The sequence below is a fragment of the Spea bombifrons genome, chromosome 10 (assembly GCF_027358695.1).
Source record: "Spea bombifrons isolate aSpeBom1 chromosome 10, aSpeBom1.2.pri, whole genome shotgun sequence".
Taxonomy (NCBI): Eukaryota; Metazoa; Chordata; class Amphibia; order Anura; family Pelobatidae; genus Spea; species Spea bombifrons.
In genome coordinates, this window is record NC_071096.1 from 5,212,247 (window position 1) to 5,271,874 (window position 59,628).

A 59,628-nucleotide genomic window follows, 5' to 3' on the forward strand; every position below is an offset into this window, starting at 1 on the left:
TTATCTCATTTTATTTTAAATAAAAAAAAAAATAATAATTTATATCTAAAGACGTTGTCACGTGCATCCATTCGCAAAAAGACACAAACAGCGGCTTTTAATGTTATATTTGGTTTAATATTTTTATTTTTTCTGGTTGCACCCCACTGAGATTTTTTTTTTTTTAGGTTTTTTTTATTTTTTATTTTATTATTTTAGCTGCCCACCCCCATGGAAGATTTAGCGTCGGCACCTGAGCACTTAACACGCAAGTTTGTTGCAATGTTGCTGTGATATTCCAAACAATGACATTCGCTAAGTGAAGGCAACAATCCAAATCGCTAATTTATTTCAAACAGGATGTCATCCGGATGATAAAAATAGCAGATGAGAGAACGACAGCATCTGTATTAAGTCAAACATTAAAAATGTATTCCACATGGATAGATCCATTCACCAGCGGCTCAGGGTGTGTTTCAGAAGCGTTGTCAACAGAGAGCCCACAAGGTCCGAATTAAACCCAGGAAGCTTAAATCAACCGAGGACAGCTCACCATACTGAATACATGAGGAAGGGCTGACAAGTAGAGTAGCTTTTAATAATATATGGATAAAGGCCAAGGGAGAGAAGGGTTTAGAGCTTTTGGATGGTGTAAATAAATTGTATCAGCCCAGAGAGTCCTTTATCCATAGTCTGCCATTGACCGCTATGTATTGCTGAAGAGCTGCGTTCTTCTCAGGCGGCTGGTGGGCTACAATTCAAGACCATTCTCCGCAAGCATCGTGCACGGACCCCAACATAAAAGGTTGTTGGTTCTTCTTACTCTTCGGAATGTCACCATTTTACAACTAAATTCAGCATTAGAAACTTTACTAAAGGAGGCGGCGTGCAGTTCCGCAAGCAGGAAGGAGCCGGCGTGCAGTTCCGCAAGCAGGAAGGAGGCGGCATGCAGTTCCGCAAGCAGGAAGGAGGCGGCGTGTAGTTCCGCAAAGAGGCGGCATGCAGTTCCGCAAGCAGTAAGGAGGCAGCCAAATACGTTGTAGGCCCGAACCAGACTGCCCAAAGCGTTAACCTGTGGCCAGCACTGAAAGCAGTATTTACAGCTTAGTACGAATCTGTGGGGTACGGGCGTCAAGTTGAAAGACAGAAGTGGAGTTAGACATAAAACCAGTTCAGCTATGGATTTAGCAATGTCACTTTTGGTGACCAAGACTTTTTTTTTCCATAGCAAGCAACAAGCAATTCAACGATTTAATTAACCAGACGTATATTTCATGTATAAAATATATTTTATTTATTTATTTTACACAATGCATTCACTGAGCTAACAAAGAATCCATCCATGTCTGGCTTGTGGAAGTGAGAGTGTCCGTGGAAGGCAGTAAATACGTGGTAAACTGGCGAAGTACATACAAAAGATGCTTCTAAATAAACAAAGATACCACACAGACAAAACAGGGAAGCTTTGGCCGGGAGCCGTGGATGGTGCGTGGCTGACCGGCATACAAGAGACCCATTGATCCCGGCAGAGACCGGGTCTGGATGCAGATTCAGGGTGCATTGAATACCGAGTAGCTGAAGGAAGCGGCGCTACTGTACAGACCGGCCTCTCTCATGGAATAACCGGCCCGTTCGCGCGGCTGCACATTACATCGCATCAAGAGACTTATTTATGGCTTCTATCTTTGCCAGAGACCACAGCTGGCTACATCTTGGACAAAAAGTAAGTTAAATTAGGTCATAGAAAGTTGAGCCCAAAAAAACCCCATCATATGTGTACCAAGTTAACCGTGCCAGAGGGACTGGTTTCTGATTTCTTTCCAGCAAACAGAATAAAAGATGCCGATATGCATTGTAACAACAAATGTATCCGGCTCTCACGGAAGGTTCTACCGAAGGCATTGATCAGTCTGTGGGCTCCGTAGTTAATTCTATGCTACATGATCACTGATCGCCACAATTGGAATATTAACCCTTTCGGTATCAGAAGTTGAGACTAACCCTGCATTACTCACCACTATTTTGGGGGGTTTATATTTGAAAGCTTCCTATAAAGAATAAGCACCTAGGTCTGAGTCTAGAACCCCAAATCAGTCCCTTAAAAGTTTATTCCAAAACTAGGCCTGATGAAGGACATCTGTGGTCCCCAGAGATCCAACGCTATGCATTCTACACCCCTGAGTTACAATGAAAAAGAACTCCATGCAGACTGCTGGGTTGTAATAAGTTAATCTGCTTTTATTAATCCACCGTGAGCAATCTCTGTACGCTTGCACTAAATATTTATACATTATTAATATTAAACCTCTTTCCTCCAGCTCAAACCAGAGCCAAATTCATCGGGTTTTCCAAGTTGCTTCGGAATTTCTCCAGGAACTTGGACGCCAGTTCATCGTTCACCAGCCGGCCGTCGCTGGACAAAGTGACGTTCAAGAGCTGCTTCTGGACAATCAGCGGATTCCCTTCTTCGTCTTCGCCCAGGGTGAGCTCGGCCCGGGATGTTCCCACCGCCAGGATACAGGACTGCGGCGGGTTTATTACCGCGCTGAACCCGGTGATGCCAAACATGCCAAGGTTGGAGATACTGGAAGCGAAGAGAAGAGGAAGAACACAAAGGGTAGGGTTCAGAGAGAGAGAGAGAGAGAGAGAGAGAGGGGCAAAAATTAACTATTTTTCACACTTATTTCACAATTTACACACACCCTTTGTAGACAGAACCACGCACAGCGATGGGACTGCCAAGACACCTTGTTATAACCTACATTAATGCTGCAGACTGTTCGTATGGAGCCTTCAATTTACCCGTCTCCATGGCGGACTGGCCGTCTTACAGGGAAAAACAACTGGAAATGTCCTCTTATACAAGCACTAATCCTGCATCTTCAGACTTTCAGAGATAAGTGAGCTTTCAGCGGTAAATCCTGCGCCAAAGCTGCTTACGACCAATATATATATACCTGCTGTCACCTTTAAGTGGGTATAACCGGAGAGCAAGAAAAGGAAACGATGGCGGTCATAAAGAACCTCGTCACTGGACTGCCACTTTAAGCGTAGGGCTGAGCAGATAATAAATACTTAAAAAGGTCAGCTGGGCATTACTAGCTTAGGGGGAAACCAACGTATTCTGGCCCTTAAGGGTCATATTTACCATCTCAAGGTCAAATTTACTTATAGTCATTGGGGCTTGGTAGGTAGATAGACCATTCAGTGCTGACTAAGTGTCTTTACGGCTGATATTTTTAAAAGCAGATACCTAGAATTACTCGCTTAGCATGCCAGAGCAAGCGTGGGAGCTGGAGCTTCCTCTAAATACCATTTCAACCACCAGTATGTATCACGCGCCCCATTCTGGTCCCATGACGGCTCTCCATAACCCAACGTGAAGGTTTTCCTGAATTTACCTGAACGATCCTCCTTGATACTCCTCAGGTAAAAGTTTTCCAGCTCGAGCCTTCTGTGCCAGGACCTGCGAAGCCGAACAGAGGGCACTGTGTGTTAAACCGGGACGTCTGATTGACAGCAGCTAAATGTCAGCTCGCTAACCAAACAAGTTAATAGATGTGATGGCAAGCTGCTGAATAATGTATCCATAAACTCACGCATGTCATGCACAATAAAATCCGATTTACAAAGATGTTCTTGAAGTGCCTGCTCACCAAAGTTTAAGTGATGTAGCCGGTTATACAAGTAACTGAAAACCCACTTTTACTTTTCTTTTTGGGTAAAACATGGAAAAAAAAAATAAAAAAAAATGAAGCCACAGCTCTACTGCTATAGCAACAGAGTATTTTAATGTCATTTCCCTTCTGCTTGCATCACACAACGTATCTCATCATGATGAAATAACTGTTAGTTATGTAATGCAACGATTTCCAGCGCTGTATGTAAAAAAGGTAGAAGGTTCTGTACGGCAGGTAGAATGGTAACGAGGACGCAAGAATAGTACTAGGCTCTTATGTACTGCACAGTTACAATCGCTCTCAGTGTCGTGTTGTTGGTGCTTTTGTTACAATGTCTCACAAGCACCTTCTTCGCGGCACGACAATGTATTAAACAAACTGGATGTGGCCGTCCCTGGCTAGCATGGAAAGTAATACAGTCTTTAGAGGTCGCTGTAAAAGTAGCAAGGAGGGAAGACAAGGGTTAGTCCCAGACAGCTCCCGGGTATTTTGCTCAACACTTCCAATTTACATAGTTAATTACCGTATTTGCTTGAATATAAGATGAGGTTTTTTCAGCGCAAAGGTTGTCTTATAATCAGGCCTCAAACAGAGGTCTGACTATAAGATTAAGATCCAGATCCTCCGCAGCGCTGCAGGGGACCCGGATCCTCCAGTCAGTCACTTCTATGATGTCCATCGCGCAGATGTCCACCGGCTGTCCCCACTAGACACCAAAGAGTCTGAAGCACGGGGGACAAGTCTGGGGATGCGTTGGTAAGTCGGGGGGGGGGGGGGCAGAGTGGCATATAGGGGGTATAAGGCATAACTGTGGCAGATGTGCATAATAAAAAGGAAAGAAAAAGAAAAAATGTATTTCTCGCAATCGGCCAAAACAACCTCAGAAGGCGTCTATTCCTTAATTTAACCTCCTAACAGTAAAATAACCCACCTTCTCTAGGTTTAGGAGGAAAGATCCTTTCTTCCAATCTTAAGGGACCACCCATGTTGTCTGGAACGTACGCTTTATAAAAGAGATCCCCAAAAAGATCTCTGCATTGACCTTGAACGTACTTATCAAATCCCCACGAACACGTCTTCGCTCCAGAGAAGACAATCCCAATTTGCGCAGCCTTTCTTCACATTCCTTTAATAATTTTTGTGGCCCTCCTCTGGACCCTCTCTATTTCCAATATATCCCAGTAGTTATAAGAGCTGCCTTTTACTGCATGCGCAGGTAGGGGAACCAGTGGCCTCCAGAGCTCCCTCTGCAGCTGGTAGCCCGGCACAGAAGCAACTACTTTCTCTTGCTTCAAACTTGTACGTGAATAACCCGACGGATAATTTATAGGAACATTCTTGCAGTCATCTCCACCCAACCCTATGGTATAGGGCTGGACAGGCAAACCCTTCAGGGTCATTAAAAAGAAATTATGTCCCAAGAAAAAGTTAGACATTATTATTTATTTTTTTTACGAAATCCACAGAGTCTCTGCCAGCACCTATTTATTGAGGAGTGCATTTACAGTCTTTGCCGTGAGTCATCACAAAATATTACTCATCCATAAAAATAACATGAAATGGATCAGAAATCCAGCACAGATGGGGTTAATGCTGTAAATGACTATTGTAGCTGGAACAGGCTGATCTCTAATGGAATCTCTTCATAGGCGTACAGAGGCCCTTTATCACTCCCATCACTCCTGTGTTCCAATGGCCCTTTATCACTCCCATCACTCCTGTGTTCCAATGGCCCTTTATCACTCCCATCACTCCTGTGTTCCAGTGGCCCTTTATCACTCCCATCACTCCTGTGTTCCAACGGGCCTTTATCACTCCCATCACTCCTGTGTTCCAATGGCCCTTTATCACTCCCATCACTCCTGGGTTCCAATGGCCTTTATCACTCCCATCACTCCTGTGCTCCAATGGCCCTTTATCACTCCCATCACTCCTGTGTTCCAATGGCCCTTTATCACTCCCATCACTCCTGTGTTCCAATGGCCCTTTATCACTCCCATCACTCCTGTGTTCCAATGGCCCTTTGTCACTCCCATCACTCCTGTGTTCCAATGTTCACTGATCCAAGTTTAAGGTTAAAAGGCTAATTGATGGTTAGAGCCAGAAATTTCCTGGTTTTCCATGAAACCAGCTCGGTGACCCAAAACTTTTAAACAATAGTGCATACCAATAAATAAGCTAATTATTCCGTGACTGCTGTAGATGGTCTTAATAAAAAGAACCCTGCATCTTCTTTAAGGTCCAAGATGGAGAAGACCATATCAGAGGGTCAACGATGCCCCCCACAGTCAGTAATGCAAACCCTAGCAGTATTTTAACCAGGGTGTACAGTGAATTTGCACCGGCAGAGAACATTCATGAACTCCTAATGCATTTACTAAGAGCAACGGGGTTCAAGAATGGAGACGGCCACTCACCACTCAGAAAACTAAATAAAAAGCCAAGTCCGAGTGTCGTTACATAACCTGCATTTATTAATCCATCACGAGCAGTCTTTGTTCAGCCGCAGATAATAATCTATGCCGAGACTCCATATCTGGTTCCGGAGCACTAATAAGGAGCAGAACGATGAGATCTCTCACTTCTTACATTATTTCAGAAACAATCTTATCACAAAAGAACGGTGGCCGCATTCTGTGGGCAAAAATATAACCGTGTACTCCTACATCAACGCAACGATAACGCTTTTAAAAAAAGGTATAATTTTTTCCCTTTCTGTCTAAAATAAAAATAAAAAAAAAAAGCAAAATTTTTTTTCTCCCAAAATTAAATGATTTGTCTTATAGGTTGAATATATCAGTCTGCGGATGGTAACAGCCTTCATACTTTGAGCCAGTGTGAACATTGTGGTGTAACACTGCTTAGAAGACATGTGCCATCTGTTCCGCAAATCCCGATGCAATTAAGATTTAATTGACGCCTTTCCTGCCACCGTTTCACAGCCGTGGCTAAATATTACCGATACCGCGATAGGTGAAGATGTATTTTCTAAATCAAGGGGGGGGGAGAAAAAAGTAAAATAAAAACATGAAAGGTAAAAGGGCGAGGGTTTTTGGGGCGTCAACCGCATAAATGAGCGTATTCCGCCTGTACATGTCCCTGCGTGGTGGCTTCTCGGAGAAAACGCCCATTTCAATCGGAAGAACCTTAAAAAGAGCCCAAAAACACGTTCACGGATCAGACACACACGGTTTGGGTGGAGCGGCCGTGGTATGGTTAACCTGTTAGATGCCAAAAAGCTATGCAACAGATTTCCAGAGGTATTATTAGCTTTTATTTATATAGCGCCAACAGTTTACTCAGCGCTTCTTACAACACATATATTCAAGGGGTCTGACAAGATGAGAACTGACAGACTAAGACAAACCAATACATTAGGTGGAGAGACTCGGCTCGCAAGCTTACAATCTAGATTCTTTCTCCATTCTTCTGGTGCACCAATACTTATTTATATTGTCAGATTAAGAGACGCTTCCGTTGGTTTAGCCACCCCACAAGAAAAGCGTAAGCCTTCGGGTCAGTATTACGGCTCATTGTATATCACCGGTTAATAACCAGGATTATCTTCCATAAGAACAGACATTAGAATTATAAATCCCCAGGTTTCAGATCACGTTTAATCTAAAGAGATCTAAATGACATATAATGAGGGCTTTGTTCGCTAAATAAGAGCTTCAGTTCCCATAGAGATGCAGACTGTGTTTATCATGGAAACATCCCATGCATGTTTAAATTCCCTCACTGTATTAGCTTCTACCACCTTTGCTGTGAGGCTGTGCCCCCTATCTACTACCCTCTCAGTAAAGTAAAAATTCCTTCTATTCTATCTCAGCCTCTGAATAAAAAGACACTGACCCAAGGCTGAAAATGATCATTTTTGTTTGTTTATGATAAGCTTGGTGTATGTTTTTGCCATTATAATAAGTAAACTGGTTAATTCCCTTTAAAGGCCTTTTGGCCCAGGTCTTCCACGCAAAGGTAATATAATAGAAATAATGCGCGCCGCGGGACAATGAAGCTCTTTGATCGCATTAAACAAACATCCTTAATCACCAATGGAAGAGGAAAGAGTCCCACGGAGACCTGCGCAGATCCATGACGCATCACCCGTCACAGATAAACATTCAAAATAACATCCTGAATACAAACTGCCAAGCAGGCGGCCATCGAGGCATATTCACTAAATAGCGAGTTGCGGGTCGGTTGAGATCAATTTACTGACATTCTGCATTCATTATAGGGCAACCTCCGTTCAGAGAACATCCGGGTATGATGGCCTGGAGCTCTGCAGCTCCCCTTTTATATAGAGGGGGTGGAGCTCGCTTTGGGTGGGGCTATTCATGGTATGTTGTGGGTGGAGTCAAATGCCACAACCCTGACCTGACCTGATGATCCTCATGGCATAGCTGGTGAAGAAGGAAGAAAGAAAGAAAAGCCTTCTTCTAACTCCATCCAGTATTCCAATTATGAGTTAGTCTTTCACCTCTACTGGAAGCATGTGGAACGCACCCACCACTCTTAATGAATAAAACAAGATGCCACATGGGGTATATCGCTTTGGCTGTGCGATTCCTTGCCATAGGCTAATGTGTGTTTAACCCCAGATGAATGCAGCAATACTCTGCTCTGCTGAATGGTAACCGATTGATGCCCAACCGCGTCATCTATAAACGGAATGACTGATTTGATACGGTGAAAGCCGGGATTCTTCACACAGATCCCAGGAATGCATCCTTCACGTATGAACCGTAACATCCTGCTTACCCCGAGACCAACACGCAGTGTGTTATGGGAGAAGGTTTGCGTGTTTTGCTCCCATAACTGGGGAGTCACACAGGACGCCATAAAAAATCTGTCTTGCCCCTTGGCACCACCTATTGGACCTGCTGCCTCGATGCTATTAGTTCTGCCACCTTCCTACCATCAGTAGTGACCGAGAGGCGTCCGTCTACTCCTGCATTGGTGATCAGCACTGCAGTCCGTGTGAACCGACATATCTCTTACAAAATTAACCCTGAGGATCCCCCCCCCAAAGTACTAAGATCAATACATTTTCCTAAAACAATCAATTGTGCTCCAGCCTCTCTGTGTTTAAGGAGCCACCAATTCCACCCCAGAACAGAAAGCAAGCGATGTATGGACGAGTCCTTAAAATGTAGTAAAAGATTCCGCTTTCCGGTATTTAGAGTATCATTAACACCGATGACATAATAACAGGGTGTGATAATAACAGGGACGGGTCCGGAGTGATACATGGAATTTTCTGGCACCGGGGCTGAGATCCGTTAACCCCCCCCTTATACTTGGCGACCGTAACAAGCAAATTCTACTTTATTACCGGAGCCGTCTGTATCTACACAGCTAATGCGTACAGTATTTTCAGAGGGTTAATTCCATTTATGTTGGAAATACTGATTAAATACTCAATAGCATTTAATATTTTCCGTTACGTCATTTCTTCCAGCCCAGATGAACCGTTGACGGTGAAACAAAGTTGCACGTTAAAGGTTCATTGTAGTGATTTTGCAAGGAACTGTCACCTAAACAACCGGTCCCCGAGCGGACAACCTGACACCGTGACTAATGACGGCTCAGGACGCCGACCCTGTAAGAAAGCCCCTCGCCTCTCGGGCCAAGTTGCGCTCACCTTTGCAGACTCGGCGATTTGCGCAATCCCTTTGCCGGCCGCCTGTTTTATGATGGGAGTTATAAGGCCGCGCTCGGTGGCCACAGCGATGGAGATATCGATGGAGTCCAGCAGCCTCGGACCTTCGCCGTTCCAAGTGACGTTCACTTCGGGCATTTGCTAAGAGGAAAAAAAAATATGAATTAAGAAATATATCACTATTTCTGGGGGGAAAAATAATGAATTAAGAAATAGATTACTATTTCGGGGGGGAAAAATAATGAATTAAGAAACACCTACAGCTTGCAGGGGGTGTTTAGCCGGTCGTCGATTTGTTTTAGGGATTCGGGTTTGAATGTTGGGGTTCAGTGATGTAAGAAGGAGGGAATTTAAATTCCATATCTTTGTTATTTTAATCGGTAATTAAGCATCTGAGTTTGATTACCCCGGACAGCACGATGCAGGCTGGCAGGTCCGTGTCACAGTAACCTTTCACCATGATGTAATATACGGTAACGGGCACCGCCATATAAAATAAATCATGCACATGCGTGCAGCTGGGGTGAAGCTCCGGTATACAGACACATGAAATCGTTTTTTAAACTTTAACCATGAACATTAATTAAATAATATTTTAGCTTGGTCGCCATCGGAAACCGGAGCCACATTTTAAAAACTTTTGGTAATACAAGCGAGCACTGATCAGAACGTTCCGGGTTATGTAAAGAAAAAATAAAGTCGATATAAAACTAGAAGGTCAGAGGCTTCGATGTAAGGACATTTTACTTCACTGAGGGGGTAGTAGATAAGTGGAATAGCCTCCCAGTAGAAGTAGTAGATGGTAATACAGTGAGGGAATTTAAACATGCATGGGATAGACAAACGGCTCCTGAATCTAAAACGAGACCAACGACTGATTATGGTTTGAGTCTTTACAGCAGGAGAAACGGGCGACTAGACGGGGGCCGAATGGGGCCGATCTGATGGCAGATTCTATGTTTCTATGTAGCAAAGGGTGGAATCTTCGTGCTGATCGCTAAGGTGATAAGATTGCTTTTTAAGCTTTGCTCCAGAGTAATTTTTGGTAACCCCTACCGATCCGAGTCTTATTTCAACAGAAAACAAACCAAAACGTGACCAAAGAAGAAAAAAAAAATCAATGAAATATTTAGCAGAGGCCGGCAGCGTGTGGGAGAATACGTAATGTCCTCCGGCAGCGATGATGGCATATGGGTTGATCCCAGATCAGACCGTCTGTTATGGAGTTACAGGCGAGGGACAGAATCCTGCTTACACAGAGCCAGCGATCTGAACAAAGGACCAAGCGAACTGGAACTCCCCGAAGATTAACTTTTAGAAATTAAAACAAAGGCAGAAGGAATACATTTGTTTCCTCTAGACTGTGAAAAGCACCGTGTCAGTAAAATTAACTTTCCTATCGACTACACAGGAGAAGCTACAGAGCGCCGGCGCGCAAACGCAGAGCAGGCGGCCGCTTAATGCCTTCTCTATAAAGTATTCTTCTTACACCTGGGGGTTAAAGGGCGCGGAAAGAAGAGATTTTAACCCATTTGTCATTCGTACGGTCGGTGGGTCTGAATTTCTCTTTAAATCTGAGATTTGCCAAAAACATATAATTTGACGGCAGATCGGCCCGCATTCGGCCCCCGCCTAGTCGCCCGTTTCGCCTGCTGTCAAATCTTAATCAGTCGTTGGTCTCGTCTTAGATTCAGGAACCATTCGCCTATCCCTTGCATGTTTAATACCCTCACCGATGGTCTATTGAGATAAAATGATTGGTTAGCTTTACTTTGTGACATCACCACCCGGCCTAATATGCAATCAATGAAACGCTCCGGGGGGGGGGGGTCTACCTGCATATAAAGGCTTGTGGTAATACTGCAAAAAGGTGAAACAAAGGCAAACATAAAATACAAATCTTTGAACATATATATTGGTTTTTAATGTCCCTTTGATGAAATGAAACGACTCCCCGGGTCGCGGTTCAATCAGAGACAGACAATACTTACTTTGAGAGTGACGGCTGTGGCTTTGATGATAAAGTCATTCACGGATACTTTAATATTATCTGGAGTTGGAAATAGAAAATTAAATGAATACGGTGAGCACGACATCATCAACATCAAAAAGGGTTTATCGAGAGAAAGGCGGATAAAGAAGTAATAAAACATGAACTGTTAGAGGGGGGGGCGATTTCTGGGGAAAATGTCAGAGTACAAAAAAATATATATATATTGTTTACATGGCGGAGTTTCGCTGCCCGTCCAGACGTACACCTCACAGACCACTCATGATGTCATAACGTACGTGACACCCAGAAAAAGCTCGGTGGGAGAGGGTATTTTCTGCCCACATTCAAGCCCACCAAAGGTCAAAAATTCAGCTTTCCTATGAAACTATTCATTGACTTTTCGTTGAGCACCCGTGAGACGCTACATAGGGGGTACATTCCCAACATTGCTTTACAGAACATTTTACAAATTAATGAAAAGAATGTACACTACTGTTCAAAAGTTTGGGGTCACTCAGCTGTTTTAATGGAAAACAAGGACATTTCTGGCTGTAACATAATTACAAAAGGGGTTTCTAACCATCAATTAGCCTTTTAAACTTAAACTTGGATCAGCGAACACAACGTGCCATTGGAACACAGGAGTGATGGGAGTGATAAAGGGCCATTGGAACACAGGAGTGATGAGAGTGATAAAGGGCCATTGGAACACAGGAGTGATAAAGGGCCGTTGGAACACAGGAGTGATGAGAGTGATAAAGGGCCATTGGAACACAGGAGTGATGGGAGTGATAAAGGGCCGTTGGAACACAGGAGTGATGGGAGTGATAAACTTGGGGCTGCCCCGTTGAAGCATTTCTGAGGTCAGTTGCACGCGTGGCAGACGAGCGTTTTAAGTGTCGGCCCGTTGACGGTTCCGTTGGATGTGGATAAGGTAGATTTTTTTTTTTAGAAGCACAACATTCATTAAATTCTAGGCAAAGGCACACAAAGCACATAGTAAATCTAGTAGGGCTGCAACTAACGATTATTTTAATAATCGATTAGTTGGCCGATTATTTTTTCGATTAATCGGATAAAAAAAAACAATATGCAAATTTTTCGTTTATTTAAAAGAATTTAATGAACTGGATGTTAAAAAACAACTTAAAATTTACATTAACATTCTTATTTTGTTATGATGTAATAAAAAACAATATTTTCAAAGTACAAGAACCCAAACACAATATTTATGAAACAAAATAACCCCAAACATTCTGAAAAGAGGTGGACTATTACTGTTCAAGAAACTTTGCCCCAGCACTTTGCACTTTGCACCCAGCACTTTGCACCCAGCACTTTGCACCCAGCACTTTGCACCCAGCCCTGGCACTTTGCACCCAGCACTTTGCACCCAGCACTTTGCCCCAGCCCTGGCACTTTGCATCCAGCACTTTGCACCCAGCATTCAGCACTTTGCACCAGCACTTTGCACTTTGCACCCAGCCCTGGCACTTTGCACCCAGCACTTTGCACCCAGCCCTGGCACTTTGCACCCAGCACTGGCACTTTGCACCCAGCACTTTGCACTGTGCCCCTGCACCCAGTCTCTAACTCTGCCCTGCACCCAGCCCTGCCCCCACATTCTGCCCTGCCCCCACACTCACACTCTGCCCTGCACCCACTCTGCCCTGCACCCACACTCACACCCTGCCCTGCATCCCCACCCCCACTCTGCCCTGCACCCAGTCTCCCACTCTGCTCTGCACCCACACTCACACCCTGCATCCCCACCCCCACTCTGCCCTGCACCCAGTCTCCTGCCCTGCACCCCCACCCCCACTCTGCCCTGCACCCACACTCACGAACCGCTCTGTGCGAATGGAGCCACTCGCACAGAGCGAACCGCTCTGTGCGAATGGAGCCACTCGCACAGAGCGAACCGCTCTGTGCGAATGGAGCCACTCGCACAGAGCGAACCGCTCTGTGCGAATGGAGCCACTCGCACAGAGCGAACCGCTCTGTGCGAATGGAGCCACTCGCACAGAGCGAACCGCTCTGTGCGAATGGAGCCACTCGCACAGAGCGAACCGCTCTGTGCGAATGGAGCCACTCGCACAGAGCGAACCGCTCTGTGCGAGTGGAGCCACTCGCACAGAGCGAACCGCTCTGTGCGAGTGGCTCCATTCGCACAGAGCGATTCGCTCTGTGCGAGTGGCTCTGTGCGATCCGTGCACATAGACATGAAGAATACTTACCTCCGGAACGCGTCACATCCGTCACGTAGCTAAAAGAAGGCGGAGACTGCAGAGCGTGTAGCAGAAGCGGGGAACGCTCGCGGAGGTAAGTAAAAGGAGCCGAGTGCTCCAACAACGAATTGATCACTCGATTAATCGATAACGGAAATCGTTATCGATGATTTCCGTTATCGATTATTATCGATTTTATCGATTCGTTGTTTCAGCTCTAAAATCTAGCAAGTTAAAACCCACTGCTCGGGGGGCGGCGGGACTCCTTTGGATTATTGGGGGGGGGGGTGGAGCCTTCACATTGTCTGAAGTTTCCTTTTGGTGAATTCCGTAAACCCATTTCCACTGATTTTACCTCCTCTCTATCTCCTCGTGAGAAAGGAACAGACAGACAGACAGACACTTTGTACTGTAGAATGTTACTTTTTTTTTTTCTCTGAAATTCTCCGATTGTTTAACCTCTGCTCCCTTATCACGATAAAAGGGGGGGGGGCAATTGCCGCTAATGGTTTTCAAAATGCCTCCAGATGCCCGGTTCTTGGAGGCGAAGGGTTTCTATGCCCAGATCTACATGAAGAATTAATGAATAAGGACGCTTTACGCAATTTTATGTCTGATATTTTAAAAAAAAAGAAAAAAAAAAAGAAACGAACAAAACTAGCAAAGACAGCATGCTTTTTAGATTGTGATGCTGTCGGTGCCATTATTATTATTCGGGATTTGGGGAGTATATCTGTGACCAGACACGGGTAGCAGGGTCTCGTACATCTCCGGGCGTCAGAGCCATGTAATAGAGGTTCCCTCACGATCATAAAAATACCATAAAAATATCACTTTTCACAGCCTAGCTACTTATTTAAGGATCAACCGCCACTCAAAGTATCCCACATGGCAGGCGGCTCGGCCCTTTTTAACCAATAAGCCGTCTTTAAAAGCATACGCTGCGGCCAAGTATCCTCCGAAGGCAAGAAGACGGACAAATGGACCGCGCATCAGCAGATAAACCCTCCATTAGCAGACAGACCGGGGCAGGCAGGATTACACAAAAACACAAATAAACCTAACCTATTTTCCTTAATCTGGTGTTTTTTTCCACTGAATAATCTGAGAATGGTGATAAATATGCTGCTTTACATTAAAAGGGTTCTATAGAACCTTCGTAGTATAATGCGACTCGGTGATGTTGGGAAATTACAAAAATAGGGGGAAAAAACCCAAATCAGACTAAAAGACTTGAGAAGCCAAGACATTAGAATACGTGGCGATATATTGTACAGCGCTACAGAATAAGATGCCGCTATATACATCAATAGATGCTTGAAACAGCCGTCCTACTGATGTTCTGCTGCTTGAACGAGCACAATGTTAAGCAAATGAACCTTAGCAGATCTGTCATTTTATTTCCCCCACCGAAGGCTTAATTACACAAAAAGAACACGGAAACGTTTTTAGAAGCTTTCATCGTTTCCACGGCGACCACCTATCCGGTTCACCGCTTAGAAAAAAATATTAATGAGGCAAAAACGTATAATATTAAACGATTATTTCTCAGAAGGGTCGGGGCGTTCAGCAGTAATCGGAACGGTGACGGGGTGGTTGTAAAATTCAGCAGAGTAAGTGGAACGGCTGGTTTAAGAAAGCCTGGGGTAGTCGCACGGAAGGGATTCAAAGCCGTGGATTGGGATATGTGCTAATTGGGTTCTCTCTGCCATCAGATGAATGTTTCTGTGATGTTCTCCCAGGGCATGATGGGACTTAACCAATTTCAGAGTAATTATGATTAAAAAATGTGAAAATGAAAGAGCCCGTGGTCTCCAGGCAGGGCGGTGGGATTTAGGAAGAGTCACATCACACTAGTGTTCCTTGCCCAGATTTTTAACCCTCTGGGTCACCCCCATCCAGAATCTGCTCACCCACCTTTGGCCAGCTCCTTCCTCAGCTTGAGAACTGCCCTAAGGTCACAGTCCGCGCTGGCGTAGGCGTGAGGGATGGTGGACTTCGATTCCGTTAACCTCTTGGCGATGACCTTTCGAATGTTGCTGGTTGGTATTTCGGAAAAGGTTCCCTGGAAAGACAACGCGCCGCAGGCGACAGATGAATATTAAAACCCGGACAAGACGCCAAAAGGTTTTTATTCTTGACACGTCTCGGCCCGAAACGGGCATATTTTCACCCGAGGGTAACAGTTCTGATTCTTGCAAAGTTAAAGATCTGAGCCGGATGGCAACACAACGGCAACCGCTTGGAAAATGTGTCAAGTTTATCCACAACATGTTAACGGCTCGCTATGGGGGGGTGAATTATACGTCTAAATGGATGAAGTTTCAGAGATTTCACACATCTGGGTAATATCCAGGCCAGAATGTATCAATGCGGCTTCCTAGAGAAGGAGACAATACTAAGAAGCCCACCTCATTAGCCAAAGTCCTTACCGCGACAGGGGGCTTCCCAGGGATAGACATGGGAGGGATGGCTGGACGTTGAAATGCAGATGGTGTTGGCGCCACTTGTGGCTCTGGCGTCTTCTCCGGCTGGGAACGTGGAACCGTTTGCGCCGGGGCGCCGACGGGCTCCTTCTTGTTGGCCAGGACTCGCAGGGCATCCCTAGAGAAACAAACAAAAGCTACTGGGTGCTTAGGACAAAACAAAAAGAGAGCAGAAAACGTAACTGGGTCAAATCCAATACCGGGTCAACCCAGAATCTAATTTAAATTAAGGGAAGCTGCAGACCAATGTCTCCTCTATATTTTGACATTTCACGCCATTGATTGGCTGCTTACAGCCCATCAGTATCAAGAATCACTGGACCAAGGATGAGATGCGGAGCTGCAACTTCTCCCCAAGGTAATTACATTATTTTGAAATAAATTCTTTTTTTTTGATGCCTGGGACAAATTAAACCATCGCTTTAAGGCCAACAGGCCCCCAGCATTAGCCGTGTTTGGTTCAGAGGTGGAAACACCGAATTTCTGTATTTAAAGGATTCTTTCTTTGAAAGATCAGTCTGCCTATCCAAGCTCAGCCCGCACTCCCCAGGCGGTCGATTGATGCGGATATTCATAAAGAATTGTCTTACTCCAGCCCTCGGAGCGGAAGAACGACAATTTGTCAATGACGGCTGATTCAGTAACACGCTCAGACTGCCCCCTGCAGCTTTACGATGGAAGTGCGGCGCGTAGTACAGAGGAGCAAGCTTCTGCGCAGCGAGGATCACATAAATCTCATTATTATTACAGTCTATTAAAAGCTCGTAAACGAACAGAGGCTTAGATGTGATGTAAAGAAGCTTGGCTTTACTGAGAGGGTAGGTAGATAAGTGGAACAGCCTCCCAGCAGAAATAGTAGGGGCAGATCCGCATAGGGCTCCTGAATCTAAGACAAGACCAACGACTGAAGGTTTGAGTCTTTACAGCAGGAACAAACGGGAAGACTAGATGCTTTATGGTGTTAAAAGGAAGAAAATCCTTCCTGAATAGAATCTATAGGGTTTATATATATATATATATTCCTCCCCTGTAATCTGATACGCTCTGTTAACTATTATATACACTAGCAGATGTTCCCATTCTGACGGATTCCGATTGAACATTTAAATAAAACCCCCGAGCGTGACGGCGCTGGGCGCGCTTTGTATGCGCGGCGTCTGTATCTTTTCTGGCTGAAAGAACAACAGAATAAACAAGACGGGAAAAATCGGCATTCAATGGGCTCTAAAAATACATTTTCTTGCTCGTTAGCAATTCGCCCGGAAGTAACGCCGGCCTCCCCCGAGACTCTCAAATTAGAAAGCTTTTTGCACCGGCAGAAGCCGTCACCCATCCGAGGAACGCGAGCGAATCTGCTGGGGGTCGTAAAATTCCAGGGCCCCGTTTATTTTTTTTCTCCTAATTAACCATTTGGATGCTGGAAGGCAGCGCAGTCTACGGCTTTTGCAGTAAGCAGCTGGAAGAGAAGAGGTTAAAGAGACATACAAAGTGACAGCTACTATATATAAGCCATGAATAAAACTCAATAGAGTGATTTATCCCCCCCCACCCCCCGCTTCAAATGAAAAGGAGGATCGAAGAAGCCAATTTTCGACGGAGGAAGCGAGCGTTAACGTTAAATATGTAAAAGGCTCGCTCTTGTCACAAGACTGATTTCCAATTAAATTGTTAGCGCGTTTCCGTGGCAACAAAAAACATCAATTACTTTGCGTTAAGTTCCACGGGGAGGCAGAGGGCGCTGACAACCTCCAAGGTATGGAGACAAGAGAATTAGGGGTAATTGCCAAACCGGAGAGGCAAAAAGATTTGTAAGTGTGACGTGAATTCGATGCGTCCGGGTCGGTCACGCCATATTAACGGCTCGCGGTTGAGGTGGAAGGGTGGTGGACCCTAAGGGAGCCTGAAACACGATACTGTAGACGGTGATAAGAGCTTCTACACACACGTAATCTGTTATTTATTTACTGGGGGTCGCAGCTTCATAACAATTAAAGTATAGGGGTACAATAAGCCCCGGCTCGGACAATGGCACCCACATTTTTGGAAAGGACTTCTGCGAGGGTTACAAAGCATTTCTTCAGTCAGTGTTTCCACGTCAGCATTAGAGCCATTTAGCGAGTCGTTTCATAGAATCATTATGATGGGCTATTAAAGGGTTAATGCTCAGGGTCAGCTCACTTAGAGAGTTCCCAGGTCCGATGATAAGGCAGCAGCCTCTTCTCTTTATACCAATAACCGCGCATTGATTCATTACATCTGAAAGGGTTAACGGGCCGTTCATCTCCAGCTCGGCAGCCATACTAGGGCAGCATGAAGCCGCCAAGCCCCTGACAGGTATAACACGGAAGGAACACGGAAGGAACACTGAAGGGTAAAGGGCTTCCGCTTGTGAAATCCGCAGTTGGAAGCAGTAAGAGTTCTTCGTGATCTGTAACAATGATGGCTTTTAATGCCGCTGACACGCGATCCGATGGTCTGGATGACAGCCCCGGGCAATCGCAGGACACAATAAGTCAACTTGTTCGAGGCTGTTTGCTTTTACACATAGGAGGTCTACTAACAGCCACGTGTTGTTTATGGTCGGATCGAGTCGATTATCGCGCAAAAACATATCTGAAGTCCTTCATTCTTTTCATGTCGACAAGCAGTTGAGTTTGAAACTTTGAGTTCCTTGTCGTGTTGAGTTGAGTTGCACTCAGTCGCTGTTAAGTGAACTCGACTGCTTTAGAGCGTCCTGCTCCGACAGATTCTCAACACATTTCAAAGCCAAATCGACCGTTTCAGACTTTCACCCACCTTCTTCTGAAGTTGAATTCTAATTGAAATCCGGACGTTTAACCAACTCCATTGAGACCGGCCTCGGCAGCTCAACTTGGCCGCCAACTCCATCTTTACCGCATGGAGGTAGAGCGCCATAAGGGAGCAGAACATGAATATCAAGACATTCTACGCTCCCTTGGGTTCATACCTACCAGATTACGCTGTGACATAACAAGAAACACCTGGGCTTCTCAAAGAACGCTTTACACCAGATGGCCCGCGTCGCACCATCGCTCTTCGTTACACTCAATCCCGGTGACCTAATAAAGAACTCTCCCTCGACTAGAAACAAAGTCCTCTCCATGAGTGCGGACGTTGTGCTGTGCGGTGTTATCCCAAGAGGCCAGGCTCAGAATATCCACCGAGCGAGCTCAGTGCAGATCTATCACCCTGGAAGACCAGCTGTCTGAAGTGCTACTTTTTCAATTTAATACATGCATGGAAGAAAAAGTGTAATGCGGATCCAAAAATGGCATAATTGCAAGATATTTCAAGTCGTGGTTTGTAATCTATCACTTCTCTCATTACCTTCCCGGGGACACTTCATTAACACCACGATAACTAGACACTGAAATAAGGAGTCTAAAATTAAACCTCCTAAGAAAAAAAAAAGAAAAGAGACTAAAGTAGCAAACTTGCTCATGAGGTTTCCTGAAGCCAGTATCGGGTCTACTTTTATTGAGGGACATCAGCAGTTTTAAATATTTAAAAAACACTCCCAAAAGAGAGAGCTGCCACCTACTCTTTGGTGATGATCCCTCGAGGTCCTGAAGGCACGATAGTTTTGGGATCCAGCCCGTGAGTGTCCAGGATGTGTCTGGCGGCTGGACTCACGCGGAGACTGGGGAGAGACCAACAGAACGAAGTCAGACCCCCCAACCCAGTTACCATTTAAGACGGAATTCATGATTAATGGGAATTCAGAGAAGGTCCTTGTGGGCCCAAAAATGTGGAAGCATAACAACTGACAACCATGGCAGTTCTTCCAAGATCACATTAAATACAGCCATGTTTTTACACAAATTATTACGCAAAGACAATAGCGGCCGGTCAATAGATCTCTCGAATGTGTCATGGAGAAGAGGGCCGGCTCTGCCTAGAAAATAGATATTCATCATTCACAAAAACCCTAGGATTTCTGCATCTTTCTCCCTAAATCTATCTGCAATATTCTGGCCTCTTGGAGAACTTCAGCAAAAGGGCGGAGCCACGGCGCACCGCAGGGACAGTCTCTCCTATGCTCCTCCAATCGGAAAGAGGGCGTGCGGGGAGGCTCCACCCCTTTTGAGGAAGCGCTCCGGGAGGCCTGGTCAACGGAGAAGGAGATGAAAAAAGAAGATAGAAGAACAAGGAGAGGCGAGAGAAGAAGCGGAGCTGTAGAAAAGACATGGACACGGAAGCGGGTGGTGGATAAGGATAGGGAGACATTGTGAGAGAGTTAGCGACTGAGGGTGAGAGCAAGAGTGAGTGCGAGTAAGAAAATTCCGGTCTTATCCTTCTACTGTGTACATTTTCTTTATAATGGCACCAAACTATAAGGACGCTGCCTATAATCAGGACGATACGGTAAACGTCTTCGGCGGAAGCCGATACTTTCTACTGGGTCAACATGTGTAAAATGTGTAAAGTTGATGATGCTCTCTGAATCCTTTCTTGGGAAAAATATCAAAATAAAAACGTTAAAAATGTTTTACAGCTTTTTTGTATTTATTTATATTAGCCTGCCACCATTAATGAATCTCTCTCTCCCTCTCTACAAACTACCAGACAGCTCTGCGTACGTCGTTAGAGACTCGATTTGATGCATTTGGCTCAAGGTCCTAATTAAAATAAACTGTGTTCTCATTCCCTCACCCAGGATTATGGTACAACATCTGCTGGAACCCACGGCCTCTGCTACTTATAAGGATCATTGTTAGATAACGGTATCCTATAAGTCGGGTTTTAGACTCCCTTATTGTAAGTGATGTGCCTGGCCCGAACTTTGTTATTCATCTAATAAACTAGAACAGCTGACATAATATTTTCTACAATTACCTCTGTAGGCTAAGATCTGTTTGAAACTTTGAAATGCCGCAGGCTTTCAAACAAGCTTAAAAATGACCGAAGTAGTTAATTAGCCACAAGTTTACGCTTTCCTGCCTCTAGTAATTAACTGCCATCACGAACTGGTATATGACAATACGCGCATTGAGGGCATTGCTGTCTGTTAAAGAGGAGGGAGAGCGTTACTTTGTCACGAGGCAGGAAATCTTTGTGTCTATTTAGAACTGTGTGTCCTATACAGTGTATGGATCAAACAGGAGACATTAATCTATAAACCTTGTTTACTGAAACAAGGAAGCCAGCATGACTGATTCGAAATGTTCAATGAGTACAACACATTCCCCCATCTTCATTAACCTTACAAACACAACTGGTGGCTCTCGGTGTTGCTCTATGACCAGACATACCCAAGTTTTGATGGCACCGGGTGAGCCTTCTGCTCGGACACCTGAACAGGGGTGGTGGCAGGTGCAGGGCTTGGGGGTGGAGGGGTTGTAACTTTGGGAACCTCAGCCTGCTTCCAGTCTTGACCTTCTTCAACCAAAAGTGCAATCAGTGACCCGAGTCGTATGTTCTTGCTTCCTTCCTCTACCTGCAGGACAGAAGATATTACTCAGCCATACATGGAGGACAAGCAGCTAGCATTCCCAAAAATGTTAATAAAAAGAGTCTAGGTTTAAACAAACTGCTGATTTATACCAGCGATCTCGGTGGAAGTGACATTAATAAGTACTTGTCACTGAAGGGTGACCTCGGACTCTCTGACTAATGAAAGTCTATGGAGGAACGGACTTCATTAGCATTGCCATAAAGGATCAGCTCAGTGTGGTGTTTGGGCCGGGAAAGTCACCCAAAATTTCACATGACCAATAACAATGGCGGCCTCCAGATAAAACGGAGTTTATTGGAGCAAAATGAGATAAAAAAAATTATTTACAAAAAATTAATTTCCTCAATGCGTCCTAAATATCAGCAAAAAAATATATACTGATATTTTCTGGGTCTTTTTAAGAATATCCACTCTACCAGTTTACACATCCCATTTTATGTATTTTTTTTATTTATTTTTTAACATTTATTTGTATATTCAAACACAATTTTTGGGAAGACATTTGCTATTGACACACTTTGAAGATTTTCTTCAAATTATTTCAAAGATATACCCAGGAATTTTGCATACGCAATCAACAACCTATAATTAAATTCTTTAGAAAATAAAATAAAAAAAAAATAAAAAAGTAATTATCCAAATGGAGATACCGAAATAAATTCCTCTGTGGATTAGAATATGAACAAAATAAATCATCCAAAACATTTTATCAGAACAAAACAAAAGGAGAATGAAGAAAAAAAAAAAAAAAAAAAAAGGATATGCCAGAAATTCTAAGTAAAATTTGCTATTTTTGTCCCTAAAAGCTTTAAATGCAAAAAACGTCCACACAAAATTATATGTTTTTGAAGAATGTTTCATTTGACAAAAAATGGGTAGTCACACTTCTACGGATTTACTGTTTAATTGCCAATTTCACATGGCAAAGCAGTAGCCATTTCAACACGTTAACCCCTTGGGTCCTTAAACCCATTAAAAACAATGCATTGTGTATGGGCTTTGTCATGAAGGGGTTAACGATCACACAACTGGCTTGTCATCAAACAATAAGATTCCTTATCTCATTTTTTCAAAGCATTTTATTTTATTTTTTATATATTTCTACACCATTTAAACCAATAGTGACATAATTTAGGTTGAAAAAAGTCCATCAAGTTCAACCCTTCTACCTATCCTTCGTGTTTTCGATCCAAAAGAGGGCAAAAAAAAAAAAAAAAAAAAATTGTAATAATAATAAAAAAAAAAAACAATTAAGCTACAATTCCTTCTCAGCTCCAAAAGGAAATCAGATTGGATCATGAATCTAAAATATTAAACATCTACATTTGTTTTATATTTATAATAATGGGGGGGGGTTTGTCTCTTCGTACATTTCAGATTACAAAAGACGGCAGTAAAAAATAGTTCATTGGGAATACATTCTCATGTTTTATGGGCGAGTTTCTGAGAAATGACGAAAGGTAAATCCCTGAACGTCAAGTAAATAAACTAAATAAACATGAATAGATCAGGTGCGTAACGAATGTGCGCGATACGCATCAGAATGTGTGTGCAAAGGTTTGGGGTCACTTAGAAACGTCCTTGTTTTTGTCCATGAAACTAACATGAAATGGGTCAGAAATACAGCGCAGACGGGGTTAATGTTCTAAACGTTGTAATGTTGAAGAGCTGCTATTTAATCAGCGATTGTCGTCTCGGACTTTAAACTGAATGTATTGTTTACTGACCCATCGGGAGACTCGGGATACATTAGCCAGCATTGCCAGCTAAGTCAGGGGCGTCCAACCTGCGGCCCTCCAGCTGTTGCAGGACTACATCTCCCATCCTCCTCAGCCAGCCCCTTAGCTGAAAGAGCATTGTGGGAGATGTAGTCCTGCAGCAGCTGGAGGGCCGCAGGCTGGACGCCCCTGAGATGAGTCCTCCGAGAGCCCATGGCCCCGGAGTAAAAATCTGTAAGCGCGCCTAGAGGGCCCCGTGTTATGTATAGGGATCGATACTATCTTTATCATACAATTAAAAGGACATGAAATGTTCTGCATTTATTGAGGAGATCAGCCTGGGATTCGCAGAGTACGGAATTAAACGCCGGGGCACAAAACCACAAAATGACCAAAGTTCCTGGATCTGTTTTTTTTAAGCATGTCGCTGCCCCTTTATGGGGCAGATCAAAAGGTGCATCACTACATGCGCAGCTACGGCGATGACGTCATAACGTCCGGCTACTTTTGTTTATTAAAATATTCTATTGGAGTCCTATTTAAAATATCTTAAACACAATATTCAGCTTCAAACCCTTAAGACGCGTGCCAAGGAGATTGTATTCATATAATCCTGATTAGAAGAGTTACTATTTTGGAATCAAGTCAATAAAAGCAAGCATTTGCCAGATCTCCTTAGCCCGGAATTCAGATTTTTAAATTGATACAAATGGCAACCCTTGACCCTGCTTACAGGATTATTAATAAGCCCCAACCTAAATGGCAGAATGCGATCCTTTAAGGAAACAGGTTTTTTTTTGTTTTTTTTACCATTTGCGGGATATTTAGCGTGTTTGCAGGAATCCTAGCAGGGGGATCTACTTAGGTAGAGTTTAAAGATAACACACGAAGCCTTAAATGACTTGTACTATATCCAGCGTTGGCTACCGTTGGGGGATCCTCCTCCGATCCAGTACTACAAAGAGTCGTCAGGCATCCCGTAAGCGAAGCCGCGTACCATCAAAAAAATAAAGCGCATTTTGCATGTTTTAGACGATACACGGCTTGCGTAGGGACACCGGCATCAATATTTGTGATCTCCAAGGCTTGCAGGTCGCGAGCACCGGCATCACACCGTGGGTAGGCGAGTACTCGTGCAAAATATAAAGCATGTGATAAAGTTACTATTTCTGGGAGTTTGCAAAAATAAATAAATATGTAATGTTTCATTAGAAAAATATATATTAAATATGGCGGAAGCTCCTGTTTAACAGCCACTTAAAACACAAAACAAGGAAGCATCAACAACCAGAGCCTCGGGGGGGGGGGGGATGAAGAACAATGGAAAAGATGAACCAGCAATGAATTGCCCAATTATTTTAGTATAGTGTGAAGGGAAGATAAAATGAAAATTTGCATTTATTATTGTAACGTTTGTCCCAACGCCAGTTGTCCTACATCAGGGGACGGAACCAGTAATGTAGCACTTGCCACCCCACAATTTTTGCTTTATGGGCGTAATACAATATTCATCAGATACACAAATGTGATAATAGCATAGATCTCCATAGGGGTAGCTAGCGTACTAAATATTTTATCACGCGCCTAAGAGGAATCCAGAAGAGTATTTTCCATCCCCAGGGAACCCTGGAACGTCAAGAAAATCCCTACGAAATTCTCCGGCAAGGACACAGAAGGTCACGGTGTCCTAAATAAAGACGCTATACAATGTACAGTACGAGATCGGATTCCCATGTAAACCGATGCCAGAAATACCACTTACAACAACTGCTCGATTATGATGTAAGAGGCTGGAAACGAGGGAAGACGTTCGGGTGCCAAAATCATTATTAACATTTCTTTCTAAGGGAAGTCATGGCAAAAACAGAAAAATAATGATGGTTTTGGAAAGAGTTCTATGCTACCCAGAATACATGCCGACATAGAGCTTTCAGGGTCAAGTAACAACAAACCTGGCTGGGGACAAAAGGGTTAATCAATTAAAGACTACCCATACAGCGGGCTCGTCCGTTAAATCCGTGTGTATTGTGACAAGAATGGATGTGGCTTCGGTAGAAAAGTCAAGCCAGCTAAGCCTCAGGGAGCAACACAAACATATACATTGCCGTTCAATAGTTTGGGGGGGATTTAGCTGTTTTTATGGAAAACAGGGACATTTCTGGCTGTAACATAATTGCAAAAGGGTTTTCTAACCATAAATCAGTCTTTTAAACTTAAACCTGGGTCAGCGAACACAGCGTGCCATTGGAACACAGGAGTGATGAGAGTGATAAAGGGCCATTGGAACCCAGGAGTGATGGGAGTGATAAAGGGCCTCTGTACGCCTATGAAGAGATTCCATTTAAAAAATCAGCCATTTCCAGCTACAATAGTCATTTACAACATTAACCCCGTCTGCGCTGGATTTCTGATCCATTTCATTTTATTTTGTTGCTTTTCTACCAAAACAATGAAATTTCAAAGTGACCCCAAACCTTTGAATATTAGTGTAGCATTCAATATAGTATTTTTTCCATGTGTTATAGGTACACGTGTCACGTTCATTCTGTCTCGCTAACCTCTATTCTTTTCTGTTATCAGACAGATCCAGGAACGTTGATCTGTGCACATTGTAGGCTCCCAATAATTAAACCCCAATAATCGGGCGTGCGATGCCATATGGAATACGGAGCATTTAAGAATCACACTGAGCTCCAAAAGAAAGCAGAATAGAAACAGATATTTTGTCAGCAGGTCGGCCCCATTCGGCCCGTCCAGTCTCCTGCAGCAAAGACTCAAACCTTAAATCGGTCTTAGACATCCCCAGTGGTTATTACCGGCTACATAATCCCGATCCCCTATCATGCTCGTTCTTTTGGATAAGAGTCACACGGCGTCGCGTAAATCAAAGAGGTGCCTTTGTACGCAAACCCGGGACCGTGACACACGCTTTGCTCTTTCTTTTTTAAGAATGATCAGCCAGTAGTGACCTATTTATAAAAAAAATTGCCCCAAGCCGTGTCAGATTCACTGGTCTGTGTTTAAAAAAAACTAAAGCGTAACTGGAAGAGGCACGTCTAATGAGACGGCCCCTGTGAAGAGCTGCGGGGAGCGGCGACGGGTCGCGGGATCAGCACAGGAACGATGGACCTTTGATATGGCAGAGAATGTATCAAGGGTCTCGGGGGAAAAAAACAGGTTTCCCCCACCCAGTTTACCATTATTTTTGCCAACACGCCGTCGTCGCTGGACTCCATGGTAACCACCGCTTTGTCGGTTTCGATCTCGCACAAGGCATCGCCGGCATTCACTATTTCACCTGGAAAAACGGAGATCAAATCAAAATAGCACCAAACAGCTCAGGTACAATTAAACAAAACAAAAAATGGAAGGCGCGCGCCGTAGAACTACGGGAATAAAGGTTTCCGATAATATACGGATTTAATGTGTAGAAGAGATTGGATTTGAGAAAATCTAACCAAGGTTTGCCCAGCGCAGCAGCAAACGCACGCATTTCACAAATAAAATAATGATAAGATTAGCACAACAACAACTGCATCCAGAAACAAAGAGGGCGATGATCGGGTTACTTTGTGCAGCCGTGATCGCCGTGTAACACGGAGCGCAATGGATGTAAAAGCACGGAGTAGTCCCCCTAATTGCCAGAGGGGCGAGTAAAAGCCGGAATCCTTGGATTCCTAATTGTTACTTCTGGCTCCTAGCTTTCTGTGCGATTCTAAGTCGAACCTCATTGATATAGCTGAAGCACGGGGCTATAAACCCATTAACCTCTACTATCCCCCCACCTCCTCTAAAAAGACAGAACGGCAGCGAGAAGACACCGGTTTGCAGATCGGGACGTACACGTTGAGACAAAACGGGACAATACTGAGACAGGCTGTAGGCGGATCAGAATTCCAGTGGTCATTGGCAACACTAATCTCTAAATAATCATGGGATAGCATCAAACAGAGCTCTTCTAGACAAAACTTAACGTTCTCCCTACTTTTACGGAAACCATGATTATTAATAAGAATAACATTAATCAGATGGAACTACGCTTCCTAAACGGTGTTCCAAAGAACCCTGCAGATGAATGTTTGTTTTGAGCGAGAAGATATATGAACTCGTGCTCGATATACCGCTACCTAAATGTCACGGGAGCATATCATGGCGACCTATTAAAAAAAGGGGGACAGGACAGGGTCATATGATGTAAAACGAGACTCTTAGGTAAATAATACGAGTTATTTGTTACAGAACAGAATGTATAAATTAGATTGCAGCGCCCTCTGCTGGCGGAAGCAGTTGGCTGCCGAGTTTTGAGACTCCGTGATAGTAAAGCGGCTTAAGGTATCCATTTAAAGAGGAGACCTCTGAGGTATTGAAACGTATGCAACACAAACTCTTCTTATTTGCTGACCCAATAAAAGATATTACCTTAGACGAAAAACCCAATAAAAAGCAGGAAATTACATCAAAGACTGTTAGATGTGGTTGGCAACATTTCAATTCTAGAAGTCATATATCCCTCCAACTAACATGGAGGGGGTTAGAAAGCCTTGGGCTAGTTGATAGAAACCCCCCAGCAGGTCCACGCAGAGACCACTAACTCACCTTCTTTCTTCAGCCACTTTACAATGTTTCCTTCTTCCATAGTGGGAGACAAAGCTGGCATGAAAACCTGAACGGACGGAACCCCTGCAAGACGAAAGGTGCAATCAGTAACGGTACAAGCTACATTTAGAAGTCACTATAAACAGATAAATAAATCTAGAAATCTGTCTAAGTTACATATACACAATATATATATATTTACAATTTTAAAACTATTGTTTATTTTTTCCCATATGTACATGCGCCCCAATTTCTGTTGATTGTAACATACGGTAATTGGAAAAAAGGTTTCCTAACCATGAATTCGTTTTTAAACTTAAATCAACAAACAACGTGCCATTGGAACACAGGAGTGATGGGAGTGATAAAGGGCCATTGGAACCCAGGAGTGATGGGAGTGATAAAGGGCCAATGGAACCCAGGAGTGATAAAGGGCCTCTGTACGCCTATGAAGAGATTCCATTAAAACAAAAACAAAAAAAATCAACGGTTTCCAGCTACAATAGTCATTTACAACATTAACTCTGTATGTGCTGGATTTCTGATCCATTTCATGTGATTTTAATGGATAGAAATAGCTTTTCTTTCAAAAACATGGAATGTTCTAAGTGACTCCAAACGTTTGAACGGTATATAAGTATATGTAGACAGACAGATGTAAATCACACGGAAGTGGTCGCTAATAATGATTATCACATACTAGTCTGTGGCAGAGCTCCTCGGTTATTCTGCACATGGATTTGTAGACCTGTGATTTGATTCACCTAACACAGAGAGTGTATGTTTGCAGACGGTCCCTGGGCATCATCCCCCCCCCCCCACGCTGTACTGAAGCCAAGTGGACCTTGGAGGAGCTGCCAAGTGTTACACCTGCTCAGGAGACATTGTGTAATTGGATTACCAGGATTTACATGTAACCAGTCTTAGCGGGTCAGAAGCACGAGATCTCTTAAGAATTACACATGCTCCACGTGTTGCACAATAACCGCGAACCTTACTGTCATCAAACTGCCCCCCCGAGGGACAGCGACCAGACCAAAACACCCCGATCTACAGAAAAGGGGGATCAGATATTTGGAATCGTGCGGATGTGGATTACAAAGCCTCCTATATAAAGAGGCACTAGTATAGATCCCACACAAAAACAGAATTTACCCGCAGATCGGCCCCCATTCGGCCCCTGTCTAGTCACCCGTTTCTCGTGCTGTAAAGACTCAAACCTTAATCAGTCGTTGGTCTCGTCTTAGATTCAGGAGCCGTATGTCTATCCCATGCATGTTTAATACCCTCACTGTATTACCCTCTACCACTTCTGCTGGGAGGCTGTATACAGCTACGTGTAAACTGCCAAAAAAAATAACCCTGGCCCTTTAAGAAAAGTCTTGAAATAAGTATTTCAATTAGGGGCCATATTAAAAACAGCTCAATATGCTGGTAGTTAGAGTACCTGTCCCAGAAAAAACACAGGATAAGTGACAGCGTTGATACACCGGGACCATTTAAACACCTGCGCTGGGGCTGTGGATCGTTCCAGTTGCCCTACACCTTTGCATTATATTTTACATTCGGTTACGTAGCGCCATCAGATGCCGTAGCGCTGTTAGAACCAGAGTCCGTGAAGTCATTTAAAATCACTTCCCATAACAAACCGGTACAAAAAGGAAGAGAGGACCCTGCTCTTGTGAGCTTACAATCTAATCTTTGCTTAATATCACTTAATAGGATAATGAAAATGCTTGGAAGGCAGATAAATGCTCCGTAATTTCTGTATAATAAAGCGGACACGGACCTGAACAACAATATATACTCTCCGCTTACGTATATATCCTTCTCAGATTATAAACAGTATCGACGACATCGCAATATTTATGCTGTTTGCGAAAACATTAAAATACTATTATTATGAAATTACATTCTCATTAACTTTAAGGAAGGCCGTATCTATCTAAGCATCCAAACAACAACCTCTCTCTCGGAGGACTAGTTATTTAATTTAAAAAAATAAATAAAATAAATTAATAATAATAATCTACATTTTGAAAATGGAATGGAAAATAAAAATAAAAAAAAATATTTCTCCGTTTGAGTCACTCTGTAAAGCCACGCTTTACAGAGTGAAATCTATCAACTTTGAGGATTTTTGTGTCTGGAAGCATCAGATCTGGGTCTGCTTGAGTGTCAGGCGCGTGAGAACACTCCGGGACCGGACGCTTGATGTACACAGATAAAAGGTTCGGGCCAGCGGACAGTCTGGTGTCGCTCTATCTCACTACCCCTACCCTATTCTGGCAACCTACTGAGTGATGACCTCATTTATTACAATTCCCGCAGGCAGAAGGTGAAGGAACGCATCACTCAAAAGCTGGTCTGTGTGCGCCACCTGCTGGACACTGGGGTGTACTGACAACGCAACACAAATACTGCATCTACTCACATGAGAAGCCATACTATACAGGGGAGAGCATGAAGGGCCACAGGGAGATCTAATAGCCAATAGAAACAAGGCAGAGAGGCATTGGGAGGAATCATTCACACAGTCAGGATTTGCCCCCTTCCCCTGTAAGATCCCATGATCTGTGCCAGCTTAGGCTCCTGCCTTGATCATATCATGAAACCCATAGGAGTACATTACAGGTGAACGCACGCGTGTATAAATCACACATGAAACAATAGCGTGTACGGCAGCTTTCCCAGATGACTAAATCATCACACAGGGGCTAAACACCAGAGCTGGATACATTTATATGGAGTATAATTTATATTTATATTTATATTTAAAGAAAAGAAATGTGTCGGGCAGTTCTAGAAGCAATAAAGTATCTGACACATTGGAAGATGTCCAATCCTGTGTCTCAATATCACTTTGTCCCGATAATCAATAAAAGTTTGTTCTTCCCCTCCTATTCTCACTTACTTCTCTAGAGATTGGCATACCGCGCTCCATAGAGGCACATAACATCACAATGACAGTAATAACAAATGACTATAAAAGGGTTTGCTTTAGTGCATAAATAAACCGCAAGCAAGAGTAATATCCAAATATTTACAGTTGGCAACCAAACTCTTGGTCTGGTGTTTTACAATCACCTGTAAGCAGTAAATGGAACAGGAACAGGACGCTCCAACAACACCGGGGCCAAACCTGTGCATAAGATACCCCCGGCTCCCCACGTAAAGTGGGATAAAGGGTATACCAGATCAAGTATGATCGCAAAACTACATTTTTCCACTAGATGTGAATTAGGACTTATGTGACCTGCTTCCCTGGCTGCCCAGAGATAAAAAAAAACAATAAAGAATGACGGCAAACTATATAACAAATTACTGAGTACAGTAAATAACATGAAATAGATCATAAATCCAGCACAGACGGGGTTAATATTGTAAATGACTATTGTAGCTGGAGACGGCTGGTTTTTTTTACAAAATATCTTCATAGGCGTACAGAGGCCCTTTATCACTCCCATTACTCCTGCGTTGCAATTGCCCTTTATCCCTCCCATCACTCCTGTGTTCCAATGGCCCTTTATCACTCCCATCACTCCTGCGTTGCAATTGCCCTTTATCCCTCCCATCACTCCTGTGTTCCAGTGGCCCTTTATCACTCCCATCACTCCTGCGTTCCAATGGCCCTTTATCCTTCCCATCACTCCTGTGTTCCAATGGCCCTTTATCCCTCCCATCACTCCTGTGTTCCAATGGCCCTTTATCCCTCCCATCACTCCTGTGTTCCAATGGCCCTTTATCCCTCCCATCACTCCTGTGTTCCAATGGCCCTTTATCCCTCCCATCACTCCTGTGTTCCAATGGCCCTTTATCCCTCCCATCACTCCTGTGTTCCAATGGCCCTTTATCACTCCTGGGTTCCAACGGCCCTTTATTCCTCCCATCACTCCTGTGTTCCAATGGCCCTTTATCACTCCCATCACTCCTGTGTTCCAACGGCCCTTTATCCCTCCCCAATCTACTCACAACCCCTTAAGATCATAATTTCTCATGTGAGGCCACGGTAGCTGCCTACAGCCACCAGCCTGGGACTAAGGTGAGGATGCAGTAATCTATTTGCATGAAAAGTCAGAGGGCCACTTGCCAGCTGGCTCTAGCGGTGGTCGCAGTTTATGCACCGCGGACAGGTATGACCTGCGCTTACAGTCACTAGAGAACAAAGCATTATTTAACTATAGAAATAGCATATATATGTTAAGCAAATGAGAAAGGGGGGGGACGTCATGGGGCTTTGGGGACACAACACAGACACATAAGATGTATGGAAGAAAGAGAAGGAAATCTGTGTTCAGATACGCATGACAGATATGGGGTACCATCCCTACTTTTAAAACACAACAGCCATATTTACAATTATGAGTCAAAGCCTGTAATATGGAGAAACCGCTATTGACACCAATTGTGTTGTTACTGACAAAAACTTAGCATTTGGCACTCAATCCTACTTTATTAACGTAAAGCAGTAGAAACATATCATGCCCAAATATGCTAAAAATCATTTCTCTCTGAATATTTGGCATTACATGCACCTATGTACAATGTCTGCATGATTTGCATGCACTGAATGGAGTATAATGACAGGCGTAGTGGCTAAACACCCAGTCTCCCCACTTGCCCCACGCTCACCCCTCCATCTTCCAGTGGTGTGCAGAACTCTCAAGCCACCTTCACAACCCCGGCTCCGGAGACCCGCCACCAATGACCTAACGATCCCTTGACAGCCCAGTCTCAAGGAGGCAGCCATCTTCCCGCAGGACCCCGACTGGGAACACCCTCGCAGTGCCTGTCCAGAATACAACACAACTCTTCCCTGTTTTCCGGAAAAAGCCGTAACAGCTTGTCCTGCACAGCCTCTCTGGTATTCACGAATTTACTCCTGTGATAAAATAGACAATTAGTTCCGGCAGGAGGTTACTCTCACACGGGCCTGAGGACCTTCCGTCTGCGAGGTCCCCAGAGAGGCTGCCTCACTACTGCCTGACTAGAAATAAACAAATATCCCTGATCATAGGGACTAGATGTGCACTTCTTACTCTATCGCTAATGCCTATAATCTTGACTCGGGGTTGCACCCTCCGAAAGAGGGTGCCCCAGCGCTAGAATCTAAGTCCTAGATTGCAGTACGTCATCAAGCCGCGCCAGTATCAGGCCATGAGCTGTGGGCATTGAGTGTTTATGTCAGTGTCTGACTCCTCCCTTCCCCAGCACTGACAGAAAATACACCTCAGTGAAGCACATTCTAACAATTAGATTAACAATATGCTATAACACAACCCCCAACACAACAGACGCACAACATAATGTGTTACACTGTAATGTAATAACATACATTGTACTGCCCGACTTGCACAAACACTGAAACTAAGTAAGGTACAGCAGATAGAGACACAAAAAGGCCCAGTTTAGCACAAAAAAGACACACAAATAACAACAGCTGCTGCCTGCCAATATGTATTACTGCAACGGAGAGAACTGCAACCAGACCGACAACGCCAAGGTACAGTGCTTCCAATGTTATTGCCTCTGGGTACGTTTGTGTTCATCGGACTAGTTATTTATTTATAAACACACAATAATGTACAAAGAATTGCCTTTTCATGAAACAAAGTTGCAGCTGTCAGGTAAAGCAATCTGTCAGGTTCCTGATATAAAGGAGCGTCGCTTCTTTGTTTTAATTCCACGTTTAAACTGCTGCTTTTAATGCGTTGATGTATGTAGACTGCCTTTCAAAAGTTTGGGGGCTCGCTGAGCTGTTGTCATGGAAAACAAGGAGATTTCTGGCTGTAACATAATTGAAAAAGGGTTTCTAACGATCGGTTAGCCTTTTAAACTTGAACTTGGATCAGCAAACGCAACTTGCCGTTGGAACACAGGAGTGATAAAGGGCCGTTGGAACACAGGCGTGATGGGAGTGATAAAGGGCCATTGGAACGCAGGAGTGATGGGAGTGATAAAGGCCCAGGGCCAGCCTTAGGGGTGTGCGACCTGTGCGGCTGCACAGGGCGCCATGGCAACAGGGGCGCCTGCCTGGGACTTAAATTAAAACATCGTTGTTTTTTTATTTATTTTTTTAACTTCATTTAACATCCTCCATGTTAAATAATGTTTTTTTAAAACTTTATTTAACATGGAGGATGTTAAATAAAGTTAAAACAACAAAAAAAACCCCAATGTTTTAATCTAAGTCCCGGGCAGGGGCGTCGAGCGGGCGCTCGTGAAGTTTTCAGAAACTGCTCGGCAGTGAGAAGGGGCAGAGTTGGGAAAGGCAGTGGGAAGGGGGGAGAGGGGATAGATAGTGAGAAAGGGGAGTTTTGTGACAAGATTTTTTTTTCCTTTCTTTTTGGGGGATGGGGAGGCGCCAGAACACCTAAGGCCGGCTCTGTAAAGGCCCATTGGAACACAGAAGTGATGGGAGTGATAAAGGGCCTATGTACACCTATGAAAATATTCCAATAAAAATCAGCCGTTTCCAGCTACTATAGTCATTTATGACATTAACCCCGTCTGCGCTGGATTTCTGATCCATTTCGTGTTGTTTAAATGGACAAAATGTGCTTTTCTTTTAACAACAAGAAATTCTCTAAGTGACCCCAAACTTTTGAACGTAATGTAAACATATAGATAGATATATTTATGGTAGCAATATGTTTTTTTGTATGTGTGCCCATTTAGTCTATAAAGCTTATCACCCTGACACAGAATGTACCAACAGTTATACTACATATATTTCCGCAAAAGGAAACAACGTGACCTAAATTGTTTAAATGCCTATAAAACCTTCAATAAAAAGTGTGTGCATACAGGGGAAGTGATGACAATATTAATTCAAATGTAAGTATGTAATTGACAGTAACAATAATTTGGTGTTTTCTTTATAGGATAAAGGACATCCAAGGAACTTGATACCTGAACTTTGCAGACAGTTTTACAGCTTGGGCTGGGTTACTGGAACTGGAGGGGGCATCAGCCTGAAGTATGGGTGAGTTATCATCTCTTGTGTGTTTAAGGTGAAACTATTATATTAAAATCACCTCTTTTTTTAATAGTTTGTTAAAGGGACAGTTTAGTGCATATCACCCAATAACCTCTACCCTCTGTGAGTACTTAACATTCATGTTTGAAGGCTAAAAAAATAAGATAAGAGACTGCGGGCTGCCCATGCTCACCTCCTTCGTGGGTCAACAATTGTTGCTGCTGATTTACTGTTTAAATCATCAGGAAAAGAGAAGCATTTGCAAATGGAGAACACCATTAAAATGTAAAGGGACCTCACAGCTATCATATGCATTAACGTGCACATGATGCCTGGATTGTCGTTTTCTGATCACTGAAAAAAACTATAAGAATATATAGAATCCTTCAACAACTTCGACTTTCTAAGATGTTTACCCTTTAGAGAGCAACAGGGTTCTTTTTTTTAGTATATGTAATCATAAGAGACAATATCTTTAGGCTTACAGGCAGTTTCCATATTCCTCTTCTATCGTCATTCAAGTCCTTTAATGTGGTTGAGAATAACAGGTAGAGGTTTAGGGTTTCACTGAAGAAATATGAGATTGAATCTGATTTGAATATCACTTCCAGTGAGTACAGTATTCCTCATGAGAAATGAGTATCTCGTATGGTGTCACTAGAGGTCAGGCTTACAATACGATGTGCGATAGACTTCCATGTGTCCAGAGACTTAAGACGAAACTCACAACAAGAACAATACAGTTTTAATTGAAGCATGATGATAATAAAATATTTCGCGGCCATAAAAATAAGGGTGAGTAATGTGAGTCATAGTGTTGTAAGGCAGGATCAAAAACATACAAATCCATTAATGAAGTCACTAAGTGTCGCAATGAACCATGACAAATACTATTTTATTCATATCTCGGTTACCATATAACTTGTCACCATATGCCACGTGTTGTATTTGCTTCTTCAGCAAAGTGTTGTTTTTTCATTAAGCAGAAATTAAATTTTACCATGATCTTTCCAAATCGTTACCAATATATACCGCATTGCTAACTTTTTTTTTTTACCTATTTTTTTTCTTTCAAAAAGAGACGAGATTTACATTGCACCATCTGGAGTCCAAAAGGAGAGAATTCAGGTACAGGAAAGCTGCTTTCTTGAGTTATTATCTGTTACAAAAGGACTGTATTTAATATATATATATATATATACTAATTTCTATGTGTGAACTCATTAAGCACTTGTCCTGATATTTTGTTAATGCTAATGTTTATGTTCTTTTTTAATCATTATGTAATTAAATGGGAAGTTAAGAGGCAGTAAACACCCATAAATGCAGGGGGCTACTTTGCCCTTCAGCTGTTGTCAAACATCAACTCCTGCAAATCTCTGCAAGGCGTTGTGATAGACGTACTTAAAACTTTGGGGTAACTTTTCATGGAAAAGAAGGGCATTTCTGGCCGTAACATAGTTGCAAGAGGGTTTTCTAATTATCAATTAGCCTTTAAAACTTTAACTTGGATTAGCGAACACAACATGCCATTGGAACACAGGAGGGATAAAGGGCCGTTGGAACCCAGGAGTGATGGGAGTGATAAAGGGCCGTTGGAACACAGGAGTCATGGGAGTGATAAAGGGCCATTGGAACCCAGAAGTGATGGGAGTGATAAAGGGCCATTGGAACCCAGGAGTAATTAAAGACTTCTGTACACCTATATGTCAAGCAATGTCTGCTTTTTGTTATTCATATCAAAATTAGATTTTCTTTCACAAACAAGGACATTTGTAAGTGACCCCAAACTTTTGAACTATACAGTAGTTGTCCAGGAACTGGAGAACTGCAAGTTAGCTTTTACCAACATAGATCCTACTTTCTCTTTGTGTCACGTAAAATTACAAGGCAACGAACCATCGCTTTACCCGCCGTCTCCTCTTTCCAAAATCCAGCAGTTCCCGGTGATCCGGGGTCCAAAGGAAACCTCTTAATTGTGAGCCCCCCCTCCCAAGCTGTGAAAGTGGGACAGTTTTATTTGTGTAATTTCTTTAATGGAAAGCGAGTATTTTCTATGTATTTGGAACGTTTCAGCCTGTTCAGTCACAAGGAGGAAGTTGGAACAGTACCAGTTCATGCAAAGTTGGGTTAATGCTATAGCCAAGTTTCTGTGTCTAACAAAAACAGGTTTTTGGTTTAGTATAGGCGAGAGTTTTACAGTAACTTTCACCTTGAGTTTTAAGTAACATTTCACTTCAGTTTAGCACGCTTGCTAATAAAGACTGACACTGTCCCAGCTTGCACAAAGGATGTTAATTAAAAGAAGTAGAGATTTTATCTGTTGATGATGCTGCCAAGGAAAACATATTGCAATTTGAGCGGCATCATCTTCTCCTTCCTCCCAGAGGGACATGTCCTCATCCCAAAAAAATGCTTTTTTAACAAAAATTAAAAAAACAGAAAAAAACCTTCTTTAACCATTTATTTATTTAACATTATTTTTTCTTTTTTGTTATATTGTGTGAATACTAATAGTCGCCAACTTTGCCTTAAATCAGGAGGCATAATGCATGCATTAACCTCAATTGGATTGTTGAATAGTTTATGGACTGTATGCTATGTCGTGCAGCTGCTATTTCATGGGGATTGACATTTGATTAAGACTCTCTACGATATATTACAATATGCATATATTAAAATAAGAGTGGTCTATACACCCGTCAAAAATAACCTACAGGACATAAGACAACATGCCTGCGTTTTCTTTCAGCCAGACGACCTGTTTGTTTGCGACATTGATGAAAGAGACATTAGCTGCCCTCCGCCATACAGAAACTTGAAGAAGAGCCAGTGCACACCGCTTTTTATGAATGCTTACACCATGAGAGGTATTCTACATAGGGGTTTATTCAATAGGATGAGCTTGAGTGTTCCTGAGTAATGCATCAGTAAATCAGTTCTTTAAAGTCACTGATTGATCCGTGCGTTACTCAAGCGGCGTTTACTGTACCAGCAGACCTTTTAGTCTAATCTGTACATTATATATACAGCAATTAAATTTGAGCCATATATAAGTTATGCTTTTATACAAAATTGTCTGCGGCAAAATTCTAAAATAACACATTTTGCTCTGTGTGGAACTGTTGGCCGCCTGCAACACAACGCTAACGTTCTTACAAATGTTTGGTTTTCGCAGAGGCCGGCGCTGTCATCCACACTCACTCTAAGGCTGCCGTTATGGCCACATTGCTCTTCCCAGGGAAGGAATTCCGGATCACGCATCAAGAAATGATCAAAGGGATAAAGAAGTGTACCTCTGGCGGCTATTACAGGTGCATACCCAATACCCGTCCTTCATTCCTATTATACAGTAAAGCCTTGCTCCTATTAAATATTTGTCAATCTCAATGTCTTAAAATATGTTAAAACATGAAATGCAATACATATATAACACAAGAACACTTAAACACACAGCTGTATGCATATTTCTGCAATGCCTAAGTTCACTCTTGTTGCAGCGATATACCAATAGTATTATTCTGTGTCCAGATAGCAACCCGCTGCAAACACGGGACAAATAACGGTTTCATAAAACTATAATATAGCTATAAATAACTGAGTAGTTAAGGAGACAGATGATGATTTTTTTATACATGCAATGCTTTAATACCTTGGTTATATTTGGCTTCAAGTTTCCTTTATTAGATCATTTTCCTTTCTCATGAAGTTTAAGAACTGAAATAGAATGTTCATATTTCTAGTGTTATAAGCTATGTGTGTGAGGTGCCCCCCTGTTGTATAAACCCCCTGATTCCGGCTTATGTCTGCTAGGTATGACGACCTTCTAGTGGTCCCCATCGTCGAGAACACTCCGGAGGAGAAGGACCTCAAGGATCGCATGGCGAGAGCAATGATGGAGTATCCCGACTCTTGTGCGGTTCTTGTGCGTCGCCACGGCGTGTACGTCTGGGGAGACTCCTGGGAGAAAGCAAAAACCATGTAAGCAAAGGCTTCTGATTCCACAAACACAGGAGCAGCACACCTCTCAGTTTAAGAACAGTCGTAAATTGGCTTTGACTGATTTATAGGGAAGCGCTACGTTTCACAACGTACATGCTTCAAAGTACATGGCAAGCATGATTTATTTATAAAGCTGTTGGAACCGCAAGTAAGATGTAAAGGTATTGCTTAGAGAATACGTTTTAATGGAGAGGGCCATAAAGATAGCGCGATTGTAGATGCGTAAATGTACATTTCTGCCCTGTCAATGACGGCTTGGTGTTCACCCATGCATTTTTCTTTAGTTTCTAATACACATTTGGTAACAATGGCAACCATTGTTATTATGGTTATGAGACAAAGTTGTCATCTATGCACTGATGTGATAAATTTATTGAGTTAATATGTTCTGATGGTTCTGATGTCAGGTTTGATGACCATAGTTACGATTTATTGTTTAGAAGGGGCCATGAAATTGCCCTAAAATATCAAAGCTGTAGGAGTTCCTATGACTCTTATTAATATTTAAAGGCAGTCGAATGCCTGGGATTAGAAGTAGTTAAGCTGCCTGGCTTCCCCTGATCCGACACTTTCCCGTTTCTCCTAGGTGCGAGTGCTATGATTACCTTTTTGAGATCGCGGTGCAAATGAAGCAACACGGCCTGGACCCTTCTGCTCTTCCTACCGAGGAAAAGGGAATAGTTTAAATCCCACCCCACACCATCGATACGTCAATCATAGATCCACAAGTAACAGCACCGGAGCTCCGCAGAGGCAAAGATCCCATACCCTGCTAAGTGCTTATTACGTTTTTTGTCATTCTCCCGTCCCCGTCATCTTTCGCTGTATCCTCTCTGTACCGATAATCTAAAAATGAGTGAAAAACTGTGAAACCTGTTCCAATAAGAGGGGTCACTGCTTCGCAGACAGCTCAAATTTGGTTAAACCTGGCCATTTTTAAGGCCTTTATTTATAAAGGTGCAACAAATCAAGGAGGCCACTGTTCAAAAACTGTGAAGCTTCATACTGTTAGCAAGGCACAGGGGCGAACTTCCACCCCTCTGCCCCAACACGGTGACCTACCGTAGGCTTAGGGATACTTGTAGCGTTTAAATTAAATCCATAGCTATGCACTTTGCTTCATTCCATTTGCCTCGTGAAGTACAAAACATTTTAATGATCTATCCAGGAAGCCAAATTTTAGAGAAGGGGGGGCTTGTTGTGAATAGAGTTACATTTTACTGTCATACCAGATTCCGCCAAATCTATCAAATCTGATTATAAAAATAAAGCACAATAAAGCAGGCGATGATAATTGACCCTCCCTTCCTTTGGGTTAGTCCTGGTAGGCTAGACTTTTACTGATGTACTATGTTTTTAAACGTGTGTGACGAGTGGAGTTATCGCAATGTGTTATGAACGTTGTACGACGTTGTTTAAATCTCACATGATGCAAAAATAGTAAAAAAAAGAAGAAAAAAAAAATAACCTCAGCTTTCTTTTTCAAGGTGCTTCGGAATCAAACCGTTACCCACTATAGTGTTTGGTAAATGAACGATTAATGTTATTTTCTGATGCGTACCTCCTGCGGAAGGAGTGCTGGGTTACCAAAACATACATTAAAAAATGTAACGGAATTTTCCAGTCTATTCTTTTACATTTCAGAGCCTTGGTGGGTTATTCTCCTAGCAAATAAATGATCATATATGGGGGAGGGGAATTAAGCCGATGCGCACATGGAATGGATGGAGTGTTTAGTGAATAATATGTAAGTATGCCTTTAATTGTAAGGGTTCCAAAAGTTGCTGATGTTAATGTGTCCATGGCATGTTTTCATGAACACCTGCGTATGTTGTGTTTATTTTTGGAATATATACCCCCCCCCATAGTATTTCCTATCATTGGTCAGATTGGTTGCCCGCAGTTTATAGGGGTTGGCCAGTGCTGGATGCCATCTTGTAAATCATCTGCCTTCTGCCTGCCCCACCTTACAATACAAATTTAAGGACAGGTGAAAAGAGCAATGAATTTCAAAATGTCAAACACTGACGTGTATGCAAAGGGAAGAACCGACGGATCAGAGAGAAAAAAATATTCAATATTAAGGGCGCGACAAAAGGGCCGCCGTAAAGAATGCCGTGTCGACATGGCTTATTGTGAAACAAAGTTGGAATCATTGAGGAGATTAATCCGTCAAGCAATAACTCCAGACCCAGAAAGTGTATATCCAGCCCTCTCCTGCTTGCTTACCCCAGCTGGGTAGGGGCTTCACGTGTCTCTACAGCTGGTGTCAAGCACTGGGCTATGACATCATACCTAATCCCTTTGTATATGTGGTGCAGGGGAGCATTAAGATAGCCCTTTGGCAGATGAGGTGCAGACCTCACCTTCCACCAAACCCCACTGGGTTGTTTGGGAAGGTCGTGTGATGTCCCCAGCTGACCCGTGGCGAGCCCGGATAAACTCTGTGGCCTTCTGTCCTAAGAAGAATCTCAGATCTATCCATAACCCACATCTACCACATCAGCACGGGTGGATGATTGTCCTTTTTGACTCCACCTGACGATCTTCATAGGAGATCCTGATTCACACGTCAGCCTGGACCTGACTCATATTCTACTGCGATGTAACGATCGCTAAGAATTGCATAATCTGAGTATATTTTTAGAATATCTTGACGTCCTCAGTGACCATCGCTGATATTTCGAAAGCTCTCGGGGTTTGCTCACTTACTAACTTACCCAGGTATGGGGGGACGTAATCTTCAAAACCCCTTCTGCTGTTTAAGGGACTTTTCAACATAAAATAGGTCACCTGTTTCATAAATATCGACCAAAAAAAACCCCGATCGCACATTTTGAGGATTCCTCCCAGGAGAAAAACATATTTGTATATTTTGCATAAATTATTGGGTAGTTCTGGTGAACCCAAATAGTGTTTTAAATATATTTTTATTTTCAGGACAAGTTGTTTTGGAAAAACTCCATTTCTGGCTGACATTCTGTACAGATCCTTTCCCGGTGTTATGTAGGGTGACATTGATATACCCCGCGAGCTTCCTGCTATGGGGCAAACACTCCATTAGTAGATTTGCATACACTAATTGCAGCTGGCAGAAGAGAGAAAGGAAGCTTCGTCCTCCAATAATTACATTGTAAAAATGTTATTTATTGTGATATAGAATACTTCCTGATGATCCGGTCCCTTCGAGGCATTTTACATATCCTAATGGAGTCATCGCAGTGCAATGCAAATCCGGGCAGTTACCGCTGTCACGAGCGTGTAGACACTGGAGAAGAAATCTATTATAGACTTCTATAGAATCAATCAGCAATTAAATAGTTAATCCTTTTTTTTTTCTTTTTTTTTGTTAATTAATAATCACTATTACTGTATTTTATCATAACTTAATCTAACTACACAAAGTATGTTTTCTTAAGTAATTTAAGCTGGATTGTTCACATTTATTTTTTTATTTATTATTATTAATATTTTATTTAATGCTATAGAAGGACGAATGGCTCTTATTGTACCGGAGTCAAAAGATGGGGGAGGACTCAGAACTTTATTAGGGTAAACCTTCATTTCTGATCATTTTTGATTGGCAATTGTTTGTTTTCATCTCCTCCATTTAGCTTGAAGGGGAGAAGTTGTGTCACAGAAACCTCTAAATGCATTTAAATACATTATATACACTTCAGCGCGGTAGGGAAGTTTATTTCAAAGGAGGAGAAATGTTAGAGAGTTGTAGATAAGTAGAACAGCCACCTGGCAGAAGTGGTAGAGGCTAATACGGTGAGGGTATTAAACATGCATGGGATAGGCATATGGCTCCTGAATCTAAGATTGAGACCAACGACTGCTTAAGGTTTAAGACTTTACAGCAGGAGAAACGGGCGACTAGACAGGGGCCAAATGGGGCCGATCTGCAGCAGATTCTGTGTTTCTTGCAAACTGTTGCATTTTAGTGAGATTATTGGGCTTTATTTGTTTCAGCGATTTTGGTTAAAATTGAAAGATTTTGTGTTTCAGTTTTCACATCCACGCCTCCTATTTGTGACCCCCCCCCCACAATTATCATTTGAAAAATATGGCATAACTTAAACTTTGGAAGAGGAAGGGAAAATGCAATTCACGAGTTACTGAAGTGTCACAAAGCAAAACCCAGCACTTAGTTTACGGTGCCCTGAAATGATTTGCAATGAAAAGCTGTCAATTATCGTGAAACACAAACTATAAATCATTCTTAACTGGGTCAGTATATAACATTATACTCTTTAATAAATATGTATATATTATATATATATATATATATAAACATTTATTTTTTAGTTTCTTTAACTTTTTTTTAACAATTATAAAAACAAATGCATGCAATTGACAGACTAATGGTCTATTAATATTAAAATTATACGCTAAATTAACCACTAATTTACCATCTCAAACCAGATTTAATTAAACCAACAACCGTTTAGAAGTATTAAAACACAGTGAGTGGGATCACCTTAGGGGATCATAATTGTGATGTGTGCAGGTGGTGTTAACTTACTAAACTAAAGCTACATATATATATATATATATATATATATATATATCAAGCTAGTAGACTCCTAAGCACCTCCCAATTGTCCCTGTCCCAGCGAGTCAGTCCCTCTTTGGACCCAAATACCTCTGTTTTCTCCTTAGCTGACCCATGATCTCCAACGCCTGCGAAATCATTTGGGACATGTGCTGAAAAATCAGGACTGTCCCACGTACAAGGGGACAGTTGGGAAGCATGAATGTGTTACACTGAAGGGTATAAAAATAGAAATGGGTTTATGAATGAAATGGATTTAGTCCGTGAGTCAGATGTTACTAATTAGATTTTCTCCATAATATTTATACACATGTAGCGAGATAATATTTTGTTTGCTTTTCTTAGTGAGATAAAAGAGGTAAAGAACTCTTAATGCCGGCACTTTGTAAAGAAAACAGCCGTCAAAAAGTTGTAAATCTGACTTCTATGTCATCGTTTGTTTCCCCGGAATCATTTTAAATCCTGTTTCCATTTTTATGATGTTTCCTAGAAGATGGTCAACAGAAGGTAATATCATAAACATCATCGTGTTGTCATCAATTCTAAGTCTAATTATGAAAGAATCCACAAAGTAAATATTTACTCTTGGCGGATATCGTGGCAGATATGGAAATGACATCACTCATAACGTCTAATATCACGCTCGGGCCGTAGACTCGGAACCAGATTATTATTATTATTGTTACTATTATCTATTGTTTTATAGAGTACCATAGTATTCCATAGCGGTGTCCGATGGGATTACCCCTTTTTCACCCACGCTGCCTATTGGGGGCCCAACATTCCAAAAATATTAAATTACCACCCAACCATCTAAAAGATTTTGGGGGGGGGAATCCTAATCCAAAGAATTCTTGCTGGAATCTCCACCACGCAGGCACTTTTTCCAGTAGACCTTGTTGGGTTCTAGGGTTCCAGGAGACCTCTGGAAGACGATTGGTTGGCAGATGTTTCTTGGATGACATTTGACCGCAGACCATTAGAATAGACGTAGAATAGGAATGACTCACAACATGCCAAGCGACTCTGATCGTCAGATCGGTGAAACTTGGCCCGGGCTCCTCCGTTGGCAGGTTTGAGGTGTGGATTTGGGATTTTTGGGTTATAGAATTCTGTTTGTATTGTTAATCTTGGCTTCTAAATTAATCCGTGACCATTGGCGGAATTTCCAGCTAAACCCGAGGTTGTTTTAATGAGACTGCGGATCGCGTTGCCTTTCCGGTGAAGGAGCGGCGCGTTTTCCCAGCTGGTTTCTGATGTAGCGTTAATGTATCTTTCTGAAGATGGAAATGCAAACTCTGAGGTTTCTCGTCGCCCAGCAGCAGAAATTCGGGATGGGTGGAAAGAAGTAACTTTAGCTTTTAAATCTTTCTGATTGTTTTGGTAAATATTATGCTTTTGGTTATTCCACGTCAGTCTAATGAGTTCGGGGCTGCGAAATATGATGGCGCGATATATAAAATCAATAAATAATAACACGGGATATTTAATCAGTAGTTCTTCCAAATCCACCGCAGAATCAGCGGAAGAAGTGGATGAAAGATAAGTGAAAGTGAGCATTCTCAGCAGAAGTTATATACCCGCTATCCACAATGGGGCAAAATAATAGAATTTTTATTATATTTTTTTCTTCAATTGGACACCCCAGTGCTGTATACAGTAATAACCCCCAGCGCTGTATACAGTAATAACACCCTGCGCTGTATACAGTAATAACCCCCAGCACTGTATACAGTAATAACCCCCAGCGCTGTATACAGTAATAACACCCTGCGCTGTATACAGTAATAACCCCCAGCACTGTATACAGTAATAACCCCCAGCGCTGTATACAGTAATAACACCCTGCGCTGTATACAGTAATAACCCCCAGCACTGTATACAGTAATAACCCCCAGCACTGTATACAGTAATAACCCCCAGCACTGTATACAGTAATAACCCCTCAGTGCTGTATACAGTAATAACCCCCAGCACTGTATACAGTAATAAGCCCCCAGTGCTGTATACAGTAATGCCGGCCGGTGACAAAAACCTGGTTTAATCTCATTTTGTTCCAATAAACTCTCTTTATCTGCAGACCTGGAGCCGCCATTGTTGTCAGTCATTTCATATTTTGTGTGACTTTCCTGCTCACACCACACTAAGCTGATGCTTTATGGCAATGCTAATGAAGTCCGTTCCTCCATAGACTTCCATTAGTCATAAACTTTCATTAGTTCTGCTGAGTGAGTAAGACTGAGTCATTCTATTGTTCCCCACACGCAGTATGATACGGAGTTGGGGGGTTTGTTTAGTAGATCGGGGCTCAGATAACAGAATGAGAACTCTGGCTAATATGCAGCTGGTTACTCTGATTGTGTCCTTTTAGGAAGACTCGTGCCAATAGAGCTGATGCAGGCGGACCTGAGGATCCTACTAGCAAATTCCTTGTGACCCAGTACTTGATATATTTATGTATCATCTGTCATAAGGCGTGTTCTTTTAGATATATATATATATATATATATATATATATATATATATATATACTGTTTAGACATATACACAACATGTTATTCAGCTTTTCTACATATTGAATGGGGAGTTAGGAATGAATCTTGTTGGTTGGTTGTGCAATGTTGCAGTCAGCGCGTGAGGATTAAAGCAGGTTTTAAACACCCGTCTGTCTCCAAGTCCTGCATTAAATGCTGTAAATCATAAAACCTCTTGTTCAGCAGGCAGTTACCTGAAAAACACGTTTTAAAAAGCTGTCTTTATAACGATGACTTAAATCCTATTTGTCGAAATAAAACCAACATTTCTGAACACCATTTTAATGAGGCTTTGTGTTTAAAGGGACACGTCAGGCATCATGTGCTCTGTAATGCTGTGATAGCTGCGGGGTCCCTTTAAATTTTCATGATTTCCCCCTTAAAAAATGCATGAGGGGGGGTTCTAAAGAACCCCCCATGTGGGTTTGCCCCCTCCCCCACCACTTTCCATCCATCCTTACATTTGTTATACTTACCCCCAGCCATCTCCAACGCTGGCTCAGTGAGCAGTACGAGCGACCAATCAGTGGCAAGAATTACCCAGACTTCCGAGATGAAGGGCAGCTGTAGCTCTGGAGCTGCAGCTTCCACATCATTGTTTTTTTTGTGCATGCATTTTTTGCAAGCATTCATCTTTACTGGGACTGTAAAGGACATTAACCCCTTCGTGACAAAGCCTGTACGTGTACGGGCTCACAATGCATTGTTTTTAATGGGTTTAAGGACAACCCATTGTCCTTAAGGGGTTAAACTGACCCTTTAAGGATTTTCCATTCGAAATTAAACTAAAACTCCAACGATCCCATTGCAAATAATGTATCCAGTTACATTTTGAGGTGTGTACCCCTAAAACAACATTACCATTTAATGAACAAACCCCAATCAATGCTGTTACAGTTTATTAATGAGCGTAGCCCTAGTTAACGCAACTCTAGATCCAAAATCCAACACCAGAAACTCACAGTTTATATTTATATGATGAAAATACCAATTCTTAACTTGCTATAACACCGGGGTCCACCTTTACGCTCCCCTCTGAGTAAATGTTATTGCAGCTAAATCCATATTCTGAACTGCGAAGAGTTAACACGAATTTCTTGGAGCATCTACAGATTAAGTAAATTATTGAGCCTTGTGACGTGTCCTCAAATCTAATTAGCAAAGGATGAACTTAATCCCCAGGAACACAAATAAAGGGACACCTACGTTAATGGAAGACGGATACAAAGAAAATGCAAATTTAAATACTTCTGCAAACACGAGAGGCAAACTACCGGATAATTAATTGCTGTGGACAATCTAAGCTATTATTCCGCGGCTGCATGCAGGAACCTAGAGGCTAGCTCTATCCTAACGTGTCTGCGATGGACCTGGGGGAAGAACCCAAAACCCACCGCTCTCAACCCATTATACCCCTTAATGTCAAGCAGTCCCAAGTGGACCCAAGACAGGGTAACCGGTAACATTCAGTGCTCAACGGCTTGTGGGTATTCGTTAAGATATTGGGATAAGCTTGCTTCTGCAGATGAACACGTGATCCTGGAGAATTCAGTGGCCGGCAACCAGATTACCATCCATGGTTATAGCCCAGAGAAGCAAAAGGCAGATGCAGGAGAACGGCTTTTCTGTAATCAGACTGGGCATGGTGATCAACATCAAGATCCAGCGATTCTCACTGGCATCAAATCCATATTATTCATCATTTCCATAGTGGTGGCTGCGATGTGATCTGGCTACTGATTCTACTTATTCTAAAAGTTATAAAACTTATTCTAAAAGTTAAATAAAAAGTTAAATAAAGCATACAATCTATCCTCCTAATCCCCCCAAACCTTCGAGATCTTCTCCACGTCATCCTCACCCAAGCAGTCCTTCACCTTCTGTCTCATTTCCCCATCAACCTCCTAATAGATCGTAAGACCAAAGCCCTTTCTCCTTCTGTACCAACACGTTTTAACAATTCATAGTCTCATTGTTTAATTTCCATCTTGTGAGTTTTAACATCACCATTCATTTTTACCCCCCCTCCCCCATTGTAATAGAATCTGCTGGGGGTTTTATGGATATAACGTAATAATACATTTTATGCCAATTTTTTTTGTAGCCACGGAATAAGTACATCCATAAAGTAATAGATAACATTTTAAATATGATATACTGACTCGCGCTAAGATTTTATTTCTTAAGAATATGTTTTTATATTTTATATTTATTTTATTTTTTTATTTATATTATATACAGGATACTTTGTCTATACGGTCTTTTCTCAGATAAATATTTGTAAATATTTATTACATATTTAGAAATACAGATATGATCAGTATGTAAAAAAAAATATGTAGCTTTTCCCAAATCCTTTACTTTATTGTTATCTGCACTTAATAAACCCATATGTGTGTGCAGATTAAAATAATATATATATATATAGTGTTTATGTTTACCATAGCCCAAATTTTTAAGTTGCTGATTGTTTTTTATTGGTTCATTCGGCTTTCATAAGGGTGAAGGGAGAGGTTATTGATTAGATATTGATTAGATAATGCTGGATGTGCCACAGGCTGCCACCCAGCTCAGCGTCCAAGGGGTGCACTTTAAAACGAAATACCTCCATAAATTCAAGCCGTGGGAAGTTTTACCAAATTCATTTAGTTGCCAATAGCTGTGATGGTGACAGTTCGCCTTTTAATTACAGCCTTTTCATGAAGAGCAATTAACAGATGTTTCGTTTTCTGGATGCCGTCTGCGTTCACCATCATTCTGCCATCACCTATAGCAGTAAAGCGGATCAGTCAGAAACTTAAGTATACTTAATAAACAAATGGAACTGTATTTTATCAACTCCTTATATTAGAAATCGTCATCATCATCATCAGGATAAACTCCCTTATTTCAACAGAAAGGCTTAAGATGATGGCGCTGCCTGGAGAAGTTTAAGTTTGTTTGTGACGTCATTATGTTACTAAGGGTTTGATACTTTGTAACTAACGGGTCTTGTTCAATAGGAGTCTGAGCCTAAACCTATTCTCCCATGAGAACACCAGCGGGTCCGTCCTATTCATACCAGGGAACTTTTTATTTTACACTCTGACCCCGAGACTCCTAAAATATTAACCCTTTAATAGCCTATAGAGAAGACTCAACAAATGTGTCAACCAAACGGCTCTTACAGAAACCTTCACTTGTCTTTAGTTAAAGATGCACTTAAGAATCACCTATATACGATCACAGCGGGGTAGGATAGGAAGGAGTCAGCTGTAGATTGTGTGACCCTAAGAATCTGCCCCTCCACCTTAAGAGATTGGGGGAAAAACTCTGAGGCTTAGAGGCAAACCCTGACAGTTCCTGGAAATAATCATGTTTGATGCATTCATAGTGAAGTACAGTGAATGATTATTCCTCTGTTCTATTATTATTATTCCATTGTATTTATATGGCGCCAACAGGTGCCGCAGCGCTTCTCACACTCCGTACATTCAAAGGGTCCGACAAAACTAGAACCGACAAACACACAGCGGGCTCGGCTCGCAAGCTTGTATGTAACAAAAGGTTTTGTAGATACCTTGACTAGAAATAGATTAATGCCAAGTAAATATTAACATTCTATTAAAGCAATGCACCTGCACCTAAAATGAATATTTTTTTTTTCTGTTTATTACTTTTCTGCTCCAACATAACCATCCAGTCTTTCTTGGCAGAGGTACAAAGTGTCAGAGCTGTCATTTCTTACAGTCATTTCTTTTTTTGGGCCGTTGTTATATTGCAAAACCCTGTGGTGTGGATCTGTGCCATTACAAGCTAAAGGAGGGGGTCATATAGCCGAGGAACACAATGTACTGTACTCAGCCGTATATAAAGAAACAAACAAGCGAACGTGCATACAGAGAGGGTTAAGAAACCTATAGATGGCCAGCTGTTCTCCCATGATCCGGTGCTATCCATTGGCGCTATGGTTTATCTGCCCATGGTGGCCACCAGTCCAATGTCTAGAAGAGGCACCTTCGGATTATTCCAAAAGTAGAACCAACCCAACCATCGAAAACCTGCCTCTGTGGCCACAACCAATCTGGATTCTAATACAAATAGGATCCAAAGATTCAGCAAGAACCCAAAGTCAGAGAACCATTTTAATTGTGTGTAGGCCAGTCAGATACTGCAAAGCAATGTTCTCCAAGACCCATCAAGCTAATTAATCAAAGAATCAAAGATAGAGTTACACCAGGGGACTAAACCTTTTTCTCAGTTCAAGGAATTATTGTGTACTTAATTTCGCCGATGCCCTAGGGCAGTGTCCCCCAACTGCCCCTTTTGTGGCCGCCGTCCTCACTGTGAAGTGCCAGGATCTAACGATGGAGCTCCGCAGTCTACAGAGACTTCATATTGAAACGGTTGGGTAGATCAGAGATCTCCCTGATAAGTGGCCCCATAAGCAGCAGCACAATGGAGGACCTGATCGTCCATGAGGATGACCTTCTCCCAGGTTTTCCTTCCGGTAGCCCTGTTTTAATAGTCTTTTTATTACACACTATATCAGAATATAGTCGTTCATGTGGGAATGTTTTTTTCCAAGTAATTGGATTCGTGTATAATGTCCCTTTAAGATGGCTTATGGTTTGGTGAAAGCCTGAGTTTTGTTGACAGCTATGCCATTATGCACCCTATGCCAGGATATTATTACCATCTGTCATTGTTTGAGATGGATTCAGGTTCCCAATAAACGTGGCTCACAATAGCCCTTTGTCCCCGAAGACGCAAACCTTTTTGACAAACGGGTAGCAATTACTTGCCGTGGATCAATATTTTGCTGAGCCTTATCAAGCCTGCGTCCTTATTTAATTTTTAATCACTGTGTTGTTTTCCTACTCCAACCTGCCGGATAATATTGTGTTTATAACTTTCCCGCCAGGCGTGTTCAATGGGTCTGGCGAGAGACGATATGATCCGCAGAAAATATGACGAACGTCATATTCCTCTTTTGCAAGGAGAGTTAGGACCTAAATCCCTTCCTTCATCCCTCCCCTGATGCCCCTCTCTCCTCCCCCTGATGCCCCTCTTTCCTCCTCTAATGCCCCTCTTTTCTAGGAGGTCAGAATGTTTGCTGGGTATGAGGGGATCGCAGGGTTCTACAGCCTTAAAAGCCCCAATAATGTGTATAGAAACAACAGCAAACCAGCATGGTATTCCAAGGAGTCTAAAATACCCCCAACATATCAAGAGCTTCTGGGGTAGTTGTATCTTTCACCCAATCGGCAAATCACCCAATGCTGGGCATAGGAGAGCTACAGATCATTTGACGTACAGCATATTGATTGAATATCTGCATTGACCAAGGACCCAAGTCTTATAATCTTTGACCATCACATAAATCGGATCTCTTAGTCTACTGCCTTTAGTGGAAGTGGATACATTTAACTGGGTGAACATCGAAACAAAGTTACACACAGCTTTTGGGACATCATTTTCTGGTGGAATCTATTTGGAGAGGAAAGCTCTAAAGGTCCGGAACGTTAGGTCTTCTTCTATGTTGGCCCAACTAAAGGTATCAAAGTCAACCAAAGACTGTATTCTCTTGGGGCTAGCATGGCCACCTCCATTTTTCTTGTTATTATAACCGTGCTTGGCAGGGAATCTTGTTGTTTTTATCAAACGCTCGCTTGGCTGTTGTGTTAGTAGCAACGTGACATTTGCCATGATTAAGCAAACTGGTTTGGCTTGCATCATAAACTCGACTAACCAAACAGTTGATGAATATAGACCCGCGCCATAGCTGGACCCGTTTGGCTCGTGACCCGCGATGGGACATGTAGCCTTCCTTGGACATCGGCGAGAAGAATGGCCGTATAAATAATTCATTGTCAGGAGAGTATCCATAATGACAGAGCCCCTCCCCCCAGATAATTACTGGATATTTATTGGCGACAAATCTCTTGTTTGAATAATTATAATGAAACTAAAAAGATTATTCAGAATGAAATCGAAAATAATGAGAAAGGTCCTGGTGATAGCTGCCGGCCACCGTGATGCCTTAGAAAATAACAGATAGAAAATGGAACATTAGAGAGATATCCCTGATTCATGTACATGTTCAGAAACGCTCCAGAAATAGTTATTTTTTATATATATATTTTACCAAATTCATGATTTTTTAGGATTGTTACAAGTTACTCCTGAGACGTTGTGCTGCCTTCTACTCGATGTCCCCAAAGGCTCACAATATAATAATGAAAACTATATTTCTGTAGGTAATGACACCATAAGGGCCATATATCCACTTAAGAAAAGTTAACCCTTTAAATCTCGACTATGTGATGTATTGAGACATCTCAACATGGAATTGGATGGCAGATAAGAACCATTCAGCCCAACTTGACCTTCTGTAAAGACTCGAACCTTAATCAGTCGTTGGTCCTGTTTTAGATTCAGGAGCCGTATGCCTATCCCATGCATCTTTAAATCCCCTCGCTGTAGTAGCCTCTAGCACTTCTGCTGGGAGGCTGTTCCACTTATCTACCACCCTCTCTGTAAAGTTAAACTTCCTTACATTACATCCAATCCTCTGACCGTTTTAAAAGAATTGAGAATGATTTTTTTTATAAACAGGTTCTAACATGGTCAGAACTGGAAATGCTGCATGGCAGACGTCCTGGTGATGATATCACAGGCAAAGACTGCGGCGTGGCGTGCCAGCGAGAGAGCTGCCCTTACTCACCCACTGGCGAGATGCACATTAAACCTTTTCATTTGGAAGTCAGAAGCTTCTACTCACAGATTCCTTTTCCAGCAATAAAATGCTCGTGTCTGAGTCCAGGGAACGACATTCTGTGAATGACGCAGCCATGAATTTATCGTTTCCATAAAGCTCCCCGATGCTCCCCATTTAAAACGAACGGGGATCGATTTGTTCAGCGGACCACTTCCTGTATCGTAACATGTCTCTTTACAAGGAGAAGTGGGGTTTATGCAGGACAATAAAGATGAAATTATACCTTTGCATGACAATTTGTATCTGCGGATACCCATTTTTGAGTCCATGGGACTGAAATATTAAACCTATAATTGCCCATCGTGAAGATTCTGTGCCAAATTTATAAACCAAACGGCTTTAACAACAAACTTCATGGAAACCCTTGGCCTGCCATTATTTAAAGATATACTTATTAGAGTCACCTGCATTCAAGCAGGGAAATTAACCATAACATACAGGGAGCAAAAGGACCTATTGGGTCCCAGCGGGGCAGAATAGGAAGGAGTCTGCTCAAGACTATGTAACCCTGAGAATCTGCCCCTTCAGCCTGAGATTGGGGCAAAAACCCTTAAACTTGGGTCCAAACCCTGAGAGTTCCCGGGTATATCCATGACATCTTTATGTCATTAAATGTAATTTTGAAAGGTCAGGTTCTACCATATTTGATTCCAAACTCAGCGTGTTCCCCAACAAACTCCACAATGTCGAAGTATTAGTGGGACCTTACAGGTTTGGGACCCTCGTTCTGCAGCAGGGTCAAAATGTCGCCTGTCCCAGACATGGAGCACCAGGCACGTAGGCGCAGCCATGTTGTTGCTATCTTGTTTACTTGCAAAATGGGCATTGTTCGTGTCGCTCTGTTCGCGGAACTAAACCAGTTGGATGTAAGTCCCACTGTCTCCTGACCTCATAATAGATTGTAAGCTCACAAGAACAGGGCCCACTTCTCCTTCTGTACCAGTACGTCTTATCACGTGTTAACCTTATTGTCAAATTGTATCTCGTCACTTTTATTGTTAATTGTTCATTTTCGCTCTCGCTATTGCCACATAATCTGCCGGAGCTCCAATAAATGTAAGACTAAAGGATCCAGATGCACCATGCTGCTGTTCAGCTGTTCCAGGTTTCTTTCCTGTTTGGATGAAAGATGACTGCAGGCGACTGTCATTAAATATTTGTTTCTGACACAGTGTTTGCCAGTCTTCAGTTTCCTGGTGGCATTTCATGACACATAAACACTCAATAACTTCTCATGCCCTCTGATTTTATTAGGGCTCCCATACCGCTCTACAGAGTTGGAAATGAAGCCTGAACACGTTCGTCCCTCACGTGAATCACGAAGATCAGAATCTGGCAAATATGTTTATGTTCTCTTTGTCTATTTACAAACATACCAGTTGTGCCCTGTTAATAAATTAGTCATTTTTTCAGCCAAGTCGTTTTAGTTGGCATGGGTGAAGCAAACTCATCTGCCAACTGGATTGTTGTTGAAGTCTACTTGACTTGTTGACTCCGTCGCAAGTTCTCCAAGAGTTTTTATGGAAAGCACAACTCATATAGTCAACGAAAGTGAGTTAGCGGTCAATCAGCCAATAAAAGAGCTCCATTAAACCCACTAGGGCTGCCCAACTGGAAAACCAGACTCAACCACTAACTCAACTCTGATGAAGCCACCACTAACCGAGCCAGCAGGAGACTCTTAATCTACAACTCAACAGCACTCATGAAGCTTGACAGTTACTCGTCTTTCTTTTGCCAATACACAAGATGACTTAGTTGAGTGTCAACTCGGACCTTAATTCATTGAACCGTCTGCCTGACTTGTGGGTTGGTTTGAGAGAGCTGAGATGTTATACCGTGACACCGGTGTTCAGTTGAACATAGGGTTAATATCCCGAGCTTCTGTTGTCTTTTCGAGGCGTTAGCTTTAGTTTTTCTTGTGTTGAGACTAAACATTCATTGTTATTGTTCGTATAAAACAAGTAAGGGCTAAAATCGAAATGCAAACATTCCCACCTCATTGTCCAATGCAAACATACATCGCGCAGGAACATCCACCCAGGCATAGAACTCTTGTCCTTTTTATGACATTTGGGCTTGCAAAAACGCTCTAGATCGTAGACAGACGGCGGTCTGGTCTAGGTCATAAAGACAATGTTTCACAGACTATATAATTGGCATGACAACGTTTGTTTGAGTGAGCTGTACGCTATCGCTGCCTCCTCCTCTCGACAGCCGAAAACCTCCTGTTGATTAAACAGAACAATTGAGAAAGATCAACAAATAAAATTGGCTTTATTGTCCGAAGCCCTTTTCTTGAGAAGCCGGAGTCGTTTCATTTGGTTTATTTAAAGTCCTTTTGTTTGCGATTAGCCGTTGTGCGTTAAATGAAGCGTTTTTTGTTTTTCAAGTCATATAATTACGTAAATAGGTCGAATGCTGAAGCCGATTATCCATTGGTTGAATCCCAAGCTTTGGTAGATCTAACACATTGGATCGAAATACATCGCAAATCGGGTCCACCGGGATTATCTGGTTTTTTGCTCGCTTGCCTCATATCCCAAGAAATCAACTCAATTTTAAAGGGAATCTATAATTTTTTGGCATTAACTCAAATTGGCCAAACTGACCCCGATATGCCCACTTTTTTCTCCAAAAATAATAGATCCCTTTTAAACTATTTTCACCATTGATACTAAAAAGATGCCTCCATTCTTCTTGTCGATCATAACGGGAAACGTTTAATTTAATTGTAATTTTGGAAAATGACCACACAGACGGTTTAAGCGATTTTGCTTCAAAATGTATTTTTTTTATTTTACAGAATGTCAAAACACATTAGCCCTTTATCAGCCATAATAACAGAATACGGGTTAAAATATCACATTGGAACCAAAAACGCTCTAACTTCTAAAGTACATTTTAAAACGTTAGTCCTATGGAGACGTCTAAGTTACCTACCCGATCATCCAGACACTGGTAAGGAAAGTTAGAAAAAAAAATAAGAGTGGGATTTAAAGCCCAGGTACCTCTGACAGCCCATTGGCAAGTAAATGGGCAGATCTTGGGAAAAATTAAGTGGAGAAGAGTGAAAAACGGGACAAATATGAACGTTCTTGGGAACTCGGATCTGTTGGAGAGTTGGGTACCGCAGCTAATTAACTGACCTCCGGGGGGCAGTCTTTGATGATGGGTTTTGGGCTCTACTCAATAGCCCCCGGGATCCATCAGATTTCCCCCACGCCTGTGATACCAAGATGAATGCTGAGTGTTCTCATTGGTTGTCCAGTCATGGAAGATCCAGTAAGAAGTCCAGGCAAAGCAGGATGAGGCACGTAGAGTACCAAGAGCTTACACTTCATATGAAAAAAATGATATATATTATCAAATACATCGGACCAAATCTAGAGGTAAGTTGATTGGAGAGGGGATTAAGGACAAGGCAATCTTGGCTCATCCTTAAAAAAGCCACTGATCACTTTATCTCCTTATATTATTGCCCCTTAATAAAGTATCACAAGCTATCAACCCTTTATGTGCCAGAACAGCATATAATATGTACACGTGGGCACCACGATGACCTTTATTGTGTATTTATCACAGAGGAACCCCTATATTACCCAAAAAAATATCAGCCACCCTCAAGCATTTTAATTAAAAAAAAAACAATATGGATTTGTCTTTATTTCTTCTTTTTTCAGGGTTCTTCATTGCATGTCTGCACTAAACACTATACAGAAAAAATACATCCTTCATATTTTTTGGTAAAAATAAAATAAAATATTATTATATTTACTTTTTTAGCCATTGCCAGCTGCTCCCTTAACCTAAAAACTCAAATCCCTCCAGCCACCTTTTGCCACCAAAATATTCCACGTAAGAATTCATCAGCCCTTTACATTTTGATGTTGGCCTTTCTACCAAACTACCTGGGTTTGACCCGGAGTCTCTGGGTAGGGTGATGCTTCCCTGGGTCTCCGGGTCACTTTCTTCTTTTTTTTTTTTTCTTGGGCATGCCTACTCCTTACTCACTTTCCCTCCTGCTCAAGACTATCTAGGCATGGCCTAAAACACTCCACCAAAAGAGGGAGAGCTCTGGGAAGTTCTTCTGTATGCATGGGCTAGACACAACCTTAAGTGAAGAATACTTTGGAACAGGTGATCCGTTCATGCACAAAAGCCAACAGGCGCCACTTCTCTGAAGTTAGGAAACACAACAGCTGATTTGCTGAATGAGAGAAATATGTGAAGCAAATAAATCTTATTTGTTGATCCTTTTAATAAAACCGGCCCAAATGTTTGAGGACACGTTATAGGGTGTTTGTGTATACACAGGAGGTGACGCTGAGAATTATTCATAGGAGCAGGTGGCAGGAGGCCAGCTGAACACTACATACTTTATAATACAAACTTTTCATTCATCTTATAACAAAATCTTACGATTCCCACCCAAAAAACCAATGCGGTATATCAATAACATACAATAATGCCACATTTCACAGAAAACTGTGTACATGTCTCTTCCGAAAAATAAAAGAGAAATAGCTTCATCAGCACCGACGTCTGTATCGTTCCTTTGAAGTTATTATTTTCTTCTTCTTGTTTTTTTTTTTTCTTATATATCTTTTTTTTTTTACATAAATAAAATTGTCTTTTCTTCCAAATCCGTAGGGGCTTCAGCTGTCATTTTCCTTCCATCCGCGAGCGTTCTTCCCGAACTTGTACACTAACCTTCTGCCGTCCACGCGCTCCAAGATCTCTCTCTTGTAATAGTACCTGAATGAGGGATGGTCAGGGTGAATGAATGGGGCAAAAATGCCAAAAGCCAAAATGTTTTTCCGACTACATTAACCTTTTATGAACCAGGGCTGTTTTATGCTACAGGACCAGAATACATTTTTGAAAAATCTTAATTTTCAGAAAAAAAAACACATTTATTCACAGTTCTAGAAGTACATAAATTAGACAAAGCCAGGGGGGGTATATATATATATATTGCCATTATATTGGAAACCACCTTTATCTTGCTATAAGATTTTTATTTATTTCAAGTTTTCTTATTTTTTTTAACCCCTTAAGGACAATGGGCGGTCCCTAAACCAATTGAAAACAATGCATTTTGAGCCTGTACATGTACGGGCTTTGTCATTAAGGGGTTAAATGTATTTGTTTACTTATTTATTTTGACTTTTTAAACCCTACCTTGCACTAAACATCCGTCGAACCCTATCTAACAAACTCTAGCCACCCACCAGATTAATAACACAATATAAACTAGCAAATAAATATTGCAAAAATAATAAATATATATATATATATATATATATATATATAATTAACCTCTTAGGGTAAGGCTAAAAAAAGGATAAAATTGAAAAACAATTGTATCAAATAAAATCTTGCTTGGCCCTTGGGGGGGACAATGTATTATTTTAAAATCTTTCAGTTGTTGCTACTGGTAATTACTTAAGGCAATGGGGGACATCACACGCGTTAAAAAGAATTTGCATGAGCGTCTTTTACATACTTAGACTGTTAAGCCATACATTTAAATATAAAGATTGCTACATACACACGCGTAGAAGGAACACCTCGTTATGAGTTATTCATGCGGCATGATTAGAAAATTACCCCGGCGTTGTTCTACTTAGCGTGGCGTCTATTTCAGGGTTTAGTTAGGAGCCAAATGCAAACATTTTTTTTTTTTAGAAGCCAAGAAGGGAGATTAATAGACAACTGGGCCACCCTGTAGACGCCAGCAGTAAAAATTTTAAGCGTAGTTGCCAGTCCTTAATTATTTGTTAAATAAAATTTGCTGTGCTGGCAGTCATGATCGCTTGGGCTTCTGGGTATCTGGACACTGCGACCGGAAGCACAGCAGCACTTTACGGCTGCTGTAAATAGAAGTACGTGTTGCTTACCTCATGGCGCGGCTCAGCTTTTCGTACGTCATGCTGCTGTTGTTTTTCTTTTTCCCCCACAGCTGAGCAACTGCTTCGGACTTCAGGAACCGGAAGACCCCCTCGGATCGGTCTTCCCATTTTATCAAACCGGGGTTTCTTTCTGGAGTAAGCAGGATGTCCCGGATAAATTCCCACAAGTGGGTGCCCCGGGGGTCTGCGCAGAGAGAAAGCGTGAAGTAGGGTATGGCGATGTCTGATGGAATTGTTAGGTCATGTATGTATGTTTGATCATGTATACAAGGGATCCACCGGACAGAAGATGATCTACTGTGCCCCTATTATTGGCTGGTGTATAAATTATATATACCCCTAGATTACTTTAATTGGTTGGTGTATAACTGCTATATTTCACTGTGTTACTGTGATTGGATGGTGTATAAATGATATAATCCACTGTGTTATTGTGATTGGCTGGTGTATAAATGATATAATCCACTGTGTTATTGTGATTGGCTGGTGTATAAATGATATAATCCACTGTGTTATTGTGATTGGATGGTGTATAAATGATATAATCCACCGTGTTATTGTGATTGGATGGTGTATAAATGATAGATCCCATTGGATCCCTGTGATTAGCAGGTGTATAACTGCTATATTTCACTATGTCACTGTGATTGGCTGGTGTATAAATGTCATTGCAATTGGCTGGTGCATCACTGTGATCAGCTGATGTAGCGATCATGATTATATGACTGTGATTGGCTGGTCGACCCCAGCCTGCTGTATTATTAGTTGGTGGATCACTGCGAATTTTAGTGGGTCACTGTAATTGGATAGTAGATCACCGAGATCCCATGTTGGGACTGCTTTATGTGTTACTATGGGAAGAAAAGCTGTCTCGCATAGAGAGAAAACCATTAAATCCATTCCGGCGCTCAGTTCACCTGTTTTCATGAATGGCACCTGTCTTACACCTGCCCCCACATCCTGTCTCTCTAGATAAAAGCCTTCCACTATTCACGACTTCTGGCATATTAACAATCACTCACTGTGCTTCTTGGAGCCGGGTTTCTGGGGATGGTCGTG

General features: G+C 42.2%; 3 protein-coding genes across 3 annotated transcripts in view; 1 reads left to right on the top strand and 2 right to left on the bottom strand.

The window, feature by feature from the left end:
* Positions 1 to 2,196: 2,196 nt before the first annotated feature.
* PDHX (pyruvate dehydrogenase complex component X) lies at positions 2,197 to 32,609 on the bottom strand. Its single transcript, XM_053448598.1, has 11 exons — positions 32,454 to 32,609; positions 27,822 to 27,905; positions 26,423 to 26,523; positions 21,305 to 21,489; positions 19,594 to 19,692; positions 15,978 to 16,149; positions 15,463 to 15,610; positions 11,316 to 11,374; positions 9,307 to 9,465; positions 3,381 to 3,445; positions 2,197 to 2,563 (listed from the first exon to the last, which is right to left on the bottom strand). The coding sequence occupies exons 1-11, from the start codon at positions 32,569 to 32,571 to the stop codon at positions 2,299 to 2,301; spliced, it is 1,455 nt and encodes a 484-aa protein (XP_053304573.1). The 5' UTR covers positions 32,572 to 32,609; the 3' UTR covers positions 2,197 to 2,298.
* A 376-nt stretch (positions 32,610 to 32,985) lies between these two features.
* On the top strand, positions 32,986 to 40,394 carry APIP (APAF1 interacting protein). Its single transcript, XM_053448603.1, has 7 exons — positions 32,986 to 33,324; positions 34,706 to 34,806; positions 35,880 to 35,928; positions 37,553 to 37,670; positions 37,979 to 38,114; positions 38,614 to 38,781; positions 39,389 to 40,394. The coding sequence occupies exons 1-7, from the start codon at positions 33,277 to 33,279 to the stop codon at positions 39,486 to 39,488; spliced, it is 720 nt and encodes a 239-aa protein (XP_053304578.1). The 5' UTR covers positions 32,986 to 33,276; the 3' UTR covers positions 39,489 to 40,394.
* Positions 40,395 to 56,564: 16,170 nt separating this feature from the next.
* EHF (ETS homologous factor) overlaps positions 56,565 to 59,628 on the bottom strand; it is a 13,024-nt gene continuing 9,960 nt past the window's right edge. Inside the window, exons 7-9 of the mRNA XM_053448600.1 lie at positions 59,592 to 59,628; positions 58,558 to 58,753; positions 56,565 to 57,412 (exon numbers count right to left, since the gene is read on the bottom strand). The exon at positions 59,592 to 59,628 is cut by the window's right edge and continues 29 nt beyond it. Of these exons, the coding sequence (XP_053304575.1) occupies positions 57,313 to 57,412; positions 58,558 to 58,753; positions 59,592 to 59,628 (333 nt within the window). The 3' untranslated portion in view covers positions 56,565 to 57,312. The remainder of the gene's footprint in view (positions 57,413 to 58,557; positions 58,754 to 59,591) is intronic.

Bases quoted from the DNA above. Each gene is read 5' to 3' on its own strand.
- PDHX (XM_053448598.1), bottom strand. From the start codon at position 32,571: ATGGCTGCCTCCTTGAGACTGGGCTGTCAAGGGATCGTTAGGTCATTG. The intron at 27,906-32,453 runs GTGAGCGTGGGG...TTCGTCTTGCAG, and splicing joins CACCACTGGAAGATGGAGGG to GGGTTCCGTCCGTTCAGGTT. The intron at 15,611-15,977 runs GTAAGGACTTTG...TTGTCTTTCCAG, and splicing joins CTGGGAAGCCCCCTGTCGCG to GGAACCTTTTCCGAAATACC.
- APIP (XM_053448603.1), top strand. From the start codon at position 33,277: ATGTATTACTGCAACGGAGAGAACTGCAACCAGACCGACAACGCCAAG. The intron at 37,671-37,978 runs GTATTCTACATA...TGGTTTTCGCAG, and splicing joins GAATGCTTACACCATGAGAG to AGGCCGGCGCTGTCATCCAC. The intron at 38,782-39,388 runs GTAAGCAAAGGC...CGTTTCTCCTAG, and splicing joins TGGGAGAAAGCAAAAACCAT to GTGCGAGTGCTATGATTACC.